The sequence below is a fragment of the Phalaenopsis equestris genome, unplaced genomic scaffold, assembly GCF_001263595.1.
Source record: "Phalaenopsis equestris unplaced genomic scaffold, ASM126359v1 Scaffold000595, whole genome shotgun sequence".
NCBI classification, from domain to species: domain Eukaryota; kingdom Viridiplantae; phylum Streptophyta; class Magnoliopsida; order Asparagales; family Orchidaceae; genus Phalaenopsis; species Phalaenopsis equestris.
The window spans coordinates 41,810-113,898 of NW_018165035.1; the positions used below are offsets into that span (position 1 = coordinate 41,810).

Consider the following 72,089-nt stretch of genomic DNA (forward strand, 5'->3'; position numbering starts at 1 on the left):
CTCATTTAAATTAATTAGAAAAAATAGATGTAGAGTACTGAATCGAACTTACATATTTAGAATTTAGATAAAATTCATGATGTCCTAACCAATTATAACCCTTGGATTTACTTGTGATGAGTCTAATATATCTAATATTTATTTAAAGTAAATTTAAGCATTTTAAAACCTACCCTAACTAAAACTTGGTCAGAGATCCTCACCAAATTCTTTTCATTATGAATTTCGTATTCATATATCTTTTCTTCTAGTATGTGAATTATGCAAATGAGATTTTTTTAGTGTTCATAGAAAATAATACTTATACTAGAATGCTCTTAAGCTTATTGGCATTGCTTTCCTTATGTGTCGGCTTAGTTCGCACTTATCATTTGATTTACATGGAGAAGTGCCAACATAACATCATTCCTCAAAGTGTCACAACACAAGCACATAACATTATATGCTCTCTGCAACACACGACATGATGAATAAACATAAAACTCTATTTTGCACTCACAAAGAAAAATTTCATATAAAAATAATATAAATAATCATTATTAGCATAAGAAAATAGGGATTAGCATTTTGTGCATCGATAAAGTTTATAACTTCGGTCTAATAAAGAAAGTAAAATAATATCTAATGAGAAAGAAGTTAAAAGGAAAAGATTACCATAACAGAATTATCCAATACCCCCTTCTCCCCTCTCCACAAAAAAAAGGGTGAGACAAACTAAAAGCCAAAGTGAGCCTAATGCTGGAAAAAGTGCTCCTAGAGAGATGACCCACCAAATACATTGGTCGAACCTATCATTAGAAATGTCACTACAAATAAGTTTTATGAATCAAATCTGATAACTAATTATTATATATTAAAGCATAAATGGCGAGTGTAGTATAGACAATAAAAGAGATAATTTATTATGTATATATTGTATAGATGATCTATTTCGTCAAAGATCAAAATTATTCGTTTACCGCTTTTCATACATACCAGATAGAGCTGTCATGAGAGCAGTAGTCGTCTTTTTCTTGATGACATTGTGGGCAACAGATATCAATAAAGTTAATCGAATATCCATCAGAACTTGTCGATCTAACAGATTCCATTTAGCTTTATTCATCTTTTCCGGTTTTTTTTCCCAATAACGGAAGATGAAGTTTCTTCTCATAGAAATATCTCTATCTGATGCTCCAGTAACTAAAATTTATGTCATCAAACTTCTCGATACACGATACATTCACTTCTTCTCTGGTCATCGCTTTCCTCATATCCGAACCACGGCTCTAATTCCAATTTTTGTGAAAAATGATTGCGAGAAAGCAAAAAATTAAATGAGAAAAAAAATATAGACATATAAATTTACGTAGTTCGACAAATTACCTATGCCTACGGAGTTATAGAGAATTTTAATAATTGTGGAATCATACACTAAATCACTCTAGTTACAAGAACTCAATTCCTTTCGCTCTCTCGTTCTTCCCTTTTCTCGTCGCCCGCAATGCCTTCAGCCTCATGCGACTCCTTCGCTGTTCTGCTACTCGTGAACCTTTGCGCCACCCGCAACACCTCGTCACCCGCGAGCCTTCTGCCGGAACTCCTTCACGTGAATGCTTCGCGACCTAGTATTGCTTCAGCCGCCTGTGTCTCCTTCTTCTTCCTTCGAACTAGAGAGATCGCGCCTTCTTGTTGCTGTCTCTCAGTTCCTTTTGTAGCCGCGAAGGAAGACGATATCGGACGGGCTCTTTTATTCGCAAAACAAGTGGCGGGATCCCGAAATGGAAAGAACAAGGGAGTGGGATCCATGAGGAGGGAGCTTTGCAAAGGAAAGAAATCAACCATTAATTAAATGCCATACGAAGAAACTAACAAATAGAAGTGAAAAGGACAGGGCTCCACAATACTCAAGGGAATTCTCTGTTTTTCTATGAGTCCCGGTCATCGGTGGAACGTCCCGTGGCTGCACGAGCATCATCCATTCTTCAGCAGTGGAGGGAATTGAAGGTCCAAGCTGCGGCAAGGGACAGGAGGATCACGAGGTGGGGTGCGGTCAGTCAGCAAAGATTGGTCGCGCAAAGAGAGATCTGCTTTGCAACAGAAACTCTTGGGGGTCGGCCGGTGGAATTGCTACTGGCCGGCCAGATCGGATTGGGGCAAACTCTTGAGGCGATACTTCCCATTAGCAACAAGAATGAATCACTTATAACAAGCTCGCTGAGAATGAGCTGGAATTTCTCAGTGCCACTTTCCATTTGCTGCAATCTTCCGAGAGAAATCAGATTGGGGCAAACTACAATTCTCAAATTTCTCAGTCTTCAACCTTACATCCGCTTACATCTGACAAAAGAAGAAATGTGAAATTTTGCTTGTAGTTCGAGGTTTCCATCCAATGTCTGAATCTTCATTTTCTCGAGCTTAGGAGGCAACTCCTGCTGATTTGGATAGTTAGCGAGGAAGAGTTCAGTCAAGCAAGGACAGAAAGTCATCTTTTGCTGCTCCTGCTTCATCAAACCAATCCTCCAATACTTGTGACTCATCCAAATGTAGCACCTCCAGCGACCGAAACAGACAAACCTTGTCATTCTTACTGAATCAATAATAAACCCGCTTTACTTTTTGGCATATTGCAAAGGTACAGAGAGTGGGAAGCTGCCCGAAAGGTGGAAGAGTCTCACATTCCAAACACTCGTTCATTCGCATGTGCTCAAGATTGTAGATTAAATTGGCATTATACATCCTCGAAAAATCTTTGAGCATTAAAAATTTGCACGTAGCCCATCTGTCTACATGATAAATGCACCAACGCATTTAGCCGATCGGTTGGTCCTAGCACAGGTGGTCGGCGAGGCGAAACGATGGACCTGCGGTACTGCCGGAATAACAAATTGTGAGGCGGTTGGAGCAGAAGAGGGAATTTGGCTGACCGATGGGGGGCCAGCACGACCGATAGAGCTCAGCCGATATGCTGCCGACATGACAAAAAAAGTGTGGCCGTTGGGGTAAGCAGCAAACGTGACTAATGGAGTCTGCTGGCTGTTAAGCGGCTAGATCTAAAAAACAGAGAGCATATACCTAAATTTTTATGAATCCACCATGTTTTTTGGTCAGCATTATAAATGGAGTGAATCCACTGCTCCCTTAAATCTCGCGGTGTGTAGTCTTCTCGGTGTTCAGTGTTGCCTGTCTTTTTGTTGACAGCACGTTTCGCTCTCACGACATCTTTTAGGATATTGAATTTAAATTTATACAAACATGCCCAATGGATTACCGGACTCATGGACATATTTTATTTCATTAAAAACATAGTTAACGGGTGGGGATCCAAAAAAGACCCTTGTACATGTCAGAGCCCTCTTATTTATTAAAGATAGAGGAAAAAATAATAAATTATATATCAACCTTGTTTTTAAAGAGAGACACAAAAGGTATTCTAGTCCGTTTATCTTGGATCATATATCCTCCAAGTCGAAGATTTCCAAAGAACTTGACTTCACTCAGGCATGTTCACTTTTCTCCGCAGCTCCTTAATCGCCAAATCCTATGAATATCGATCCAGACAGCGGCTCCATCCACCGGCGTCGCCCAAGCCCAGGTGGCGGTGGCCCCGTGAGAAGCGCTTTAGCTTTGTTCCGAGTTCCTTCGACATTGTCATCGCCTCTACTTTAATCTCATGAGAAAATTGACGAAGCTTTTGCGACGAGCCCCGCCTCACCCATGTCGACTTCAATATGAAAGCTAGTTCTCCTAACATTATTTTTACCATAGTTCTCAATGAAATGCATGAGAAGGATGTCAATCAACTTCTAGATTTCAACATGTGGTTTTAAAGATTTTGTTTATGGCTAATTGGCATCTGCCAACTTGTCATAAACTATGCTACATAGAGATGAATGTACCATCAATTTTTATTTTTCAAATGCTAGATAAGAAAGCTCTCTATTAATAAAAATTTTTTATGTGCGGACTCCTGACGTACCTCTACGTGCGACAGAAGTTACTTCTGAGTTATTTTCAAGTTATTTCTGAGTTATTTACAATAATATCAAAATAACCCAAAAATAAAGACCGCGGGTGAAAATAATCTGCTGAAATAACCCAGAAATAACCTGAAAATAACTCAAGAATAACCTACGCCGCATATAGAGGTAGGTCAGGAGTCCGAACAGAAAAAACGCTCCTCTATTAACCCAATACAATGCACGCACTTCTTAATAAAAATGGAGTGGCATGGATGTGTGCAACATTTAAATTTATCCGGCTATAATACGTACGTGCGCTCTATAATGTTAGTATCGACCACCTCAGTGCTGGTTGGCTCTTTTGCTATGGTTCAATTTGGCTTAAGCCTTCCCATAGAATAGCTAATGGATGAGAAGCACTATCGCTTATTTCTACAACTATGATGAAATTGAGTCACATATAATGTTGGTGATGGGAACTCCTCTCTTTCATAATACTTGTTTTGGAGGCTACAATCCTTTTTAAGATTGAAGTAATATTATTTATAATATATTTGGTTTCTCGAACTTGACTAAATTTAACTCAATCATCATTAAGAATCACTAAAAACCTCCAAAAAAACCTATTAAAATCAGCTTCTAACAAATATAATGGTGTTTCAAAATTCTCTCTATTTTGGGAGTATATTGATTGCATTTTTTTGAGAAGATTTGAAAGATTTCTTATCGTATGTTACGAAAATAATGAACCACCAAAACTTGTAAGGTTTTAGACTATTTATAAAATTTGAATGACTTACTTTGATTGACATGAAATGAAAGAGTCACATAAAATCAAAATTAACTAAAGTAAAATTGGTAGGTCTAATAGGAAAAAATTCTAGAAAAATAAGATTGAGAGAGAGATTTTGAGTTCTTTTGAAATAATTGAAATGTTGAAACAAAAATATCGCCCCTAGAACCGTAAAATGGTATTTAATTGTCAATTAATTTCTATTGGAAAAGCAAGTAGGTAGGTAAGTGGTTGATTATTTTTAATAAGAAAATATTGGGACATTTCGACTTCCACGCTATGTGCCCTCAGGAAACATGTATTTTAAAAGATTTAGAAAAATACTTTAGGTTTTCTCTCGAAAATTAGAGTCATTCATATAATGCTGGTCATTATAATTCCTTTAGAGGAATCATGAATTTGAGTTTTACTGTGTCGTAGAATATCTTCTCTTCCCTTCTTCTTCTCCTGAGTTGTTCGCACGGGATTTGGAACTCGATTTTCTTTTTTATGGAATTATTTCATGAGATTTTTCAAAGAGCAAGGTTTGCTAAGAGATTATTCTGTTGAGTTGTTGAATTATGCTATCATTTGTTGGCATTTGGAACTCAGTTATTCATACTTCTTTCGCCATTTGGAATTATGTTATGAGATTCTTCGGCTGTCTAGTTGAATTTAGCTATCTTCCTCTCTTTTTTGTGAGTGAGTCAAGGAATAATACAGGTGACCCAAATCCCGATTCGCGATTCTACATCAACCTTGTATGATAGATATTTGATTTGATACTGTGGAATACAAACCCGAATCCACTTTGAATCTCAATTATTTAAGGATATGGATGAAAATATGAAAAGGCATTAGAATAAATAATACTATCTTGTTATGAATCAGAAGCGTGGCATTATTTCTCTAACTCTCTATTTTAGCTTTAAAAATTTGAATGCATGATATGAGATGCATACATGCATACATATAAAATAGAAGAATAATGTTTTTTTTTTTTTCAGAATTGATTTGCATTTACTAATTACATAAGGAAACTAGGTGGAGTGAGACAGCTAGCTATCATTGCAAATGTGGGATGGATAAGAAATTATATTTGAACATAATTAGTTTGGTATTAATCAATTTCATTTTTCTTATATAAGATGAATTTTTTTAGCAGTGACATAGCTAGTTCTTATTACAAATTTGCACATGGTCTACATAGCTGGAGTGGAGCCCTTTATCCTTGTCTATATAGCTGAAGTGGAGATCTTTAGTTGCCTATGTGGTCCTACTGGAAATTCATTTATTTAAAACAAGCATGCCTTTTTGCTTAATGGTTTTTCATAAATGCCAAGCTTATTAGATTGAAAATGGTATCATGTTTTTTTTAGTTATATGCTCTTTGCTTAATTTTTTGAACTTATGTTAGCAAATGGGCAATACAAGAGATGGCGCAACATCTGCTATCTGAGACAAAGAAACAATATTATTTTCTTGAGATTTATGTATGTAAAAAATTGAATTAGGTAATAAGCCAACAACACATTTCAACACATAAGGTTGGCGTAATATTATAGATAATTTACAAAATAAAACCGAAAGGGTGTATGATCGAACTCATTTAAAAAACAAATGAGATCAATTAAAAAAGTACTAGAAGATTTGAAAAAAAACTCAAAAGAGGATCTACTGGTCTTGGTTGGAATCCAATTAAAAACAACATAGATGCATCAGCAGATTGGTGGAAGGAGAAATTAGAGGTCAAATTTATTTTAAGACATTTAAATTTTCCTGGCATGCAAACTTATTATACTTAACTTCTTCCTTCTGATTATATGAATGACAGGTTGTGCTAAATGCTAAGAAATTAAAGTGGGTGAAATTGAACTAGAGCTAGAGGAGAAGTTATATGTTATGTTTGTTGGGATTGTTGTGATTGGTGAACATTATTGGACAGCTCAAGGTTCAAAAGAGCTAGAGATAGCCTGATTTCTCCTGCCACCTCCAGGTTGGATAACTCCTCCGTAAAGTTCATCTTAAAGTTTCACATAGTAACTCATGGTTGATTGTCAGAACAGGGAATTATTATGTAGTGGATGTCGGATATCCACTGCAACAAAGATTTTTAAGATCATTTTCCAACACAAGATATCATATTTTTGACTTTGAAAGAGCTAGTCAAGTAGTACGGGGACGAAAAGAAATGTTTAATAAGCGTCATTTGAAACTGTGAGACGTGATTGAGAGGGCTTTTGGAGTTTGGAAAAAAAATGGGTTATTCTAAGAGACATACCTACATATTCATTTGATAAACATGTTAGAATTGTCGCCGCAACAATGACATTTCATAATTGCATACGGCGTCATTCTTCACATTTCAACATCGACTTCGCAAGTGTCGATGATAACAATTAGTGCCTTCGAAAGTATATGAATATCACTTGGGCGAATTGATGATAAAAACTGATGATGACATCATCAATAGCAATGTAGGTGATGGAGAAGGTGCAGATGAGATGACTGTGTCATGAGAGCACATCACTGATGCTTTAGTTAATTTTTGATTTAATAATATATGCATGATTGGTTACTTGTTATATTTTGTAATGTATTCGAAGAATGTTATTATTTTTAGAGCATAATTGTGTGAATCAGTGTTATGTATGCAAGAAGTTTTAGTGTAGATCAAGTTACAATTTTGCATTACAAAGTTGCTACCTTTACTTGTTCAATCTTCTATTTGTTTCATATATTTCTCTTCGTCTTTGATCACTTCTTATTTATTGATGGCGGTGGGGTTTCTTGTCAGAATCTTACCACTCAGGTGGATTTTGGTATCATAGCAATAGGTTGGCTTGCCATATCTGCCTATTTGCATTATTAGATTTGTTTTGTTACTGAAATCTTATGACAATTTTGCTCTCATTTGATTTTGTAATCGTAGCATTGTTTTTATTATTGTGTATGTTGTTTTTGTTTTAGCGATGATGTAATTTAGAGGACAAACTGTGCTACTTTATGTGTTTTTGGTATACAAACTCGTCTATCTACCTAGGATATAATTTATTTTGAACTTATATTATATGATTATTTTGAGGGCAAAAAACTAGGTTAATGTTCTTAATTTCTCTTATGGTATTGTGTTCAATAAATAATATTAAAAATTGTTATTGGATTGACTACATAGGAAGCATTTTTAAATGTGTTTTTCAAACATAATTGTATTCTTGAAACAGAACTGCTTTTGTATACTAAGGGCATTATAATCATTATGTTAATATACACAGCTTTTGGAACTGTTTTTTTCAAATATACGAATTGTTTCTAAAACACCAGCTTCTGAATAACAGATTTTCACGAGCAGCCTCTGAAACCAACTTTTCTACAGCAATAACTGAAACAAATGCACCCTTAATGACATTAAAAGCTCAAGCATTGTTACAATTTGTTGAAGTAGTACATTAATCGAGTAATGTTAATGTTCCAAATTTCGTTTGGGACCTTTACATACATACCACCCAATTCCTACGTATTTACGTATTGATTATATTTTTTTTCTATTTATACCACCTAAATCTTTCATGTCACATCAAAAGCACCACCATTTTATGTTTTTAAAAAGTGAAATACACAGTTTCATGCATGGATATGTATGTAAAAATTGAGGTGTGAAGCTGCAACAAGATGCATCAATTTAGTATATTTTAAAGACTAATTAAATCCTCATAATTATATAAAGAACCATAATAGTTATGTTTAATAATTAAGTTGCTCTTATTATATGTAATTATAGCATTTCATATATATCAAATATTAATGCAACATGAATAAATGCCAAGGCTAATAATAAAATCATTGTATTAAGCATATATATGATCTTATGACTTCATACAATTTGTTGAAAATAATAATCAAGTATTCTTCCTTTGTATTCTAAACATGAACATTTGCACAATATATTTATTTACAGGTAATAAGTTATCTGGCAAGATGTGTAGTTTATTAGGCTTTGTGCTCACCCTTGTTGCACCTATATTTATAATTTATTTCAAGTAAAATGAATTAGTTAAAGAAATTAATAAGATATGAATATGAAATTATGATCAGACTTATAATTTGTAATTTTTTTTTATAAAACAATAATAATTTAATAATGTCATATGTGCGATGGTGCAGTCCTTCTGAAGTTATACCTAGGGCTGTCAAAATAGCTCGTTGTTCGCGAGCAACAGCTCGTGTTCGACTCGTTAAGAAGCTCGTGTTCGGCTCATTAATTTCGTTTGATAAGTATGATAAGTTAACGAGTCGAACACGAACTAAGATGTGTTCGTTCGTTAGTTATCTGGCAAGATGTGTAGTTTATTAGGCTTTGTGCTCACCCTTGTTGCACCTATATTTATAATTTATTTCAAGTAAAATGAATTAGTTAAAGAAATTAATAAGATATGAATATGAAATTATGATCAGACTTATAATTTGTAATTTTTTTTATAAAACAATAATAATTTAATAATGTCATATGTGCGATGGTGCAGTTCTTCTGAAGTTGTACATTTATATTTTGTCATTTTAATATGACTGTATAATAATTTGACAATCATGATGATGAAATAAAGATCGTTTACACCCCTAGTTGTACCTTTATATTTTGTCATTTTAATATGATTGTATAATAATTTGACATTCATGATGATGAAATAAATATGCATATTATAACATAGATGAATGCATCTCAAAGTCTTTTGTATTTACATATTTAACACCTAAAGATTCATATTTACAGTCATACCACTCAAATCTTCGACATGACATCGAAAATAGCACCGCCGCTATCTTTTTCCTTTTTGTACATAAAATACACAATTTACATATTTAACACCTAAACATTCATATTTACAGTCATACCACTCAAATCTTCAACATGACATCAAAAATAGTACCGCCACTAGCTTTTTCCTTTTTGTACATAAAATACACCTTTTCATGCATAAGTTTATGATATAAAGGTATTATAAGTATAAATGGCCAGATCAACAACTCCATGACCAAAAAACACACACATGTAATATACACAACTTGATTATGCTAAAACAAAAGCAATTAAAGCAATCCAATAAAGAATGCCAATAATTCCGAGCTCTTTGCATGGGATGCAACTAAGAGCTGAAAGCAAAAAATGAACATACATAACACAGCTTATAAATATAGATTAAGAGTTTAAAGATACTAACAAAGTTTATGCTCCCGTCTAAAATTCTCAATGCCTGCTTGGCGGCTTGCACTTTGACAATTTGGAAGCATTGCCTTCGTTTCTATTCTTTTTAAGGTAACCACTCAGGGCTGCCTTGGCCTTCGACCACTGCTGCTCAGACTCGTTCCTCATGAAGACGCAAACTTCACCAAAATTGATCTCCGGTCTCTCGTTCCTTCGTTCCTGGACACCACTTGTCTGGCCTTCACTATGTTTGTCTTGCACGGATGACGAAGATTCTTTCTTGTTATTTTTTAAGTCTTCAGCACAGATAGGTGGCTTTGGAATTATTTCTGGAGAAATCTGTGCAATCTGTGGTGTTTTTTGCTTTGATTTCTCTGCACAAGTTTTGGAGATTTTTGTCGGAATGGTGCCCGATGCAGCATTGGCCTCCAACGTTTCTGTAGATGCTGATGTTGAGCCTGATAGAACATTGGAGATGTCGAATGAGCTGCTGCTTCTTCCTCCAACAAGGTCTTTCCATGAAGATTTTTGTAGCCATGATTGTCCATATGATGGTTGAGCATAACTCATGTTTGACGTATTTTGGCTTTCAACATGTTGAGTTTCAACCTGTATTGTAGGAGTAATATGTGCAATCTGAGGTACTTCTTTGTTTGATTTCTCCCCGAAAGATTCTAGTTTTTGCAATGTGATGGTATCTAATTCACTGTCCTTTGGCATTTCTGGGGATACGGACGGAAGGTTCGATAACACATTGGAGATGCTGAATGAACTGCTTCCTTTTCCTCTAACAAGGTCTTTCCATGAAGATTTCTGCAACCATGACAGGCCTTCTGCTGGCAGAGCATAACTCAAGTTTGGTTTGCTTTGTTTTTCAGAATTTGGAGCTTCAGTGGAAATCATGAGAGCGCTAGCATGGCCATCTGAGCTTATAAGGGGAGTGGATGGCACAGGCTCGGCTAAAATAGAAGTAAATTTCTGGTCTACGGCTATCATAGGATCGGGTTTAGGAAGTCCATCAGCTGATATTGGACGGGTTTTCTTATTTGGCTTGATAGAAGATGCATTGGTGACATCAAATTTCTTCCTTTTGGCAGAATCTGCTTTATTTTGGACTAATCTTCCTTCCAAAGATTGCGGGTTGCCAGATCCAAATTCCTAAAAAATGATGATGTGAAAGTCAAAAATGACTGCAAAATTTGTAATTTTTAATATTCATTGTCAAATTATATATCAAATAATTAGGTAAAAATTAATTGCAAAATCTGTAATTTTTAACAGTTAAGCATAAATGTAATATTTCTTACAGTAATGCATAAATGTAATAGTCATTATGAAATTTTATATTAAATAATTGGTGCATGGCAGTGTAACATTCCATTTTTTGAACCACTCAATAGTGATAGGAGTTGAAATTCTCACCTTAAGCTTCATAAATTTGGGGTAATGGCATCCCAACACTCGAAGGTATAACAGTTGAACATGAAACATAAAAAAAATCAACTAAATTTATTTTTGTTTGAAATGCGAACAATAAAAATAACCAAGACTATAAGACGAAGCAAAAACTTTGAATACATTATTTTATCAGCAAAATATCCTAAAATGTCAAATATATTCACTTGCAATATTGATTTTGACCTTTTATTTGGGTGGAAAATTTGGCTTGTATAATTTTCTCCTCCTTTCTCTTCCTGTTATTGTTTGTACTTTATACTGCTATTTAAAAGTGAATTGTGATTTCAAGTTTCAATAAAATAAAATATTCACCTTTGATTCAAAATATGAATAAAAAATTCTCAGCAATAAAAGAACCACAGGTAAAATGTGTGATAGTAAAATTTTGATTATCATATTAATTTTCGAATGTGAAGGGCCCCTCCTGAAGCATATTTACGTATATTTTGTTGTGACAAAATCATGGTTTTTTTTTTCTTTTTTTTTTTTGGGCTTAAACAACATTTCTTAGTTGTTTGTGCTATGTTCCTTTGGGGTTAGTTGTAAAAAATATTTAAAACATATTATCACGTTCCAGAAAATGCATTCTAAATTATTGTTATTATGTTACTTGTTATTTATTCAAGTGAAAAGACTGCATAAAGTCAGTTTGATCTCTGAATTGAACTTATTTACACAAAAATTGATCTTACCTTCAAAAAATTTTATAGTATTGTGTACCATCAAAAGGTACGTGTTTCTAAGATACCAAAAGGATGTTAAACTCAATTAAATCATGCACACACGTCCTAAATTTGGATCAACTAGAATGGCATGTGATTTTTTAATTACAGACAATCACAAAGCACATACTTTATCACCTGTTTTGGCTGAGTAAACTTTCAAACTTAATGATCACTTATGCTTTAATTTCCTCTCTCTCTCTGCCTCTCTCTCCCTCTCTCTCATTACTCTTTTTTCTGAGAAGAGCATTATAATTTTTGAAGTAGATTGAATTCTACTAGCACAAATGCTATATGCATGGATGTGTATTCATATAAATGAAGAAAGAATTATCTATGCACGTGAAAGTTGGATGTAATTTATAACATTGATAAATTGTTAAAAAGACATTGTGCTCTATGTCGTTGAAGTGTTTGTAATATCAAGAAAATACTCTAAATTATTTAAAATACAGTGCTCCTTTATATATTACCTTTTAATCATATTTCTGATGCATTTATTAAATACAATTAATTACCAAATAAAAAATTGTGTTTATGAAATAGCAAACCATGACTTCTTTAATGCAAGCTCATATTTATCCTTATTTTCTTGATGTTAATTTTTGTACTTATATAGTTTCTTTCTTCTATAGGTTGAATTCAATTGATCTTTATTTTATGACTTTCAAACTCAAAAGTTTAATCTCTTCATTCAAACTATGTATTCATAAAAGCCTCTTACAGTTAGAGTCTTGAATGTCTACACCAGATTAACTACCAACACTTCTTTTAGTAGCGAAACCCATAAGATGCAAATGTCTTCATTTTATTAGTTATATATCTAAACTTTATGCCGATGGCATTGATTGATATAAAGTTAAGAACATTAATAGATATTTGGGCTGAGACAGAAAAAAGAGTACCTTCTCTAAAAAGTAGCAATGATGATATCCTATCTGGTCACAATTTAAATGCCTAATACGAACATATATTGCACATAATGGCTAATGTTCTTATCCAAGTTAGCCTTTTGGTATTGATCTCTTCATCGACTGTTGATATTATCACAAATAATATTTCGCAACTCTTACCTAATTAGCCCCAGTTGTGAACAAAATGATGATTATTTATCACAGCATTTTAATTTTCATTAACACATTCAAAGCGTTGACTATATAATAGATAAGAGATTTCATACTTTTTATGCTAAAAAGGGGCAAGGATCAAAAGAAAATTCATTCGACTTTTTCACTGGGCTTCAACAGCAGCAACAAGCCTTTATACCATTCAGTGGGGTTGGCAACATGAATTTTTTTTCAACCTTTTTCACTAGGCTTCAAGCTAAATAATTGAAATTTATACGTGGTATCTTTTCTGTGCTATTTTTTTTTTCCCCTAACAGTTTTTTATAGATACCCTTGTCTACTCATATCATTATATAGCTATTATTTTTTAATTTTAAAAAATATTAAAAATAATAAAATTGTCATTCCCAATATCATTCAAGAGGTTGCAAAAAATAAAGATGGAGATACATCATTTATCTTGTACAAAATGTTGGCATAATCATACACATTAATCTGTAGGTGGCTCTAAAAATTAATGCCCTAGTCTCTCAATGTCGAAGAATGTTTTGGTGTATTCCAAGTCAATTTTTTAGAAAGCTGATTAAGTTGCATTCAAGACACTATCCAAAGATTTCGCCTTTATTTTCAAAAACTTTATAATTTGGTTCAATGTTTTTCACGGGCATAAGCCCTTATGATTAATTAACCCTTCCCACTACAACTCATTTTTTTTTATTAAGGTTGGTCGTTTGGCGCTAAATACTAAGTGAATAGTAGCAACAATTAAGCTTTAGAATAAAGAAACCATTACCTTGAGCTTAGCGTGAATTGTGGAGAAATTGATAAAGAAACCGATCAATATTTCATGATTCTATTATCTCAAGCTATCATGAAAAACGGTCTATTTTATCAAAGAATGGAGTCAACCCAACATAATCGAAGGATCTTTGTCACCGACCATTGCTTTTTTTGTCCAATGAGGCATTGTAGACATGAGGTGATATTTTTAAAAAATATAAACCTAATTTGACTTTAATTAACAGAGACTTTTGTGTCATATCAAATGGACTCTATAATTCAAGTCTCAAATAACAGAAATATATTGAGGAACATAAGGAATACAACTATGATCAAAATATAATTAAGCATTCGAGCCAGACCACCCTGTCAGAGGCTCTGGTAGTAACCACAAAAATTGTGAAACCATTTGGTCAAACCACACAAATAAATAACTCGGGTCACGCCCTTACTAGCATAATTATTTTAAGAGTAAATATAGTAATATATTTGGTATGTTATTACGAGATTATATCAATCTAAAAGCCTATCATGCTCCAAAAAAGGTGGAAGAGGTTGGATGGAGTTTGATCTTTTGCATTATGTGAAAGAATTTCATTTTAACATTTTTAGCTTTTTATAATCTTTTCTGATTTTTGATATTTTATTAAGACTTTGGTTTGAAGTGACTTACTTTAAAATTCTTACGCATTTTAATGACATTATCTCTTATAAATGATATTTGCATTCAACACAATCATCATCGAAATATTTAAATTACTGAACCAATATTTGCAATTTAAGAGCTTAAATTTTGAAAATAAACTCCTATGATTGAAATTCACTTTCAATATGATTATCATTGGGGATCCAATTATTTTTTAGTTAATTAGATTAAACAATGTCAACTCTACATCTTGCTTACATAGAATCGAGTTTGTAAATTAAAACTTATGATTATTGTTTAGCCTCAAGATTAAAGGTTGTCATTAAAGTGTGAGATTTCTTTATAGAAGACCTTCAGGCTTGCACGCATGAGTATGATAAAAATGACTTGACGAAATTTATAAGTGTTTGGTTCTCAACGTTGAATGATATCAATATATTCAATCAGATTAAGAGTATGAATTTAACTCATTCTCCATTCACAATTTAGCTGTGGCTTGTCGCTTAAATATTTTCAAAAATATCAATCACTTTCAACTCTAATCATCGCAATGAGAATGATCGGTCTAATTAAATTGGGATCAATCTCATCAACTCTGATCTTTGTCAAGAGAATAAAGCAAGCTAAATGGGATTTAGTCTCATCAATGATCTTTGTCAAGAGAATAAAGCAAGCTAAATGGGCTCATCAGCTTTGGTTATCTTCTGGAGGAGGATTGAACTGGCAAAATGAAAGCTCGGTTTCATAAACTTCGATTGTTTTTAGGAGTAAATAAGGGCTACGTTGTAAACTCCGATCATTTCCAGAAGGAAGATTGGAATGGAACTTACGACATTGCCTTATATACAATATGATATGCTTGAGAGCATGTATAGCTTATTAATGCTTTCAAGTTTAAAAATAGTTCAAGCTTTTTGAGCCTGAACAATATTCTCAAATATTAGTTATTTCGTGTATTGGTCACACTGTCATTGCTGAGTCTCAATCCTCGGATGTAAAAAGTGAATGGTTGAGGCGTAAAATTTGCCGACAAATCAAGATATGAATTCTTTTGATCATTGTGTAAATGCTAAAGCGTCCCTCGGAAGCGACGCGTTGTATGATTTGAAAACAAAGAAAAGTATGCAAGGGCCGCTACACTGACGTCTGGGTGAGATGTTAAATAAGCAAGGGTTCCCACACTATGGACGGATATGGATAAAGAAGCTAGTCTATGAAATTAAAATTATGATAGGTTCTTGGAATATAGGTACTTTCATAGATAAATTAATGAGATTAGTTGATATTATTAGTTGATATTATGCTTAATGAGATTAGTTGATATTATGCTTCATAGAAAGATAAATATCTTATGTATTCAAGAAACTAAATGGGTAGGAGAAATGGCTAAGAAGATTGATAGCTTAGGTTTTAAACTTTGGTATTCAGGTAAAAGTCACAAAAGAAATGGTGTAGTTGTAATTATTGATAGAAATTTGAAATATAATATTATAAAAATTAATAGAACTAGAGATAGAATTATAGCCCTTAAGATTGTTGTTGATACTAAGATTTTTAATATTATAAGTGTTTATGCTCTTGAAGTAGGTTTAGATATAAGTTCTAAAGAAAAATTCTGGAATGACCTAGAAAGAATTAATACAAACGATACCTCTTGAAGAAAGAATTTTTATTGAAATTGATTTAAATAAATATGTCGGTAGAGTGGTAGAAGATTTTAGAAATATTCATTATGACTACAGTTTTAGAGTGATTAATGAAGAACGTAGAATCATATTAGATTTTGTTTTAGCGTATTATCTTGTTATTGTTAATATATTATTTAAGAAAAGATATAAGCATATTATTACTTATAATAATGGATCTAATAAAATACAAATTGATTATTTTTTTATGAGAAGAGATTGTTGACAATGTAAAGATTGTAAGGTAATTCCAAGAGAATTTAAATACTCGACATCGATTATTAATTCTAAATTTTAAGACGATGAGTTGTAAAATAAAAATTACTAGAAATCATTATCGTAGAATTAGATGATGGCACCTAAAAGACGCAAATAAAATTATTTTTATGAGTAAACTTCAAGATTTCAAATTTTGGGATGTTCATAAAGAAATAAATTTTATATAGAATAAAGTAACAAACACTATTAAATAATTGGCAAAAGACGCACTTGGAGAGTCAAAACAAAAATTTCTATAAATAAAAGTTGTTGGTGGTGCAATAATAGTATGCAAGAAAAGATAAAACATAAGAAGATATATTCTAAAAATTGGTTAAAAGTAAAAGCTTGGAGAACTGGGAAAAATATAAAATGACTCGAAGGAAATCTAAAAGAACTATTTATTACGCTAAAAATTCTATTTTTAGTGATATTTATAAAAGATTGGATACTAATGAGGGTGGAAAAAATATATGTATAAACTAGCCAAACAAATAAAAAAAAAAAGTAGAGATTTAACTCAAAAGAAGTATTAAAGATAAAAATTAAAAAGTGTTTTTCTTATAAAAAATATTCAAAATAAGTGGGTGAGTTAAATTTGATAAATTTTTCAATGAAGTTTCTGAAAATCCAATCGACCTTAGTATCTTAATATTGTTAATAATAATAAAATGTTTCATTTTTATCGTCGCATGAATAATAAAGAATTTGAGGAGGCTTTAAAGAAAACCAATGATGGAAAGTCTGTAAGACCTGATGATATCCCAATTGAAGTGTTGAAATATTTAGGGAGAGCTGGGAGTTTCTTCACTTACAAAACTTTTTTATATTATTTTAAAAACTAAAAAGAAGCCTGAGAAGTGGATGAAGAGTATTTTGGTCCCCATTTTTAAGAATAAGAATAAAGGTGATGCATAAAAGTGCAAATTATAGATGAATCAAGTTGATTTTGTCATACTTTAAAATTATAGGAAAGGGCAATTGACCATAGGTGAAGATGTATTACAAAAATTTCTCATAATCAGTTTGGATTTATGTCGAGCAAGTCTATAGAAGCTATGCATTTATTGAAAAGTTTGATGGAGAACTACAGAGGGAATGATTTTTATTAATTTAGATAAGACTTGCGATAAAATTCCAAGAGATTCTTTGAAGAGTTTTAGAGCAGAAAGGTGTTGAATGACTTGCATTCAAGTCATTAAAGATATATATACTAGACTTGTTACTTGTGTTCGATCAGGAGGAGGATTGACAAAATATTTTCCTATTTCAGTTGGATTACATCAGGGGTCGACTTTAAGCCAATATCTTTTTCATTTAGTTATGGATGCTCTTACTGGACATTTATAGGAGGATGTACCTTAGTGTATGTTTTTCACTAATGATGTACTTCTTGTTGATAAGACTAAAGAAATAGCTAAGGAAAAACTTGAATTATGGAGGTCTACATTGGAGTCTAAAGGCCTTCATTATAGTAGAACTAAAAGTGAATGCATGGAATGTAAATTTAGTAGTAGCAGTTCTAGTGACAAAGTTGTAACTATGGGTGATCAAATTATTAAAAAGTGTGAACGCTTTATATATCTGGAGCCTTGTTCAAAGTGATGGCAATATAGATGAGGATGTAATTAACAGAATTCAAGTTGGTTGGTTGAAGTGGAGGAATGTTTTGGGCCTATTGTGTGATAGAAAAGTATCGCTCACACTAAAAGAAAAATTTTATAAGATGGTGGTGAGACTTGTAATGCTCTATGGCACAAAATGTTGGCCTTTAAAAGAGAAGCATAAAATTAAGTTAAGTGTTGCCGAGATGAGAAAGCTTAGGTGGATGAGTGGCTTTACACTTAGAGACAAAATGCGAAATGAATATATTTGTGATACGGTTGGTGTAGCTCGTATGGGAGACAAAATTAGATAGAGTCATCTTTGATGGTTTGGTCACGTTAAACGCCGACCATCAGATGATCCGGTTAGGAGAGTAGATATTCAGATATTTTAGATTCGATTTATGTTAAGAAATGCAGACATAGACCTAGGAAGACTTAGGCATATTGTATAAAAAATGATCTTAATTTATTAGAATTAAGAGAAAATATGATACTCAATAGGACGAAATAAAGAAAAAGAATTCATGTAGCTAACCCCACTTAGTGGGATGAAGGATTGTTGTTGTTGGTGGTGGTGGTGGTGGTGGTCATAAAATATAAAGATTTTCTTTGAGCTTGTGCGCTCAACATTCTCAGACCTCAAGATCAAGTATAACATATTGGTCAAAGCAAATGTGAGTGTATATTGATGCATATATTTTTCAAAGTGAGGTAACTGAAATTTATTTTATGTTTTAGCCTGCGGACCATTCTAAGGCATTTAAGTTTAGAAACTTAAAGTGATTGACGGAGCACATGCAAACATATAGGTTCAATGATGTGAATGCATCTTGATGCATCTGCACAGAGAACTTGCATAATTTTAAAAAGTACTTGCATAAAGCAATTGTGAAATACAGTTGCACATTTTTTAAAACATTTTGACAAATCATCTCGATGCATATGCACAAAGCAATTCCATGATTTTAGAAGTGCTTGCATGATACAATTGTGCGATACATTTACAAGTTTTTCAAAACATTTTGACAAATCATCTCATGATGCATGAACATTACTAAAAAATGTCCAAATTTTAGGTTTGTTTGGATTCACTTTATGTTTTGGTTTCTTGTTTTTGTTTTAAAAAAACAGTTAAAAACATTAATAGATGCATTTTTTCTTCTTTCTTTATTTGTACTTATGATTCTATTTTCAAACCAATCCTAAACAATCTTAAAACACAAAAAAACTGGATATAATTTTTTTTTGTTCTAAAAACATGCTTCGCAATCAACCCTCCTTTCAAGTCCGATCCCAATATATCCTCTTCCTTCCACTAACACATGAAAATCGACACATTTTTTTAGTATCAAATACCCTTGAAATGTGACCTCTTCTATTACGAAATTGGGAAGAAGGAAAAAAGCTAGAAAGGACAAAGTCGTAGCCCTTCAATTATTAGTACATTTTGATAAGGTAGCTTCTCCATTTCTTCAAGATTTGATTCCCCATTTATGATCACTTTCTAAAGCTTAAGTTGAATCTCATGGTTCTCCAATAACTCCATGATCCACTGTAGAGATATAGATGTTATATTGGTTCTAACATTCAAACACTCTAAGCAGAAAACTACCAATTTGTCTTCGTTAAGAAGCCTTCCTGGATCTTTGAGGGGTGTTTGGTAGCACCCAATTAATAGGATTTATGAGTCATATTTATTAAATCCATCCAAACATAAAAAGCACAAGTTCTATGGATTTGGATTTAAGGTCCGAATTTTGACTTCAATTCATATTAAATCTGGATTTACTAAATCCTACTAACACTAAGTCCTTCTTGCAGCCAAACAACCCCTTAGGCAGTTGGGCCTCAAGCCGAGGCCTTCCTACATCTTAGGGCAATTGGATCTCAAGTAGAGAGAAGACGTATGAACAAACTAGTTTCTCAAAAACTTGCTTATGTTCATGTACTCTATGCAAGCTTTAATCAAAAGGAAGAAACCTCTTTTAGCTTCCAACAAAACTCCATAGCAATTCTCAATTTTACAAAAGAAATAGTCAATGATTACTCGGAGAGAAGATACAAAAAATGAGCTTACTAGCTGGGTGATCTCAATTTCTAGGATAACCTTCTTACAGACCTTCTTGTAGAAGCACATCAGTACTTAGAAGATAGAACATGGTGAACTAGAAGGTATAGAAAATTCATAAGAATATTAAATATATTTTTATATTTTAAATTATAGAAATTATTAAACTACCAAAAATATTTTTATTTTATATTAAAATATAAACAAAAAAAACCAAATAAAAATAAAATATAGAAAGTGATCCCAAAAGGCTCAATATTATTTAGACAAATATTATATTGATTCGTATAAATGCTTTACTTCAATCTTTTTGAATACAACTTTCTATCTGTTTGTAGGTATGTAATAGATCTAATGACATTAAGCCATTTTAAGAGCTTGTTCAGTCATTTAATGTGATTTTTTATTTACTTTCATTTAGGGCATATTTTATTCAATTCTAAATATTCAAGTAGATTTCATTTATGCTCATTGATGATTTATTGAGTTTATTGTAAGTTACATGCAAGTCATGTTTATATTTGCTAGCAAGCTACTGAGCTCATTACGGGTTTTATTTATGCTCATAGATGAGTCATCGAGTTCCACGTAAATTTATGCAGGTTTTATTGGTATTCAATATGTCCTGCTAAGCCAACAAAAATATTTTGAATGTTCATATGAGGGTTTTGGAGAGTTGTAATATTCCCTGCCAGTCATGCTCAAGTTCTATTTGAATTATGTTTTTGTTTGAAGATGACCTTTAACAAACTTTAAGCTACTTCTGAGGCAGCGAATTATGTTTTTGTTTGAAGATGACCTTTAACAAATCTCATTTTAACAAACTTTAAACTACTTCTGAGGCAGAGGTGTGGTGTTGCACCATACTTTGTGGCTTTTGGTAAAACTGTGTTTTGATGATAAGAATTTAATAAGTCTAAGATCACTAAATATTGAAGTCATTAAGGCACTCATATTTTAAAAATAATTCATATTCAAAAGAATAATAAATGCATGTCATCATGCGGATATTTTAAGATATTGATTAAGAATATCAAAATATCACTCCCAAAAATTATAAATAAATTTCATTCTCATCAAAATGGGGACATAGATCTCTACTTAAATTTTAATGGAGAGAGTTTGTAGGCCACAAATTCTAAAATTTTGTTGAGGATTATAAGTAATGTTGTCACCCAATAACCTTCGCTAAACATTCATTGTGTGATCGTTATCAGTCACATGTCATTGAACGATCGTTTTCACTGGACCGTCATTACATAGGTATCAATGTTTAATTGCCTTTGGTCAAATGTGATCACATCCATTAACCATTTTTCGATACTATTGTCAAATCACTGTTGAAAAGCTGTGTTTTGAAACCTGACATGTTTAAGTGTGGTGTCTTCTAGAAAGTTGCGATCTGACTTAATAAAGATTTTAAAAAATATATTGCACTGGTCACGATAGATTTTTGAAAAGCAATTTAATCTATAAGAATTTAACAGCTGCTTGTTAAAACAGTTTCAATTGCCCCAAAAAAGCTGAGAATCTGCAGTTGCGCCAAACAGGCCCTCATTCACCAAAAAATTGAGCAAAATATCCAACATCTCCCTCAATAACAGGTGTCTTCGGGATAGTAGTGGAACAGACACTTAGTCCAAATATTAATTTTAGCTTTATCCTTTTGCACATTCATTCACAGACACTTAGTCCAAATATTAATTTTAGCTTTATTCTTTTGCACATTCGGAAAAACTTGAATTATGGAGGTCTACATTGGAGTCTAAAGGCCTTCATTATAGTAGAACTAAAAGTGAATGCATGGAATGTAAATTTAGTAGTAGCAGTTCTAGTGACAAAGTTGTAACTATGGGTGATCAAATTATTAAAAAGTGTGAACGCTTTATATATCTGGAGCCTTGTTCAAAGTGATGGCAATATAGATGAGGATGTAATTAACAGAATTCAAGTTGGTTGGTTGAAGTGGAGGAATGTTTTGGGCCTATTGTGTGATAGAAAAGTATCGCTCACACTAAAAGAAAAATTTTATAAGATGGTGGTGAGACTTGTAATGCTCTATGGCACAAAATGTTGGCCTTTAAAAGAGAAGCATAAAATTAAGTTAAGTGTTGCCGAGATGAGAAAGCTTAGGTGGATGAGTGGCTTTACACTTAGAGACAAAATGCGAAATGAATATATTTGTGATACGGTTGGTGTAGCTCGTATGGGGGACAAAATTAGATAGAGTCATCTTTGATGGTTTGGTCACGTTAAACGCCGACCATCAGATGATCCGGTTAGGAGAGTAGATATTCAGATATTTTAGATTCGATTTATGTTAAGAAATGCAGACATAGACCTAGGAAGACTTAGGCATATTGTATAAAAAATGATCTTAATTTATTAGAATTAAGAGAAAATATGATACTCAATAGGACGAAATAAAGAAAAAGAATTCATGTAGCTAACCCCACTTAGTGGGATGAAGGATTGTTGTTGTTGGTGGTGGTGGTGGTGGTGGTCATAAAATATAAAGATTTTCTTTGAGCTTGTGCGCTCAACATTCTCAGACCTCAAGATCAAGTATAACATATTGGTCAAAGCAAATGTGAGTGTATATTGATGCATATATTTTTCAAAGTGAGGTAACTGAAATTTATTTTATGTTTTAGCCTGCGGACCATTCTAAGGCATTTAAGTTTAGAAACTTAAAGTGATTGACGGAGCACATGCAAACATATAGGTTCAATGATGTGAATGCATCTTGATGCATCTGCACAGAGAACTTGCATAATTTTAAAAAGTACTTGCATAAAGCAATTGTGAAATACAGTTGCACATTTTTTAAAACATTTTGACAAATCATCTCGATGCATATGCACAAAGCAATTCCATGATTTTAGAAGTGCTTGCATGATACAATTGTGCGATACATTTACAAGTTTTTCAAAACATTTTGACAAATCATCTCATGATGCATGAACATTACTAAAAAATGTCCAAATTTTAGGTTTGTTTGGATTCACTTTATGTTTTGGTTTTTTGTTTTTGTTTTAAAAAAACAGTTAAAAACATTAATAGATGCATTTTTTCTTCTTTCTTTATTTGTACTTATGATTCTATTTTCAAACCAATCCTAAACAATCTTAAAACACAAAAAAACTGGATATAATTTTTTTTTGTTCTAAAAACATGCTTCGCAATCAACCCTCCTTTCAAGTCCGATCCCAATATATCCTCTTCCTTCCACTAACACATGAAAATCGACACATTTTTTTAGTATCAAATACCCTTGAAATGTGACCTCTTCTATTACGAAATTGGGAAGAAGGAAAAAAGCTAGAAAGGACAAAGTCGTAGCCCTTCAATTATTAGTACATTTTGATAAGGTAGCTTCTCCATTTCTTCAAGATTTGATTCCCCATTTATGATCACTTTCTAAAGCTTAAGTTGAATCTCATGGTTCTCCAATAACTCCATGATCCACTGTAGAGATATAGATGTTATATTGGTTCTAACATTCAAACACTCTAAGCAGAAAACTACCAATTTGTCTTCGTTAAGAAGCCTTCCTGGATCTTTGAGGGGTGTTTGGTAGCACACAATTAATAGGATTTATGAGTCATATTTATTAAATCCATCCAAACATAAAAAGCACAAGTTCTATGGATTTGGATTTAAGGTCCGAATTTTGACTTCAATTCATATTAAATCTGGATTTACTAAATCCTACTAACACTAAGTCCTTCTTGCAGCCAAACAACCCCTTAGGCAGTTGGGCCTCAAGCCGAGGCCTTCCTACATCTTAGGGCAATTGGATCTCAAGTAGAGAGAAGACGTATGAACAAACTAGTTTCTCAAAAACTTGCTTATGTTCATGTACTCTATGCAAGCTTTAATCAAAAGGAAGAAACCTCTTTTAGCTTCCAACAAAACTCCATAGCAATTCTCAATTTTACAAAAGAAATAGTCAATGATTACTCGGAGAGAAGATACAAAAAATGAGCTTACTAGCTGGGTGATCTCAATTTCTAGGATAACCTTCTTACAGACCTTCTTGTAGAAGCACATCAGTACTTAGAAGATAGAACATGGTGAACTAGAAGGTATAGAAAATTCATAAGAATATTAAATATATTTTTATATTTTAAATTATAGAAATTATTAAACTACCAAAAATATTTTTATTTTATATTAAAATATAAACAAAAAAAACCAAATAAAAATAAAATATAGAAAGTGATCCCAAAAGGCTCAATATTATTTAGACAAATATTATATTGATTCGTATAAATGCTTTACTTCAATCTTTTTGAATACAACTTTCTATCTGTTTGTAGGTATGTAATAGATCTAGTGACATTAAGCCATTTTAAGAGCTTGTTCAGTCATTTAATGTGATTTTTTATTTACTTTCATTTAGGGCATATTTTATTCAATTCTAAATATTCAAGTAGATTTCATTTATGCTCATTGATGATTTATTGAGTTTATTGTAAGTTACATGCAAGTCATGTTTATATTTGCTAGCAAGCTACTGAGCTCATTACGGGTTTTATTTATGCTCATAGATGAGTCATCGAGTTCCACGTAAATTTATGCAGGTTTTATTGGTATTCAATATGTCCTGCTAAGCCAACAAAAATATTTTGAATGTTCATATGAGGGTTTTGGAGAGTTGTAATATTCCCTGCCAGTCATGCTCAAGTTCTATTTGAATTATGTTTTTGTTTGAAGATGACCTTTAACAAATCTCATTTTAACAAACTTTAAACTACTTCTGAGGCAGAGGTGTGGTGTTGCACCATACTTTGTGGCTTTTGGTAAAACTGTGTTTTGATGATAAGAATTTAATAAGTCTAAAATCACTAAATATTGAAGTCATTAAGGCACTCATATTTTAAAAATAATTCATATTCAAAAGAATAATAAATGCATGTCATCATGCGGATATTTTAAGATATTGATTAAGAATATCAAAATATCACTCCCAAAAATTATAAATAAATTTCATTCTCATCAAAATGGGGACATAGATCTCTACTTAAATTTTAATGGAGAGAGTTTGTAGGCCACAAATTCTAAAATTTTGTTGAGCATTATAAGTAATGTTGTCACCCAATAACCTTCACTAAACATTCATTGTGTGATCGTTATCAGTCACATGTCATTGAACGATCGTTTTCACTGGACCGTCATTACATAGGTATCAATGTTTAATTGCCTTTGGTCAAATGTGATCACATCCATTAACCATTTTTCGATACTATTGTCAAATCACTGTTGAAAAGCTGTGTTTTGAAACCTGACATGTTTAAGTGTGGTGTCTTCTAGAAAGTTGCGATCTGACTTAATAAAGATTTTAAAAAATATATTGCACTGGTCACGATAGATTTTTGAAAAGCAATTTAATCTATAAGAATTTAACAGCTGCTTGTTAAAACAGTTTCAATTGCCCCAAACAGACACTTAGTCCAAATATTAATTTTAGCTTTATCCTTTTGCACATTCATTCACCAGGGGGGATAGGGGTTAATAGCCCCTAGATTTTTTCTAAATTCCATATTAAAATATAATACACTTAAAGCATTTCCCCTTGAACTTAAATACTTAATAATAATTAATTGGATTTATTATTCTTCATGTAAATACCAAAAGAAATTGAAAATTGTTCAAGAACCTAAAATTGTAAAAAATTTTCCATTTAATGAACTAGACATTGGTAGGGGGTTAAATCGAGTTGATATCTAAGAACATGCAAAATATATATGTTGCAAGTCACATTTGAGTTTTCTGCAAAATTTAGTTAAAATGAATGATTCTGTCTATGTTATTTTAGAATAAATTACTAAGGAAAGAAATTCATCAAGCAAATAAAATGAAAAAATTATTAAGGAAATAAATTCATCAAGTCAATGAAATGAAATTGATGGTTTATAATGTAATAACACTATTTGATTTTATTTTCATTTTACATCTGTTAAAAATTTTAAAAATTACAGATGAACATTGTTAAGTATTATAAAGGAAGTCACAAGGCATTTTAAATGTGATTCAATAATCAACAACAAAATAGTTTCATCAAAATTTAAATATAATATTTTTTTTGTTATTGATAATAAAATTATTTTATGAAAAATGGGATATACATATTCATATATGAATAATCCTTACTCTGAAGATTGATGACGCTTTCATTATAAAAAAGACACTAATACAATAAAGCATCATTACAAAATTGATATTTTCATAATCATTTTAGATACACAACTCACAATAAACTTTATCCTAAAATTTCATACATACAAAAAAGCTACATTTAAAAATTCAATTAGAGCATTTTAAAATTAAAGTTCATTAATTTTTAGAATCTCTCTACACTTTTTGATCTCTGTCAAATTTTGGCTAAGATTAAAAAAGTAGTCATGCATTCTCTCATTAATTATTGGATTAGATTGAGAATAAATTTGTCTGCTTCAATAACAACTGAACGAGCATTTTTAGTTATAAAGATTGTCAACACAGCGTTACAAAATAAAAAGAAATATGATATTCTTACGACTTCACTGATAAGAGAAATTAAAAATGATAATATAATGGGATTTGATGTAGAATCAATGATTGATGATTTTAATGTAAAAAAAAATGGTCGTACACAATTTAACATGCGTATTGATAATGATTAGATTAAAAGAAATATTTTTTTTTACTTTATAGGTTATTCTTAGCTATTTTTTAATTTCATCTTATTTATTTATTTGCTTTAAAATTTTTAATTTCAATATTTTGAACTTCACCCTGACTATTTCGAGGGGTTTTATGTCTCAACACCATGCAAAGAAAAACAAGCATGATTAGCATTGTACGACACCACAACCATGATTTATAAAACCAATTATACCAAAAAAGGCATGTCTTGGGTAACTACATGAAAAATTACGTGAACAAAGAATTTTCTCGTAGAGTTAAAAATACATGCACAAGTACTTATTATGCTTACAATTTTATCATTTTTAGGTTAATTCAATTGATATATTCAAGTCCAATCAAATTGAATTTTAACAGCCTCCCAACATCTCTCTCATGAAGGCATATATGGGGAGTATTGGGTATAGCCCTGACACTAAAAAAATATGCAAATAAGCTTGATTAAAGATCAAATTAATGATTATGAATAAAATCACGAAAAGCTAAATTTAAAGTTCTTGAATAAATTCAATCAAACTCGACTTAAAACTCATTTATATAAAATTTAATTACTTTTTTAATTCATGGAAAACAAAACAAGATAAAAGTTTTTTTGATTAGTTCATTTATTTTACACAAATATATGTTTATTTTAATTATTCATTTAGTAGTTCGTTTATTTTTTAAATAAAATAAGTAACTTATTTAAAAGCTCAATAAAGCTCGTTTGATTAGAAATAAATAGCTCAATCATACTACTTAGTTTGTTCAATAGGTCTCAATTGGTTAGAAAATCAATAGCATGATAGCGCCAATTTTAATTTGCTCAATAAAAGTTATTTGAATAAAAATTAAGCAGCTCAATAATATTACTAATTAAACTGCTTGATAATATCTCAATTACATCATATTAAACAAATATGAACTAAACTCAAACAGTCAAAATGACAAATAAAGCTTAGACAAAAACATAAAAGCTTAATTTGATCTTGAGCTCAAATTTTATAAACAAGCTCCAACCCCAAAAGCTCGATTTGAGCTTGAGCTCAGCTCGAGCTTGAACTCATTAAACATATTAAGCTTGAACACAACCCTGCTTACTTGGCTCGGTTCATTTGCAACCCTAATCATTCTCTACAACATCCACCTAAGAAAAAGGTGATAAATTTTTAATCAAAAATTAACCGACTCCTACTAAACACTAAGCGCTTATCACCCAACAATTAGCCTTAATCAAAAGTTCTCCGCTGTCATCAAGAAGGTTAATTAACTAGAGGCTTAAGCCTAGTAGAAACCTAGAATTATATCATAAAGTCTTCATTTATGAGAGTAAAATCTCTAAATAGTGTTATTTGAATTTTTGACCCATAACAATAAACCCTCTTAGAAGAACCAAGCATAAATTCTCCAAGACTAAAAAAAAATGCAGTTCAGTGGTCTTAGATAAAAAGTTTTAGAGAATGATCTATAGAAATGGTTAGAATTAGTTTTCTATCGAATAGCATTACAAAAAAAGAAAAAGCAAAAATATTTAAAGGAAGATAGTTGTGGTCAAATGTTGATTGGATGGATATTTATTTAACTAAAATATAAATGAAAATCATTATAACAAGAGGTATTACTTCGATTATATCTTCTCCAATGCCAAGTTAAATTGTGTACATACCTCACCTGCTAATTGTGTCATTCCCCCTTTTAACTGCATCAATATATCATCTTCAGCTCCAACGCCAATATTCATCACAAGGTTATCATCATCTGCATCTGAAACTTCTGCATCACTAAGATAAAAGTCCACATTACATGGACTTGATATCTTCAGATCTGTAGCAACTTGAGTATTTTTATTTGAAGATATTTCAACCTTATCACCTCTCATGAGCTTGTCGATCACATTAGTCATTATGTTTCGCTCTTTTTCATGCACCACAGTGCTAAGTCGAGAAAGATACCCATGGCTAGTTGTTTCTAGAGCCTTAGAATGTTCCTCGCAGTCGCAGAAATGAATTGGAAGAGGAGGAACTTCGATACGTTGAAAACTGTACTTGTGCTTTCCAGTCCCTTTAAATGGTAATGGCTTCACCTGCGAAGAATATCTGCTTTTGTCATTTATTCTTCGATTTTTGAAAGTAAGTAATTTATTTAAAGCTATTTAAGGATAGCAACTAACAGAATCATAAGCATAGTGACCAAGAAAATTAACCTGGTAAAAAGTTGTACCATGAAAATGGTAACAGAAAAAACTTAGGAGATGAGATGAAGCATTTAACAAAAATAAAGATTAAATAATGCATGGCCCTCGCATTAATATAAGGTTTGAGGGCTTCTTGTAAACACCCTTACTCCTATTTTGAAAATAGGCTCATTGCAAGACATCGGATATTTAACCTAGGGTTAAAAACATAACCTGCATGAACTTTTACAAAGATAGTAATGGCTCCTCTACACATATATCTTGAAAATCAAAATTATTCACTCATTCATGTTTTTCTTCCACATAATTATAGCATAAAAATAACTCTTTACATGTGATGTCACGGACAAGTGTAATATTAACTACATAAAGTCCTACCCAGTGCATATAGTACAAAATATATATTATAAAAAAAAATCTATTATAATCCTAGAGAGAGTTGTCTTAGATGGTTTGCTTACATTAAACTTCGACCATCTGATGATCCGATTTGGAGAGTAGATGTTTTAGATTCAACTTATATTAAGAAAACCGGAAGTAAACCTAGGAAGACTTGGGCATATTGTATAAAAATGATCATAATTTATTAGAATTAAATGAAAATATGACACTAAATAGAACGCAACGGAGAAAAAGGATTCATGTAGCCAACCCCACTTAGTGAGATAAAGGTTTTATCGTTGTTGTTGGAGATCCCACCAGGTGCATGGCAGTAATTTGATAAAAATTATATTCTAAATCATATAAATTAAATTGCTGACCACTGTTCTAAATGGAAGGCATAATTATTTTAATTTCCAACAACTCACATTTTGCAGTAAAATATCAGATCTTCTTAATTTTTTAAACTATTACCAAATGATTCAACTCTAGATTCACCTTTTTGAACAAAAAATTCTAGTGCCCCTATATGTTGAACATATTTATTACAAAATTACTTTTTTGGACTGCATTTATCAAATAACAACATTACAAAGTTAAAGACGCATATTACATAAGTAGAAGTTACCTTTCTCAGATTTGGAAAGAAAATTCGGATCTGTGAATTCTCCTGGCTTGAACTATGAGAATTTACAAATTCCAAACTTTCTTTAGTAGGAGGTGGGGCAGAAGCAAGTTTGGCATCTTGTGCCCACTCCCTCTTCAAACGAGCAAAATAGTGCTCTTTAGCTATTTCTAGCTTAAGCTTTCCTCCCTTCCAAGTGCATCCATTGTACTGCAAAAAAGATAAAATTCATTAGACTGCTGAAATATTTCGAGTTGAAGTACTATTTATCATCTTTTGTTGCTATGTTTTAATTTTAAAAAAACTGAAAGATAGAAAGCTAAAGTAAAGTGTTACAGTCATTCCAACCTAACTTCATTATGAAATCTAAATCATAATGAAAGTTGTCAAGATATGCGTCATAAGACTCGATTAAAAAAAAATAAAGAGAGAAATAAGATGCAGGCTTCTGAGACATAAACTAGTACATTGACCCCTTCTTTTAAAGCTGAATGTCATTACAATACGTCCATATGATGACTATTTTGCTAAAAAAAAAAATTAATATCTAAAATATTCTTACATTTTAAGGTCATTCGGAGGATTATATTGAGGTGAAATGAGACTTTCTAAGGATTACGTCCCCTTCATTTCCCTCCACCTTTTTTTCTTTCCACAAGACAATTTCCATTACTTCCTATTAATCTAAGAGTCCAAATAGAGAAGATATTGCAAAGAGGTATCATGAATACTAATTTTGCAAGTAATCTCGTCATTGTTTTTTCCAGAATAGGTTTCTAGGCAAAGCTCTGGCTTGTTTTCTTAAAGTTGTTCTTTTATCGCTCTCATCCTCTAAATATAATTCATTTTCTAATACGATATATTGAAAAGTATTCACTGCTTAATTCATTGTGAGTTGCCTCTTTCTTTTTATTTTAGAGTTTATGTGCTAAAATTAGGCTCTGGCTCACAATATCAAATATTTGTATAGTCAGAAATTTAGCACATTTTGAATTAAAATTGTTAGTTACGCTTTTATTTATTTGAATGATAAATTGTTAGTTATATGAGATAAAATTATATTTGAATTTCGCCGTACAACCGTCAATATCCACCTTGAAATCTCTGAATCCCCGGCCGAAACGTGACACATTGACAGCGAATTTGTGTCATTTTAAAATGGCTTCTCCTATGGGCCCCGGCCATTTGAGTCAAACTTGTTCATTGATATCCACTTTTTACATGCTGATTTTGCTTTTCATCAAAAACTTTTTTATGGGATAGGAAGAGGCAAACTATAAACTTAGGTCCTAAGAAATTTTCTTAGTTTTTGATTCAAAATAGATTGAATAGGTTGATCAACTTCTCCAAAATGGGTTTTAACCTCCTTCCCACATAAAAAAATGGTACATACGGGATCCATTTAGAAACTATTCTCTTCACTTTATTCTAAAAATGTCATTTGATTCTCAGTAGAAAAAGATAAGCACAATTCAAGATAATATAGCAATGATAAGTCGTTGAAGGAGTAACACAAAAGTAAGTTGGGGTGATGGTATTCCGCTCAATATTGGTTCATACTAGACTTATTTATGTTCATTTAGTTGGATAATTGAACAAACTTATATAAAATTTTTAAAGCTTGGCATATGAATGAACTAGCATGAATATGGACTCATTCAGTTATGTTTATGAACATTCATTTCTTAATAAGTAGTTCCCTAAGAGCTCCATAAAATGCTCATTTAATCATGAACTTGTTATCAATTTCGTGACTTATTTTATATTATTCTATTCATTTTCTTATATTCAATCTAATGCAAAAAAATTTGTCTATTGCTGGTGAATATGCATGAAAAAAGTATCGAGCTCAATAAGGTGATTGGTTGATTAAGCAGCTTAAACCCCCCTTACATCACAACAAAACAGCCCCAATTTAAAATAGATTAACCACGCCAACTCATTCCCACTTGGGTCGACATTTCCTAACGCGCTGATTAGAATGAATCGAAGAAAATTTCTAAATATCAAGCTTAGTAAGCAAACAATATCTCAACGATTAAGAAATACTGGATTTATTAAGAATGAAAAGAAGGGAAGCAGAGTGGGGAAACTGACAGTGGAGAAGAGCTTAGAGAGGGATTTGTCAGAGCTGGGCTCGAAATCCATGAAAGCGAAGTTGCGGCCATTGTCGCGGACAAACACGACGTCGTGAACCATACCAAGCGGCGAGAAGGTATGCTCCAAGTCGCTGGCCGTAACACCGGCACCTACGCCGCCGATGAAAATCCTCTTCGCCTCCCCATCAGGAAGCGCAGGTATGTCTAAGTTCTTTTCGGCGATCACTGCTCCCTCCTCCATGACAAATCCTCCGCGCAACCGCTGCTAATCCGCTCCTCTTATTTTCTTACCCGCGGTTGCTAATGTTGGCCGTTCGGAAGGAAGCATGACTTGATATGCCCTAGGCTCTTAACAATATTCCTATAAGAATAAATGGAGCAAACTAAAATAAAATAATAATAGTGATCATTATAATAATCACTATGAAGACATTTATCTTAGAAGTAACTCAATTATGATCTCTAACTTAACATTAGCTTCATCTATGTTAGATTGTTATCATATCATATAGAATTATATGTAGACTATCTAAACTCTTTCTCTCTTCCTCCTTTCTTGACAGAGTAAACAGGATGAGCTCATCCTCTTTGATTGTTTGTTCTTTTCTCTCCTTTTATTCTAATATAATTAGAGATAATTTCACGCTCTGAATTTTGTGGGACTTGAGTTATCCATGTGTTTTTCATGACTTTATTTATTCTTTTTAGCCTAAATATACATAAATAAATAGTTATTGTTAGGGTTTAATATTTAGCTTATGATTTGTTTGTTTCCTAAGTTTGTCTGTTATGGTCACAAATCAAGTTTTTTTCTAAAGGCTTGAAGTTTCAGTATTTTTTAAGTTGTCGGGTGATGTCAGAAATCAAGGTTTTTTCTAAGGATTTTAAGTTCAGTTTTCTATCCTAAGTGTTCTTGTTCCTTATAAAGACAATATTAGTTTGCTAATTTTAGGTTCATCATAATTAATATTTGATTCACATATGAAAAACACTTTGTCAACATATAATCTTATTGTTCTTCAAATAAAGTTTGAACATGAATTAAATAATGTACTAACAATTTACGATCAAATTATATTCAAAAGCATGATCATAACTTATTCATATCATATAGCCTAAACACATGCACAAATCACGAACGGATCATGTTCAAATTGTGATTAAATAATTGCATATATAAATGTTCAAACAACTAACATTTGATACCCTCAAACAATGTCCTCTATAGCTCGGACAAGGCCCCATCATAATTGTGTGCACATTTTAAGACATATTGAAACATACTATTCAACACTTTTTCTAGATCAAAATTATATTTTTATCAAAATTTCACTTGATGCCACACCTATCGTTTTTACTAGCCATCATCGTTGTTGATGACCACCTGCATCGTTGATTTAACATCATCGGCAGATACTATCAGTACTCACGATTGTTATCACTTTTCATGATCATTGACAGTTATCACTGACCATTAGATGTTGTTCTCGTATTTTTGATTGAACACATTTCAATCGAGGGGTTTTCGCATACGTGCCACCTGATTTCTATGCATTCACATATCAAAAACCTAAACTTTGTTATTTAGGTAGACGCCACCCCATCCCTAAGTTTAGGCAATAGGTGGGGTGGCCTGCCTGTAAAAATCGAAGTTTAGGTGTCTGATATGTGAATACCTTTGAATTGAGTGGCATGTATGTAAATAGCACATTATTTAAACATCCACATTTTGAATATTTTAAAATTTCAATGTCTTTCAACCAGAGCAAACGATCCCTCAGATATATTCTTTATTTATATATTATATTATAAATCACACAATTCTTATGTATTTACACATTTAGCATCTCAAATATAACATTTACATGCATAACACTAAAATATCTAACATTGCATAAAAAATATCATAATTACTAGCTTTTTAAATGTTAATTAGGCCATTTCATTTATATGTTTATGATACGGAATTATTATAAATGTAAATATCAAATTTTAGGTGCTAGATATGTAAACACATAAGAATTGTGGGGTATTTTTCTAAATCCCTAAAATTAAAATCTATTTGGATTCAATTTTGATTAAGATATGCATAACAAAAAATAAAGTCTTCAATGGCCAAAACATTTACTAACGAGCTTTATGGATCATAAGACATGTATACTTAAAGAAGTGATCACCAGTTGTCAATGTCTATCAACAGTCGAAAAAATGTGTCCATCTCATATGTTGAAATGTCAGTTGTCATGTGCTAACTATGGAGAGACGCTGATCTCACTTATCAAAGTGTCGGCATGACATGTATCAACCGTCAATATGACCTATCAAACTCCCAACAATTGTTCCTTGGGGTCAACTAACTGCGGAAATGAAGTTCATTGCTAAAGGATTAACATATATCATTGTCCATTTATGAGTCGTTGTCTCCAACGTCATCGTCTTTTCATTGGAATGTCAGAAACATGATTCGTACTGTACAGTCTATGATTTTATATTATTTTCTATCTCTATAGTCCCACAAGGGTAGAAGGTCATCTATGAGTCAAATAAATAGATGTACCCACGCACTTCTCAACTGGATTTGCGCCATCCTCTTTCTTATCATCCCTTTCATCCTCTCTTTCTAGGGAGACTAGGAGTTCAAGCTTGTGGGGCACGTCCACATTCCATCTTTTGCGTCCTCACAAGTCTCTCCTGAGATGTATGAGGTCGAGAATGATACAAAACTCTATATCCTAAAATGATTCATTTTGATACTTGACCCAAAATTTCTTTTATAATACAAACTCAAACATTAGTCAATCATAACATCTCCAATCTAATTTTATTTTGATTTCAAAGTTGAAAATGAGTCTCTTACAAAGAGAGAGAGAGAGAGAGAGAGAGAGAGAGAGAGAGAGAGAGAGAGAGAGAGAGAGAGAGAGAGAGAGAGAGAGAGAGAGAGAGAGAGAGAGAGAGAGAGAGAGAGAGAGAGAGAGAGAGAGAGAGAGAGAGAGAGAGAGAGTATGTGATTTTATATGATATATATAAACAACTAGAATGCAAGTTATTAAGCTTCATCTTACCGTTTAAGGGAAATCTAAAATTAGCCCTCTACAAAGCTTTCAAATTCTTCTAAATTGATGTGATATCCAATTTGAGTTTTTTTTTAATTAAAATTGTGCACCTCATCCTTCTAAATCATCCTGAGATTAGTTGTTGAATCAAACTTTGTGTTTTATTAGGCAGCAATGATGTGAGGCAGAGGACAAACATCTATTACTTGTCGTTCATCAGATTGTTATTTGTTAGAAGATGATTTCGATATGTTAATTTCATTTATTTTATGCAGGGCTTTGATTTTCTCTCAGAGATTATTAATTGCTCGAAAATTAATTTGAATTTTTGCTCAGATCAAGTTCAAATCGAAATAAATGAGCCGACCTATGAGCCAAAACCTTAAAGCTACTTTTTCAAGCGAATTTCGAGTCATACTTCGAGTCATACGTGGATCGGCTCGAATTATTTTTTATTTATAAAAATTATCTATAATGCTAAATTAAATCAAATATAACAATCTACTAGTCGAATTCAAGGTGAAATGAATTTAAATAACTCACTATCTTGTTTTGATTTTGGGTCAGAACAAACCGATTTCAAGCTACAATGGATTCAAAAAAATCAAATTTGAGCCAGTTAGTTTGATTTTTTAGTTGGATTGAGCTTGATTTTAGTTAGTTGAGCTAACTCAAAATCGAACATAACAGCCAAATGTTGTGGTATATTCGAAATTTAAAACGATCGACAATGAAGTGAAAAATAGAACTAGAAAATCACACCAGAAAAGAACACAGATTTACATGGTTCGGCAAATTGCCTACATCCACGGCGTTGTAGAGGATTTTATTAATTGAGAAATTTACACCGTTTGATCACAACGACAATTACAGGAGAAAGTCTTTCACTTTCTCACTCTCTCTTCTCCTCTCTATACTGAGATACACCGAAGAAGAAGAAGAACATATAAGTGAAAAAACCTATTTCTCTTCTGTCACAAACCACCAAGAAGAAATCAAGCAGAACAACCTTCTTCTTCCACTATCTTCTTCTTCCTTCTACCAAACACGCAGAAACAACTAAGAGAGAGCACCTTGAGAAAAACACCTTTTTCTTTCTGTCTGAGATTCCTTTGACCAGTAAGCCACACCAGCAAAGCACCAACTGCAGCCTTGCAATCCCGTGAAAACACAATGCCTTGCTTTCTTGTCACGAGAGAAGAAGAAGCAAAAGAGAGAGAAGCCTAATTCGTGAAAACAATTCGGTTCGCAGCAGAGAGAAAGCGGTATCGGGAAGGCAGTCATGGGAGTAAGCGGACGGGAGCGGGAACATGTGCGATCTTTTTTTTTCGTGTAACTGTCTTCAGACTAACAAATCTCTCACTTGGAGACCGGTACACAGACAACAATGTTTATTCTTCAAACTGATGTCCTCCACTAGCGGCGTAGCCCTTTTCTTCAAACATGTTATCATCCACCTCTGCAACTCAAGGCCCCTGTCTTCAAGCTAGAAAACCAACTGAATGTGTGCACAACTTTAGTTTCTCCAGAGTAACACCCTTTGTCAACATATTAGCAGGGTTCTGGCTTCGACAAATTTTCTCAAGCAACAACTGTCTGTCATCCAATAATGATCGTATGAAGTGATACCTGATCTGCATGTGCTTAGTCCTTGGCTGAAATGTTGGATTCCTAGCAAGGAATATGCGCTCTGACTATCACTATAGAGTATGCCCATCTGATCCTTCTTGCCTAATTCTTTCAAGAAGCTCTGTAGTCATATCATCTCATTTGCAGGCTCTAACACTGCTATATACTCAGCTTCTGCAGTAGACAACGAAACTGTCTTCTGCAGATTAGAGCCCCATGATACTGCAGTGTCACCAATAATATAAATATAGCCTTTAGTACATCTTCTTGTATCAATGTCTCCAGCTAGATCAACATCAACATAGCCCCATACCACTGAATTCTTTCCTGCGAAACACAAGCAAGTTTCTATAGAGGCTCTTAGGTACCTCAAGATCCACTTCACTGCTTCTCAATGTTCCTTTCCAGGATTACTCTTGTATCTGCTAAAAACTCTCACTGCATGGGCAATATCCGATCTGGTGCAAATTATAGCATACATAAGTGAACCAATAGTTGAAGCATAAGGAACCTTACCATGTGATCTCGTTCCTCCTCTAACTTGGGTGACTGATTCTTGTTGAGTCTGAAGCGACTTCCCAAGGGTGTGCCAACTAGTTTGCTCTTATCCATGTTGAACCTGTTAAGTACCTTTTTCACATACTCAGCCTAAGAGAGTCTCAACATGCCTCTGACTTTATCTCTGATAATTCTCATACCAAGGATTTGTTTTGTCGTTCGCAAATCCTTCATTGCAAAATGCTTTGACATCTACTCCTTCAGATTTTTTATCTCCACAATACTAGCACTTGTAATAAGCACATCATCCACATACAACAGTAAGATGATATAAAAATTGTCAAAATACCTGACATAGCAACAGTAATCTGCCTGACATTTGTTATACCCTGCACTGTGCATGAAATTATCAAATTTCTTGTACCACTATATAGGAGCTTGCTTCAGGCCATACAAGCTCTTCTTCAATCTGCAAACTGACTCTTCCTTCCCTGTAACATGAACCCTTCAGGTTGGTGCATGTAGATGTCTTCTTCAAAAAGAAGAAATGTTGTCTTCACATCTAACTACTCAAGGAAGAGATCTTCAGTAGTCACCATAGACAGTATCATTCTGATGGTTGTAAGCTTCACCACAGGAGAGAAAATCTCTGAATAATCAATATCATGCTTCTGCTAAAAACCCTTTATAACAAGTCTAGCCTTGTACTTCTTACTGTTAGCATGCTCAGTCTTTACCTGGTACACCCACTTGTTGTGTAATGCCTTCTTCCTTGTTGGAAGATCTGCTAACTCCCAAATCTGATTTTCTAGTAGAGAACTCATCTCATCCTTCATGGCTAGCTCCCACTTGCTCGAATTTTCATCTTGCAAGGTTTTTTCATAACTCTGTGGTTCTCCACCATCTGTCAACAAAATGTAGTTCAAAGTTGAAGAATAACGCTGTGGAGAACGTCTAGCCCTTTCTGACCTACGAACTGCAACTGTAGGGGTAGACTGCTCTGAAACTGACTGTGGAACAATAGGATTGGATGCCCCGGATCCACTCTCCTCATCACCAACATCTCTATCCTGCACTGTGACCTCTGGTAAATCATCAAATCTTACCAACTCAGATTCCTTCGATGTTGTTTCAAAAACAGTATTGGACTTGTCCTTGTACATAACATTCTCGATGAAAATCACGTTCCTGCTCCTAATAATGTTCCGACCCTGATCATCCCATAAACAATATCCAAATGCCTCATCTCCATAACCAATGAAATAATATTTCTTTGACTTAGCCTTAAGCTTGCTGCAAGCATCATAATTAATGAGAATATAAGAAAGACAACCAAAAGTCTTAAGGCGAGAAAATTTGACCTCTTGATCAATCTAGACTTGCTCAGGTAATTCACAGTTTAATGGAACAGATGGCCCCCTATTAATCAATTAAACTGCAGTACTGACCGCTTCTGCCCAAAAAGTAGGTGGTAGTCCGACGTACAATCTCATGCTTCTAGCCCGCTCATTAATGGTTCTGTGCATGCGCTCTGCAACACCATTTTGTTGTGGTGTTCCTGGAATGGTCTTCTCCATCTTAATTCTCTGAGCTGCACAATACTCCTTGAACTCACCATCAATGTACACACCACTATTATCAGACCTCAGACATTTTAGCTTTAAGCATGTCTCTGTCTCAATCATGGCCTTCCAAGTCTTGAACACACTGAATACATCAGATTTATACTTCAAGAAATAACCACATTCTTTTCTGCTATGATCATCAATGAATGTGATGTAGTAACGAGAGTCTCCAAGAGATGTTACTGGAGAAGGTCCCCACACATCTGTGTGTACAAGATCCAATTTTCCTACCTTTGGCTTCCTGCCATCTTTCAAGAAACTGACATTCCTCTGCTTTCCCATAATAAAACTCTCACACATACTGAAATCAATTGACTTCAGTTCAGGTAGCTTGCCTCTGGATTGAAGTTCCTTCATACCTCTCTGACTCGTGTGGTCAAGTCTGCAATGCCACAACTCTGTTGTGCTTTCTGTAATAGTAGTATCAACACTGTTAATTAAATCAGTAGTCATATAAATTGTACTTGTTTTCTTCCCCCGAGCCAGTACCAGTGCTCCTTTAGTAACCTTCTAGGTGCTATCAGAGAACACATGCTATCAGAGAACACTACTGAATGTACACACTCATCAAGCTGCCCAATAGAATTGAGGTTCTTCTTCAGTTCAAGAATGTGTCTAAACTTTCGCAGAGTCCACTTGTTCTTTTTTGGAAGTGCAATGTCAATATCTCTCATCCCTACCATGTTCAGAGCTTCTCAATCTGCCAGATATAGTTTCCCAAAGTCACCTGCAACATAATTTCGCATCAATTCCCGATAGAAAGTTGTATGGAAAGAAGCCCCTGAATCCATTATCTAGTCATCAACAGGACTATGACTTGCCAGCAGTAGTGCATCATGTGATTCTTCAGTTACCGCATTTGCACTGTCATTCTCCTTCTTAGGATTCCTGCAGTTCCTCTTTATGTGGCCAGTTTTGCCATAATTTAAGCAAGTTACTTGTTTACCAGGCCTTGACTTGCGCCTTCTTCTGTTCTTTGATTTTGATCTTCTCCTGCCTGTTCTGTGATCTCCCTCTGGAATCAACATTTAATGTCAAACTTGAATATGAGATCTCGCCAGAATCGTTCATGCACACATTGTCAAACTTGAATATGAGATCTCGCCAGAATCGTTCCTGCACACATTCTCAACCAAAATCAAATCATGCATATCTTCAAATTTCAAATTTGTCTTCAAATTTCAATTTTATTTTACCTGTAGAATTACTGATAGTCATCCTCACAGTTTCTCAACTATTTGACAATGAAGCCAACAAGATCAATGCACGTATCTCATCATCAAATTCAATTTCCATAGAAGATAATTGATTTGTGATAATATTAAAACCATTCAAGTGTTGTACAACAGACGTACATTCCGCCATCTTCAAATTGAATAACTTCTTCATCAGATATAACTTATTATTCGCCGGTGGCTTTTCATACATACCTGATAGGGCTGTCATAAGATCTGCAGTCGTCCTCTCCTTGACGACGTTGTGTGAAACAGACCTCGATAGGGTCAATTGAATAACCCCAAGAACATGCCTATCCAACAGATTTCATTCAGCCTCATCCATTCTTTCAGGTCTTTTCCCCAATAACAAAAGATGAAGCTTCTTCCCATAGAGGTAATCCTCTATCTGCATCCTCCGGTAACCAAAATCTGTGCCATCAAATTTTTTGATCCTTGAAACCTTCACTTCTTCCGCAGTCATTAGCTCTAATACCAGTTGTTGTAGTATATATGAAATTTAAAACGTTCGACGATGAAGTGAAAAATATAACGAGAAAAAACACACCAGAAAAGAACACAGATTTACGTGGTTCGACAAATTGCCTGCATCCACGGAGTTGCAGAGGATTTTACTAATTGAGGAATTTACACCATTTGATCACAACGACAATTACAAGAGAAAGTCTCTCACTTTCTCACTCTCTCTTCTCCTCTCTATACTGAGATACACCGAAGAAGAAGAAGAACATACAAGAGAAAAAACTGAAAAAACTATTTCTCTTCTGTCACAAGCCACCAAGAAGAAATCAAGCAGAGCAACATTCTTCTTCTACTATCTCTTTCTTCCTTCTGCCAAACACGCAGAAACAACTAAGAGAGACCACCTTGCGAAAAACACCTTTTTCTTTCTGTCGGAGATTTCTTTGACCAGTAAGCCACACTAGCAAAGCACCAACTGCAACCTTGCAATCCCGCGAAAACACGATGTCTTGCTTTCTTGTCGCGAGAGAAGAAGAAACAAAAGAGGGAGAAGCCTAATTCGCGATAACAATTCAGTTCGCAACAGAGAGAAGGCGGTATCGGGAAGGCAGTCGTGGGAGTAAGCGGACGGGAGCGGGAACATGAGCCATCCTTTTTTTTTCGTGTAACTGTCTCCACACTAACACTAAAAATTAGGAGTGTAAGTGTGTCGCAGAGCGGCTCGCGGAGTGGGCGGGCCGGCTCGACTACTGGCTTGTGGACTTAGGTCAATGAGCAAACAAGCCAAGCTCAGCTAGCCCCGACTTGTCTCATTAACTCCCGTGTGTCGGCTCTTTTAAAAAAATATTAATATAAAATATACTGAAAATATAGTAAATTTGATGATTTTATCTTAAAATTATTTAAAAAATAATTATAAAATAATATTTTATATTTCATATTAAGTAAATTGTTATTATTTTTCATATTATTATAACATTATTTTAAATTAATATTATTTTTATCTCTTTTATAATAAATAAACTTCTAAATTTAAGATGCAGCTTGAGCTCAAACACAATAAAATTAATCAAATTGAATCTCAAATTTTACTTTGTACAAGCAAACTCTTCAATTCTGATTTTCAAAGTCAACAGTAAACAGTAAACAATATATTCTCTCCTGCGTGCGTCGTTATCAGCCGGGGTGGCACCGCTCACCAACCCATGCGCGATCAACGCCCGACTGCAAGCCGCTCAAATTCAAAACGCAAATTTTTTTCATACTGCAGTTCTGATCTCACCGTCTACGCCATTTCGCCACGTTTCATCCTAGATACGTGGCATGAGGTGACGTGCGGACAGCAAAATTCAAGGTAGTGTGGTGCAGCGCCAGAGATCCAGCATTAGATGACAACTTCCTACTATCGGAAATCGAACCTCTGCAAAACCTCAAATTTGTTAGGGAAAATTAAATAAAACACCAAGAGAAACTTAAAAAGCTCAAGTTTTGCAATCCGTTCTAGCGAGGGAAAATCTGTTCGTGTTTGGCAGCAAGTTGTCTCCGAGCTGACGACATTGTCATCAAAACAATTTTTTTTTTTTTTCCTTTTGGAAGTATTAGGTCGAGATTTCTTCATCAGATTCTGTTATGATGATTTTTCACCATACCCGCCCCTTTTTTGAAATTTGAATCCATGGGCTAATTTGTGCGCGGAGTAAGAAGTGTGGACTATCTTCACTCTGCTTGAAACTCAACCGCTGGTCATGGTTTCAGCTTCCTGGCATTGTGAGGGTTTACTGGTTAGTTTCATGCTTTTTTCCTTCTTTTTGCGCTTGTTTTCAGGGCTATCCTGGTTAATTTTGCGCCGCTTCGTGTCACGCCAAAGGGGGAAATCAGAGACGTAAAAAGTTGAAACTCTTTCTCGGATGAATCGGGACCTCCAAATAAGGAATAGATTTCTCCTTTGTTTTTCTTCTCTTATGTGATGACAGCTCGCATCAATAAAGCTTATATTCCACTTTTCTGTGTTGTCTTCTATTAAAATCAGTAGGATTTGATGTAATGAGGTTGCTTTTGTTAATGATTATTCGGCTTTTGTTGCATTATTTGATCGAATACATCCTTTGAGCTATTCGTTGGGGCTTGTTTCTGTCCACCTATTTCAGGAAGCCATTCTACCACCTTGAAAAATATATATTCATTGCTTTGTCTGCAGGGATTCTTTTAAATTAGTATTTTATTCTTACAAGTCACGTGAAGATGAATTCTTTCAAGTCTATTAGTTCTTACAAGCAGGGAGTATGATGCGAAGGATAGATGCAGACCGACCTTTATAACTTGAGAAGGTGTGTGCTGCCCTTTCCCTGTTCCGTGGAACTGAAAATAACATCACACTGAAACTTCTGAAGTTCATGGCTGGGAGGGAAAATTCCAGAGATCATTCCATATTCCAGCTGGAAAAGGATGTAAGTTTTATTTCTTTAGTTCTTTTTCGTCGTAGCATGATAAGTAAAAAAAATAGTTTTTTTTAAATGCCTCATTTGTTTCTTGGGTTTTTGGCATAAATTTCAGGTTCTGAATCTACAACTATTGCTGCAAGAGGAGATCAAGTTGCACGATGTTCTTGAAAAGGCTGTAGAGGATGCTGCATTTGAACTGTCTGATCTATCATGCCTCCCAAATGATGTATGTTTTAAATGCTTTTGTTATTGCTCGTTACTTTTAAGACATTAAAATTTGGCCATTTTAAGAATCATATCGTGTTCTTGTTTCATGATGTTGTTTGAAGTTAAATCATAAGCTGTTGAAATCCTTTTTGAACGATTTATACACATACCACTTCACTCCTATGTATCTACATATGTAACACCTAAACTTCAATTTTTACATATACGCCTCTTTTTTATCGATAACGTTATAATAGTGGTATTTCTGATGCAATATGAAAGATTTGGTGGTAAAAAAATAAAAAAAAGTGAAGTATAGGTGTTACTTCAAAGACTAATATTACTAAAAGTTATGCTACTTCAAACACGAATATTACTAAGAACTTTGCGTGGTTTATTAAACTAGGCTTGAGTACTTTGTTTCAATTCATATATGGCTTTTGGAAGCTTACAAATGCTGTCTTTTTTAGCAACGTACTTATGAAGTTGCTACATATCAAGCATATTTAAATAGTTTTCAATAGATATGGGTTGTAGATATTCATTAGGGGTGAGGTTAATCCTTAATTAATCTTGCCGGTTATGTATGTTGACACAATTAAACCAAGCAACAGGGAAAATATCTCGAAATAATCAATTTCATCAGCGTATCTGTATTTCTCAGGGACTAATTACTAGTAAGATTTAGGGGGCATTTATGCTAATTCTTGTTAAAGGTTACTAATAACTATTTTAAATTTTATTAGTAAATCTTGTCATTCGGGTATTTAACAAATCAACAAGCCTCATTAACTCTTCTTCATCACACATTACTTTGAAGTGTGAGTCAAGCTAGCTTAAACTATACTCGGTAATGATCTCACTGTTGATGTGGAGCCCGTTAAACGAAAATGAATAAATAAATAAATAAATAAAATGTCGTAACCACCCCCACTCCTGCACCTGAAGAAACGGCTCCCGCCTTCGCTGCATTCCGCCTCACCTGGTCCTATTGCTGCAGTTGGAATCGGGATTTGTCTCTTGTGACCGAACCAAGGTGAGGTATTCCTTCAGTTTAGCTTACGGAATATGGGAAGGAAGGAGTTCTTGCTTGTGTTGAAGACAAGAAGGAAGGAGTTCTTGCTTGCATTGAAGACATGAAGGAGTTCTTGCTTGCGGTGAAGGCAGGAAGGAGTTCTTGCTTGAGGTGAAGACAGAAAGAATGAATTGTTGCTTGCGGTGTTTCCTTCCTTTGAACTTGTCTTCTATTGTGGCTCTCGGATATAGAGAGAGAGGACGTAAGAAATTTCTTTCTTGTAATTATCGACGTGATCGGACGGTGTAATTTCCTTAATTAGTAAAATTCTCTGCAACTCCGTGGATGTAGCCAATTTGCCGAACCACGTAAATCTGTGTTCCACTGTGTTGTTTTCTAGTGTGAGTTTTATCGTGCTATTTTATTCGCTTCGTCGTCGATCGTTATATTTTTATATACCACAACAACTGGTATCAGAGCAAATGATTGCAAATGAAGTGAAAGTTTCAGGGATCGAGAAATTTGATGGCACGGATTTTGGTTATTGGAGGATGCAGATAGAAGACTACCTCTATGGGAAGAAACTACATCTTCTGTTATTGGGGAAAAGACCTGAAAGTATGGATGAGGCTGAATGTAATTGTTGGATCGACAAATTTTGGGGGTTATTCGATTGACCCTACTGAGTTCCGTTGCACACAATGTCGTCAAGGAAGGGAGGACTGCAGATTTTATGGCAGTACTGTCAAGTATGTATGAAAAGCCATCGGCGAATAACAAAATATATCTTATGAAGAAGTTATTCAATTTGAAGATGCGTCTATTTTACAACATCTGAATGATTTTAATACCATCATAAATCAATTATCATATGTGAAAATTGAATTTGATGATGAGATACGTGCACTGATTTGTTGACTTCATTGTCAAATAGCTGGGAAGCTATGAAGATAGCTGTCAGTAATTCTGCAGGTAAATTTAAATTGAAATTTGAAGATATTCGTGATTTGATTTTGGCTGAGGAGGTGCGCAGTAAAGATTCTGACGAGATCTCAGGTTCGAGTTCGACACTAAATGTTAATTTCATAGGGAGATTACATGACAAGAACTCAAACAAAGGAAGATCAAAATCAAAGAACAGAAGCATGAGCAAGTCAAGGCATGATAAACAAACAAAATCAAAGAACAGAAGCAGGAGCAAGTCAAGACATGATAAACAAATAACTTGTTGGAATTGTGACAAAACTGACCACATAAAGAGGAACTGCAAGAATCCTAAGAAGGAGAATGACGGTGTGAATGTGGTAACTGAACAATCACAGGATGCACTACTGCTGGCAGTTCATAGTCCTGTTGATGACTGGTTACTGGATTCAGGAGCTTCTTTCCATACAACTTTCCATTGGGAATTGATGCGGAATTATGTTGCAGGTGACTTTGGGAAAGTATATCTTGCAGATGGAGAAACACTGAACGTGATAGGAATGGGAGATATTGACATTGCACTTCCAAACAAGAACAAATGGACTTTGCAAAATGTTAGATACATTCCTGAACTGAAGAAGAACCTCATTTCTGTGGAGCAGTTTGATGAGTGTGGACATTCAATAGTGTTCTCTGATAGCACTTGGAAGGTTACTAAAGGAGCACCGGTACTAGTTCGGGGTAGGAAAATAAGTACGCTATATATGACTACTGATTTAATTAACAATGTTGATACTACTGTTGCAGAGAGGACAACAGAGTTGTGGCATTGTAGACTTAGCCACATGAGTCAGAGAGGTATGAAAGAGCTTCAGTCCAGGGGTAAGCTATCAGGACTGAAGTCAGTTGATCTCGGCATCTGTGAGAGTTGCATTATGGGGAAGCAGAGGAATGTTAGTTTCTTGAAAGGTGATAGGAAGCCAAAGACAGGAAAGCTGGATCTTGTACACACCGATATGTGGGGACCTTTTCCAGTGGCATCTCTTGGAGGCTCTCGTTACTACGTCACATTCATTGATGATCATATCAGAAATGTATGGGTTTATTTCTTGAAGTTTAAATCTGATGTATTCAGTGTGTTCAAGACTTGGAAGGCCATGGTTGAGACAGAGACATGTTTAAAGCTGAAATGTCTGAGGTCTGATAATGGTGATGAGTATATTGATGGTGGGTTCAAGGAGTACTGTGCAGCTCGGGGTTCCAGGAACACCACAACAAAATGGTGTTGCAGAGCGCATGAACAAAACCATTAATGATCGGGCTAGAAACATGAGATTGCACGTCGGACTAACACCTATTTTCTGGGTAGAAGCGATCAGTACTGCAGTTTATTTGATCAACAGGGTGCATATGTCCTATTAAAATGTGAATTATTATGTGAATTATTTGAAGAAGTCTGGAGTGGGAAAAAGGTAAAATTTTCTCACCTTAAGACTTTTGATTGTCTTTCTTATATTCTCATTAATTTTGATACTCGAAGTAAGCTTGAGGGTAAGTCAAGGAAGTGTTATTTCATTGGTTGTGGATATGAGCATTTGGGCATTTGGATATCGTTGATCAGGGTCGGAAGATCATAAGGAACAAAAATGTGGTTTTCAATGAGAAGATTATGTACAAGGACAAGTCTAGTACAGTTTCTGAAACAACACTGAAGGAATCTGAGTTGGTAAGATTTGATGATTTACCAGAGGTCACAATGCAGGACAGAGATGCAGGTGACGAGGAGAGTGGATCTGGGGCATCCACTCCTATTGTTCCATAGTCAGTTTCAGAGCAGTCTACCCCTAAAGTTGCAGTTCGTAGGTCAGAAAGGGCTAGACGTTCTCCACAGCATTATTCTTTAATTTTGAACTACATTCTGCTGTCAGATGGTGAAGAATCTCAGAGTTATGAAGAAACCTTGCAAGATGAAAATTCGAGCAAGTGAGAGCTAGTCATGAAGGAGGAGATAGATGCTCTGCTAGAAAATCAGTAGATCTTCCATCTGGGAAGAAAACATTACATAACAAGTGGGTGTACTGGGTACAAGACTATACTTGTTGTAAAGGGTTTTCAGCAGAAGCACGGTATTGATTATTCCGAGATTTTCTCTTCTGTGGTCTCTAGATTTTCTCTTCTGTGGTGAAGCTTACAACCATCAGAATGATACTGTCTATGGTGGCTACTGAAGATCTCTTCCTTAAGCAGTTAAATGTGAAGAGCCTTTCTTCATGGGGATCTTGAAGGAGACATCTACATGCACCAACCTGAAGAGTCGTGGTACAGGGAAAGGAAGAGTCAGTTTGCAGATTGAAGAAGAGCTCGTATGACCTGAAGCAAGCTCCTAGACAGTGGTACAAGAAATTTGATAATTTCATGCACAGTGCAGGGTACAACAGGTGTCAGACAGATTACTGTTGCTATGTCAGGTATTTTGACAATTCTTATATCATTCTACTGTTGTATGTGGATGATATGCTTATTGCAGGTGCTAATATTGAGGAGATCAATAATCTGAAGGTGCAGATGTCAAAACACTTTGCAATGAAGGATTTGAGAGCGGAAAAACAAATAATTGGTATGAGAATTGTCAGAGAGATAGAGTCAGAGGCATGTTGAGACTCTCTCAAGCTGAGTATGTGAAAAAGGTACTTAGCAGGTTCAACATGGATAAGGCCAAATCAGTTGACACACCCTTGGGAAGTCACTTCAGAATCAACAAGAATCAGTCACCCAAGCCAAAGGAGGAACAAGATCACATGAGTAAGGTTCCTTATGCTTCAGCTATTGGTTCACTTATGTATGCTATGGTTTGCATCAGATCAGATATTTCCCATGCAGTGGGAGTCGTTAGCAGATACATGAGTAATCCTGAAAATGAACATTGGGAAGCAGTGAAGTGGATCTTGAGGTTCCTAAGAGGCTCTGCAGGAACTTTCTTGTGTTTCTCAGGAAAGAGTTCAGAGGTACAGGGCTATGTTGATGCTGATCTAGTTGGAGACATTGATACCAGAAGTACTACAGGCTATATTTATATTATTGGTGGCACTGCAGTTTCATGGTGCTCTAATCTGCAAAAGACAATTTCATTGTCTACCAAAAAAACTGAATATATAGCAGTGTCAAAGGTTGCAAAAGAGATGATATGGCTACAAAGTTTCTTGAAAGAATTAGGCAAGAAGGATCAGAAGGGCATACTCTACAATGATAGTCAGCCAGAAATCAGCATTTCAGTCCAGGACTTAGCACATTCAAATCAAGTATCACTTCATACGGTCATTGTTGGATGACAGACAGTTATTTCTTGAGAAAATTTGTGGAAGCCAGAACCCTGCTGATATGTTGACAAATGGTGTTACTCTGGAGAAACTGAAGTTGTGTGTTGCTTCAGTTGATTTTCTAGCTTGAAAATTGAGACTTTGAGTTGCAGAGGTGGAGGATATCAGTTTGAGGAAGAAGACGTTGTAGTCTGTGCACCGATTTTCAAGTGAGAGATTTGTTGGTGTGGAGCCCGTTAAAAGAAAACGAAAAAAATAAAAATAAAAATAAAATGCCGCAACCACCCCCACTCCCTCTCCTTAAGAAACAACTTCCGCTTTCGCTGCATTCCGCCTCGCCTGGTCCTATTGCTGCAGTTGGAATCGGGATTTGTCTCTTGTGACCGAACCAAGGTGAGGTATTCCTTCAGTTTAGCTTACGGAAGACGGGAAGGAGGTGAGGTATTCCTTCAGTTTAGCTTACGGAAGACAGGAAGGAAGGAGTTCTTGCTTGCGTTGAAGACAGGAAGGAGTTCTTTCTTGCGGTGAAGGCAGGAATGAGTTCTTGCTTGAGGTGAAGACAAAAAGAAGGAATTGTCGGTGTTCCTTTCTTTGAATGTGTCTTCTGTTGTGGCTCTCGGATATAGAGAGAGAGGAATTAAGAAATTTTTTCTTGTAATTATCGACTTGATCAGACAGTGTAATTTCCTCAATTAATAAAATTAATTAATAAAATTCTCTGCAACTACTCCGTGGATGTAGTCATTTTGCCGAACCACGTAAATCTGTGTGTTCCACTGTGTTGTTTTCTGGTGTGAATTTTATCGTGCTATTTTATTCGCTTCGCCGTCAATCGTTTTATTTCTATATACCACAACACTCACTAGCGAGTTTATTGAGCCACGAGCCTTAGCTCAAGCTCAAACTTGAGTTTGTATATTAAAAGAGCTTGAGTTCTGGTTTGATGTGGCTTAGCTCTTTCGTTCATGAGTTGGCTTGATGTCTAGCAACTGATCATTTTGATGCATTCTCAGATGAGCTATATATACATATATATACCACAATGTAAAGCATTAAATACGAATAGCTTCCTTTAGACCATTTACATTTGCATTTAACGTCGTCTAATCTTTAGTTTTCTTTGGTTCTCTTACCTCTCTTTGTTTTTTTATTTTTTTAAAATGAATAAGTAAAGGTCTTAGAACCATTTTTTTAAGTATCGAGTGCTTCAGCCATTGGTCACTTCAATGCCTTTATCGATGAGATGATCCTGTGGCAATTTGAGTCCATTGTTATTGTTATAAGGTGAGCTTGAGCTCACTTTTTTTATCTAGATTTAGGCTCCAACTTGAGCTCGATCTTGCATTTTAGTAGGTGATCCGAGCTTGAGTTAGTTATTTAACTTGGCTCGACTGGTTTATACCGTTAACCCTGTTGTTCTTGTTGATATCTTCTTTAGTGGATTTCTGTTGCAACTTCATAGGTACAATTTAGAAGGTGAAAGTTGTGGGCAAAGATGAGGGTTAATATTTGATAAGTTATGTTAACTAAAATTAATTAAATAAGATATATTAAATTAAAATTAAAACTTATTTTAATAATTTGCATTAATGAACTAAAAAGACATTTTTAAACAAATTAATATTATTTATGCTTTAACTTGATTAAATAGAATTTATTATATTTAATTTGCATTATAAACCATTAGTTACTGATTATTTAGGATATTAATATTAATTAATTACTTTTTAATTGAAAAGGCAAAATTAAATAAAAACTTTATTAATTAAAATCATGAATATCCAATTTGATAAATTAGATGCATGTCCCTGTTAATTGAGAAATTAAAATAATATTAATAAGTTATGATTATCGCCAATCTCTAATAATGACTAGATTACAAGCTAGGTGCCATAATACCATGGATATCATTACTTATTAGATATTTTGAGTTATGTTCTTGTTTATTTAATTTTTTTCACATTTTCATCTGGCAGGTCCTTGAAACTGTCATCGCTTAACAATACATGAATGCTTATATGCTTATACTCACTTGCTTATGCGCACATGTAATATATAAATTTTGTCTCTCAAAAACCTTTTTCTCTTATATTGTTTTGCTTTTCTTTGATATTTTCTAATATTTGAACCTTTTGGAAGTAAGTTGTTAATAGAAATTACAGAGAAGAATTTTGTATAGTTTTTTTTTTTTTTAATTGTAACATCTGTTTGACCAAACTATTAAACATTTTAATGGGTTTTCCTTTCAAAAACGTTTTTCACATATATCTCTTCTTTTGATTCCTACTAACAATATTCTTATCCCGAAGCATTTTGGCACTATTTTTGTTGAAACTGGATTAGTCAATTTTTTTTATATTATTTACTCTATTCAGTGAAGCTATCACCTCCTAATTCGTGATTAATGCTACCTGTAGGCGCAAGAACTTTTGTGTAACATTACAACGTTAAAGAATACTGTAGGAAAACTTGAGGAAGAGATGATCTATTTAAATTTTCAGCTCATTCAAGAACGAAATGAGAGAAGGCTTGTTGAATATCAGTTGAAGCAATTGCCAGGATCACTACAGATTATGTACCCCATTGCACAGGTAAAGGTCCCTACAATATTCAACTCAACATCTATGGTTTATTATATTGCTTATAGCTGTTTTACACACTTAAAAGTCATATGTTGAAAAAGAACAAAAAAAAAAAAAAGTTGCGTAATCTTGTCTGTCATATAGACTTGATTTGCATTATATGGCGAAATTTAATTTTTCAATTGATAATTATTTTTTCTGTACTTAATATTTTTGTGATCATTATTTTTATTCGCTTTATTCTTATTTGTTTGTCCAGCTTTACCACATTTGCTTTGATCCTTTTACTTTCTTTTTAAAATTGATAGCAGTTTACTATAGCATATGTTTGTTGTGTTTGAAATTAACCTTTATTTTTTAATGTTCGATAAAGTTCGCGTAAGTTCTTGAGGAAGAAGAGGCACTCTTTGAGATCTATGTTTTTAAAGCTGATGGTGGTGGTCTTCCATATAAAGATTTTCGTTATATCCAATTGGCAAAATCATTTACTTCGACAAGCCTCTTTTCATTTTTTTCTCATTTCTATTCATATTTCTCTCATAGATAAAATATATTTATTGAAATTTTTATTTAGATATAAGAAACTTTCATCAATTTTAATTAGTGTGCTATTCATCATTGAGGTCTCATGTTTTACTACAAAATTCAATTGTAACAATTAAGCTTCTACAAACACTAAGCTATTGTCATCGGAAGTCTTCATTTGCGCACTTCCTTTTTCTAAAAAATTGTATTGTATTCTATTGCAAGTTGCACAGGATCAAATCAAGCTTAATGTATGGTGGCATCAATTCCATGCTTTAGGTAGTACTCAAATAGTCTATGGATTACTTAGCAAATTGTCAAATGATATTATATAAGATTTATTATCATTAAATCATTAATGAGGTACACATGGTCACATTGATTTATGGGGTCTAACATAGCTTATTTTATCGCCCAAATTTTATGTTAAATAGGGCATTAAAACTTGTCGGACAGTGTTTTCAAAAGCTTTTTATGGGTGAAATACTTTTTTTAACTAATGGATTTACATACCCTACTAGTGTTTTTAATAACTATCCAAATAAAATAATTCATCAGGTTTTTTTTTTTGTAAATGTGTTTATTCATCTTGCATCATCTAGCTTATATTAGGATTTACATCCCTTTTAATTTATTCTATTAATGTGTGAATGTTGATGAAATTGTTAAGTGAAAATAACAATTTGTTAAAACTGAAATTGTTAATGTATGAAAATATATTCTGTTTGCAGAATAATTTGTTTAAAACATTCATAGAAATCTTATCAAATATAAGTTAATCTATGATTATCTAACAATTTAAAATCCAACTTTAAACCATTATTAACCTTATGAATTATTCAATTGTGCATAATAATTAATAAAGTTAATTTTAATGCATATTTTAGTTTTATTTTAAGAATATGACTAGTTATTTAATAAAGGATAATTAATATATTTAATATACCTATATTATTTAATTTAAATTAATCTAAAATTAAGATTATCAAAGGTTTGTGTTGTGAGATTGAATCAACTACCAATTTGCATGATAAAAATTAAACTTTTGTTTTATAATCTTGTAGAAACAATGCTTATGCTTCTATTTGACCAAATTGAGCACTGCCTTTTCATTTATAAGTAAAACAAACACAGTAAAAAATGAAACAAGGCCAAAGGACTTACCATTAACTTTACTCTAGCTCAAATCCATTCCATCATGCTCATGACTTACAATCCAATAATTTCAAGTGATATAGAAACATCTTGCTCATAAAATAAGAAGAAAAAAGTTTTTCATGAGTTGGTAATTATGCCAATTCTAAAAAATTGTTCTTTGCACTTGTTTGCATGCTATATACATTCTTTCTGCTTTTAAAATTTTGCTATTGCTTTTTATTGTTACACTAGTTAATTCCTTTGTGTTTGAATTTCACCTATTGTTTTGTATAGTTGTACCATTTAACCTGTTGATATAATGTTTAATGTTACGAACACTCATTGACAAAAATAATCTAGTATACTTGCAATTTAATTTGATACCAACTACATTCTTCATCAGGCAACTTTGGATGATTTGGCTCTAGAAGAAGAGGAGGGACCTACTGAATTGATTCAACAGTTCGCAGCAATTGAACGAGTACCTCTTAAAGGTGTTTTGAATCACCTCCATCCTAATAAGCTTTCTGAGGAGATAGTTCGTTGCATGAAAGATATATTCATCTCCTTGGCAAATTGCCATAGTTTTCCCTCAACATTTTCTTCACCAGAGAGTTTTTGTTCTTCTTCGTCACCACAAGGGCACATTCCAACCTTTTGGCCACTATCTGAGCTGACGTCAATTTCCTCATGGAGACATAGTTCTCAGGTGGATATTCAATACAACAATGATGTTTTAACTACCGGAGGCGTTTTTGATCCATATAAAGTCCGCGAAAAATTGAGTTGGATCGATATTGGTAATTATAGTTTAGTAAAAGAGGTTTCGTGGATGTCTGTGGAGAAGAAACAACTTGAAGCTGCTTCTGATTTATTAAAGGTGTTCAGGTTGTCTCTAATCATTGTATCATTTTTGATCAAATGCTTTTGTCTAGTTCTGCCTGCAAAATTACAACAAATGTGTCACCGAACCAACCCGTTTTAATTCTACCTACAACCTCTACCTATGATATTAAATCCTTTTTTTGGGATTTTTTAGCTTTATCTCATTAGATTCTACATATCATGTAGGCCTACTTTTACTATGTTATTATTATAAATTGAATTACACGAATATTTTTTTGTGTGAATTATTTTTGCTGTGACCGGCATATTTCGTTTGATTATTGGAACTTGGGAGGAAAGGACTGGTATGTATTTGTAAAATAGTAGTAGAGTGTGTTCCTTCTACATACATCGAAGGCTTTGATAGCGTTAGTAAGCAGAAGTTTATTTGGATTCTTGTTGCCCTCCTTTTTATCTGTCTTTGTTCTTAATATTTCATGTCGAGTGCACCTCAATAAATAGGTCATTGTAGAGCAGTCAAATTAGCTGTTTCATGAGATCCTATGCGTGGTCCTATACTTGTTTAGTTGTTCAACTGAGCTTTTTTGGTCATCATTTTGCATTAATTTTTATTTTTTTTTCCTCCAAGTTCTATTACCATATGTTAGCATTTTAACACATAAAAGATAAGCAAATTCTCTCAAAAAGGATTTCTAGGTTACCACTTTATTACTAGGAGACCCTTTTTTTTTAATGGAATGACTATTAATTTGTTTCGATTTTTTACTCGAATATTCCTTATATTGACAGATCACTTGTTGAGCAGTTGACTGAAGTAAACCCTATTCATCTTAGCTACCCTGAGAAGTTAGCCTTCTGGGTCAATTTGTACAACGCACTCATTATGCATGTATGGCACTAAATTATTTTTTCCAGTTTCTATGGCTGCTTAACAATACTACCTTTATTTTTCCAGGAAATTAGAAATTTATCATTGGCAATCTAAATCAAAATGCTGTTTTTTTACTTAAGTATTTTTCTCTAGGCTTATCTTGCATATGGTGTTCCTAAGAGTGATATGAAGCTCTTCGCATTGATGCAAAAGGTATGTTCTCACGCTACATACCCATAGATGAAATATACTCACATGCCAATGGTTTTCTTCGAACAATTGGTGCAAATATCAAAATATGTGTTAAGAATAATTAAGGCTGATTTTTTTAAGTCGTGTAGCAATTATTTTAGAAGTTTTACTTATCATTGGTTCTTTGTTCTAAGGATTGCTGTCATTCGTAATTGAGCTTCGATCAAATAATAGTTGGCAATTCTTTTTTTAGACTGCGTTTTGTTGCTCATACATCACTTGTTTATTGTGATGGGATTGGTTTGATTCACTTGAGGTTATTTTGTTCCAATAGACTTGTCTATGGAAGCTTGTGGATGGATTGGGTTGTAACTGGGAGTTTGGCAGTGGATTTCTAGCAATTTGTTGGTTCCTATATATATATATATGATTTTTGTATTATTTTATATATTTCTTTTGGAGGATTTCTAGATTTGTATTTTATTTTTAGCGATTTAGTTTGGAAGTTGTTGCCATTGTTTCATGGTAGAAGTGATTTGGTGTGTTGTCCCTACGGATAAGCTAGTCTTTCATCCTTTTTGTTAGTTATGTTAAACTTGAGGATTTTCTTATGAATATTCTTATTTTTTGGATTTTTTGGTAATCTATTCTGATAGATTTTGTGAGCATCACAATTCATATCCAGGTTCCCTATTTTGTGTGGAATTTGAGAGTTTTAGTGTAACAATCTGAATGTTCACCCATCAAGGTATTATTCCTTTGGCTTAATGGCCTCACAATTTCGCCCCATTGGTGTAATTTCACCGAAGGTCACCCATCCTAGGGAGTCTTCCCATGCGAGCACGCTTAAGTTTGGAGTTTCTAATAAGATTTCACCATTACATTGAACAGCGCCTCAATATTTAAGAGTTTAGTTTCTTTCTACTTAAGAGGTTTTACAATCTCCCTCACTTAAATACTCTGTCTTCTTTAGTGTCTATACCCAAAATTATCTACTGGGAAGATAGAACTCTAGAGGTGACCACTTCAAATTAAAGATGTGGCTCCCACTATGTAGCACTTTATCTCATCTAGGTTTCGAGACGTGGCTCCCATAACGCACACTTTTTTTTTTAATGATATTTAGTTCTTAATCTTCTAAATGGTGCAATGCTCTGATACCATTTGTGATAGCTCGAACTCTCACCCATCAAGCTATTCTCCGCTTTGGCTGAATGGCCTCACGGTTTTGCCTCGTTCGTGTAACTTTCCAAGAGGTCACCCATCCTAAGATTGCTTCCATGTGAGCATGCTTAACTTTAGAGTTTCTAATGAAATTATTGTTATACCAGAAAGCACTTCAATGTTTAAGAGTTTAGCTTCATTTTACTTAAGGGGTTTCAGAATTAGATAAAGAGATCAATATACTTTGTGTTTATAAAAGGGGTTTTGAGGCATGCAAAGGAAGAGTAAAGCTATTTTCTAACAATCTTTTGGTCAGCATGTTATTTATTCCTTCTTGATAAGAGGGAGACTTGGATTTGTGGGAGTGGTTTTCTCATGCACAAATGAAGGCATGATTTGGTGACTTCATCTTTATTTTCTATTTCCTTGAACTTTTGTTATTGGTTTGAGCTTGCCCATTTAATTTTGATAAAATTACTGTTTTACAAGTTCTCTTTATATTACAATGCCATTAAATTATTATTAGAGTTCGATTGCTATGTATTCAACAACTTTCTTTTGAAGTAATGAATAGTTACCAAATTAAAAGTTTGTGATATGCAAATCAATGCATGTTTACATGATATTTTGCATCTTGTTGTAGATTTTGATTAACAAAATCTTATATTCTACATCATATTTGGTATTGGTGCTCGAGTTTTTATCATAATATCTTATAAGAAATTTGACGTTTATTATGATAACTTGCAAATCAGAACAATGGCTATGTGAAACTTAAATCTGATGGTACCTAAATGGCTTGCTTAACTCTGAAAAATTCATTTGAGAACTCATAGAAATTAAGAGTTTGAAGAATGGACTCATTTAATCAAACAATGTATTGATCGAATGCTTGGTAAAAAAAGTAGAAAGCATCTGATTTTACTTCATATCATGAAGACATGAACCCCAAACCAATGTGTTGGACTTTGTTCTTTTATCTCTTTTCATCCAATACTTGTCCATACAATAACTTTTTTTTTTTTGCTAGAAACAAAAATAAATGTTATTATTGTGTACACTATTAAAAGTGTGTTAAAAGGTATCTTGCGCATTGGTGGACAAAATTGCATGTGATTACTAATGAATTTCCTTGCTGGAAGCTTCAGTCATGCTTATGTTTACTAGTTGAATACTAAATAAGCAATTTGTTGAAGCAAAAAGTTTCAGATTGAGGAAAATTGATGCAAATCTCAACGCTCTACTGTTGTACAAAACAAAAAATTGTGCTCTTTATGAAAAGTTTTTGAAATTTGAAGTTTTATTTGAATTTTTATAGTTTAGTTATTATTTAATTTATTTAAAATTTTCTAGTAATGAAAAATTGTGCCCACTCTGCACGAATCAGAAAACCAAACAGAAAAGGCAAAAGCCTGAAGTTCTCTGTCTAATTGTTTGAACTTTGAAGCCTGTTTTATGCTATTATTAATGAAAACATCTATCATAAAATACAGTCTCACCTAATGCTAAAGAAGACATTAATAGGACTGCACCCTCATGATTAGTTTATTAATCAGTTCATTTTGCAAACTTTACTAACTATGGCTTTTTTGATGTTTAACCATTATAACCAAGTCTGTAAACTAACACTTTTTTGTCTTGTGATCCATAAACCTTGAGAATAGAAAAAAAAAAATCGGCGTACTTGGCAGTAAAATACTGGAAAATTTATTTTTCATGAAATAGTGTGGCGATTCAGATGTAGATAATTCTACCTTTTTAATGATTTTTATTAATAAGACTTGTATACATACCACATATTTCTATGTATTTACATAGTTAACGCCTAAACTTCAATTTTTAAATATATATCATCTTACTCATGCATAAAAAGGTATATTCCACTTTATAAAAGTTAAAGAAGTGATATTTTTGATGTGATATGAAAGAATTGGAGTATATAAATGTAATAAGTAAACTTATACGTAAAAACATATAAATTGAGTGGCATGCATATAAATGCCCCTTCTTATTATCATTATTACACTTCATCCCACTCATTGACAGATTTTTCACTGTTACTCAAATTTGTGTTTTAGTTTTTGTTTTGGATACTTTCAGCTGTTGTATGAAGTATTTTTAATCATATTTGTTCCTCACAGGCTGCATACATAGTGGGAGGTCACTCATACAGTGCTGCTTGCATTGAGTATGTTGTATTGAAGATGAAGCCACCCATCCATAGGCCACAAACAGTAAAGCACATGCTCTATAGATTGTGCAGACCCCTTTTTTATGTGATAATTTTATAAGGATATTTTAATTGAAATTGTTGGCTACTTTTATTGCTTTGCGTAGGCGTTACTTCTTGCACTTCAGAAGTTGAAACTATCTGAGGAGCAGAAGAGGTGTTCGATCGATACGTATGAGCCGTTAGTTACATTTGCACTAAGCTGTGGAACATTCTCTTCTCCTGCAGTAATATTGCTTCACCTCTATCCATTTCTATATATATATATTTTAATTATTTTTAAAATTTGAAAAGAAATACCTGTATCCACTTTGCATATTAGAAGCTGTAGATAAATGTTGTTAGGAATACTTTAGTCAGTCAATGTTTTGAAAAATAAAAGTGTATTAGCATTGGACTCGCAGGTAAAAGTTTACAGTGCAGGAAATGTGAAGGAAGAGCTCCAACAAGCTCAGCGCGACTTCATTCGTGCTTCCGTAGGGATGAGCAACAAAAGGAAGCTTCTCATCCCAAAGATGCTCCACGCTTTCACTCGAGGATTTGTTGATGAATCAAACTTACCAATCTGGATATCTGGATTCTTGACTCAGCAACAAGCAGGCTTTGTAGAACAATGCATCTCCCAGAGAAAATACAGCTTGTTGGGCTCTCGCAGTTGCGGAGTAATCCCTTACGACTCTCGATTTCGTTATCTTTTCCTACCCGAAATATTGCGCTGATGATCGAACGCCAGCTTGCAGCATTTGTGGGATCCGTTAAAAATTAAGTAGTGAGAGTTTTTGTTGGCCAGTGATTAAATCTTATTCTCCAGAATCCAGCGCTAAAGTTCTGGTTTTGTTGGGGAGCAGGGAATGGAGCCAACTATATGTGATCAGAGTGAGCTTTTGGTAAGGAGGATATCTAAGACATGTTGGTAGGCTAATTTGTGAAGGGCATTCCATGTTTTGGTTTAGTGGAGTTGCTAGTGCAGTTCCTTTGGTCTTCTACTGGAAGACTAGCTCCAATTGTATTTTGAATCCAGTGAAAATTTTTGAGTTGTCTGTTAAGGATTCTACTTGTTTAGTTGATAAAGAACTTGAAAGTTGTGGCCAAATTTTATGATTGAATTTTGCATATATTTAATTGCAATGTATTAATAATTTTTAGATTGCATATTAGAAAAAATGCATCTTTTTGGATTAAACATTATGATTTTTTTTTTCTAGTGATGTGAATGTGAGTTTGTCATGCATGGTGGGTGGGTGGTTTTGACAATATTATTCTTTCTTTGTATATTGGCAATATGCAATTTGCAATTCAAATTGATGAGACTGCTCATGTCCTTGAGAGAAAAGAATTTAGATTTTATGGAATGATTCTTTTTTGAAGTAAACTACCATTTATGTTTAATGATCAACAAATTCTTTTTCGAATTACACTATCAACTATATTTAATGATCAACAAATTTAATTGAATTAGATTAACAACTCATTGCATGCATGGTTTCAAGTAGTGGTGCTTCGAGAATATCTAATATTTCAATATCTCTAGTAACTTAAAAAAGATAAACTTCAACCAATGAATAGTGATGTTGTGGACTCTGACAAATTTAACCGTGCTTCAAAAAACTCTGTATTTTTAATTTTTATTTTGTTGAGAGAGTTTTAGATGGTCAAATTTTAGAATGCAGATTGGAAAGTAGATACGATATTACTTGAGATTTCATCCTCATTTTGTGATTAATTTTTTATTTTGGGTTCAGAGTTTTTTATAGGCGCAAGCTCCTATAATTAATTACCCCTCTCGATAATGAGAGAGTACTTTTGATTAATGCTAATCATTATTAAATAAATATTTAATATATATAATAGCAGCAACATATGATTTTAAGTAGTAAAATATATCACTTGAAGCTTAAAATTGATGGCGGCGAAATAAAAATGAAACTCGATCAATATCTTACGGTTCCGTCATTCCGGGTCATTGTGATCCCTGATCAACTTAGTCAGAGGAGAGTCAACCGAACCTGACAGGATGATTCTTGTCAGCATCTATGGGTTACGTTGTCCAAGAGATAATTATAAACCTGGGGTGAATATTTGTAGGTCTTCTAATAGAAGTAATCTCCATCCAAAATTAATATTAAAGGTCAAATAGATGTAATCCCCAACTTAACACTCAGAGCACAACATAACCATTGTTAATAAAGAGCGCTCTTGCATGTGAGCTTGAGAAGTGATTAACTGGTAAGGAGGGCTTGAGCGCATAGGAAGTTTAGACCTCAAATCTAATTAAATCTTGATCTAAATGTCAGAATACTCAGTTTCAGACTTTTGAAGAGGAGGGCAGTTGTTTGCAATAATGACCACCTTACGCTTGGAGCTCCATAGGGCCTAAGAACGCTCTTGTATCTTAGCTTGTTGTTGATGCTCTTTGTGCTCTTCATCGTATTCTTGAGTGCCCTAGTTAGCTTGGTATTTAGCGAGCTTAGGTTTATTAGATTCCTCTTGTCCATACACTGAATTTAACCATAAAAATATCAAATTTTGTGTCCATTTGACCATTAAATTGACAATCCAAAACCTCCAAAAGTGTTTTAATGGCCCAATGTGGGCTTGATTATATTCACACTGAACCAATTCTTATAACTATCGGGTTCCTCTAGTCAAGATTATCAATTTGACTATAAACTTATTAAAATCATGACGCTAGATGGGCTTGAAGTTGACTCTAAAATATTTATTATTAAAAATTTGATCATGGTTTAGAATTTGATTATGGAAGTCGGTGATTATTTTGCAAGTCTTCAAATACAGGTGTTACAGGCAACAACCGTATTTGGAATACAACACTTGCAAATAGTGGTTGGCAGTCGGTGGATGATAGTTGTAGGTGATAACAGTCGAGAATGGTCAATGGTTGCCGATGAGCAATTGTCGACGACTATGGAGGCAGGTGATTATCGTCAGGTCTTCTCTCCTGCATAGTCTCTAGAATTTGGCTCCTTCTCCCCCTTAGATGAAGTGAGAGAGTATTTATAGTCTCTTACGGAGAGGTATTTTGTTCTTTTGTCATGTTGCTTCTCTAACGACCTGATCGGATTGTCAATGTTGACCCTCTTAATTAAAAATAATTTTTTTAAAATGATTTTAGTACCTTAATGACCACAAAATTGAGCTTTTTAAGCACGTTAGAATTCAATTGACGATCATTTAATTTTAAGTTCGCATTTAGAATACATGCAATCATTTAATTGACGATATAAAGCCTCGAAATAAACTTCAACGGCTTGATATGTGCTTCATTAAACATGAATTGAACTAATTTGGGTATCATTAGTTTCATCTTTTTGAGACGATTCGTTCAACTATAAACTTTCTGAAATCAAAGCTTGATAAAAAGACCTCAAGATTTGTACTTAACAAATTTATTGATCACACATCAATCATATTTTAATAAGAGATTCATGTTAATTTAATGCTATGCCAAATTTCATAGCCTCCTAAACTAGGTGGTCATCTGAAACCACTTTTGATTTTATTATTTATTATTTATTATTATTTATATTTTAAAAACATATATTATATTACATCATCAACCAAACATAATTTTAAAAAATAAAAGAAAATAAACATATAATAAAAAAGATGTCAAACATGCCCTGAATATTTTAGAAATAGCTTGGATTAAAGGAAAATAAAAAATTTGAGTTTATATAAAATATTATATACAGCTGCCAGCAAGAGATTTAATCTATAAAAATATTTCTACGTCGATAAATCAAATTAATTTTTTGGAAAATTTACATACAGAGCACCCAATTCTTATGTATTTACTTACCTCACCTAAGCTTTAATTTTTACATGATAAGCACCCTAACCCATATATGAAAATGTGATTTACACTATTTTCACCCTTTCATGCATACGAAAAGATGCTAACCATGTAAAAAATCAAAGTTTGGGTGTCAGATAAGTAAATTTAGAATTGGTGCTATGTATGTAAATTCCCCTATATTTTATATCAAAAGGATAAATGATTAAATTTCATACAACGGCACACAGAAGAAATGATTCTTATGAGTGAAATTGGTGCATCCGATTGGCGAAGATAACCATAGGCAGAGGCCAAAAAGACTAGGATGTTTTATGCTCCAGCATAAAATATACAACAACAACAACAACAAAGCCTTAATCCCAGCACGTGTCGGCTACATATATCTTTTTTCTCCATTGCATCCTATTTTGTGTCATATTTTCATTTAGTTCTAATAAATGAAGATTATTCTAATAAATGAAGATTATTTTTTATACAATAAGCCCGTCTTCCTAGGTCTACCTCTGCCTTTCTTAAAATAAGACAACTCTAAAACATCTACTCTCCTAATAAGCTCATCAGATGATCGACGTTTAATGTGATCAAACCATCTACGATAATTTTCTCTAATTGTCCGTCACAGGAGTTACACCAACGCTACCATGGATATATTCATTTTGCATTCTGTCTCTAAGTGTAAACCCACTCATCCACATAATCATTCTCATCTCGACAACACTTAGCTTGTTATTATGCTTCTCTTTTAATGATGCTCCAACATAAATATATTCCTCTAAAATTGAATTATAAAAATAATTAAAAAAATGGGAAAAAAAAAAAAGCAATCTTCTTTAAATCAAAATAGCTTGGACAATGATTAAATTTTAGTATGATAGTAGCTATAATCAAAACAAAAGAGAAACATATAGCCAAATTCCTCAAATCTGCAAATCTTTTCCTTAAATCCAACTCATTTATATAATCAAATCAGATTAGATTGTCTCTAGTGTCATCCAAGCCCAATATACTCGTGTGGGTCTACAATAATTGTAACGTGTTTAAAATGTTCATACAGACATCAAATTAAAAGCAAGCAAGTGTAAAAAATGTCTAAATCATTCAGTGTTCATTCCCCACCCCAGAAAAGAGCAAAACCCAGCTTAAAACTATGGTTCCAAAACAATTCTTATAGTTCTTAAAGGACATACAAGTAAACCTTTTGATTTAAAAAAAAATGGAGTCCTAAGTATGGTTAATATGCTACCTATCTTTTAGTTCTTGCTCAAACGCGGCTAATTTCTTCCGAATTGGTTCCAGGAAGGACTGCAGATCCTTGCTGATCCGGGCTTTATCCTCTTTAGAAATTTCACTACTAATCCGTGTTTCTATCTGCAAGAGGGAGCAAATGACAACTATCAGATATTTCATTATGTTGATGATATGGTTATAAGAATAAAGAATGAAAAATGGAAGATAATTACAAACCTGCAAATCATCTAATTCACCAAATGAAAACTCTGGAATATCGAAGTGGCCTTTAATCTTTTCTTTTTGGTCGTTAGTTGACCATTCACCTACATTTTGTAATAAAAAATCACCTCAGCAGCAGCAAAGAAAACAGCAGCCTGGACAAGTAAAACAGAACATGATTTGCTTACGGAACCTTTGAATTTCAATGATAATTCGTATGTGTAACCAACTCTTTTTTTGTTGCGCACTGTGATCAGAAATGCCTGGCCAGAAAATAAAACAGAAAACGAATGGAGAAGAATGCAAAGAAGCATGAAGTAAATGGAGAACGGGCAAAAAATTCAAAAATTCTACAAGAAATTTAGGGAATTCCTGTCGCAGGATTGAAATATGCATCCCAAGAATTTAGAAAAATGTACACTGATCTTTTAATTAATCTTTGAGCATGTTAGTATGAGAAACTGATGATTAGGGAATTCCTGTCGCAGGATTGAAATATGCATCCTAAGAATTTAGAAAAATGATACACTGATCTTTTAATTAATCTTTGAGCAGGTTAGTATGAGAAACTGATGAAATGCATAAGGTTGGACAAATTCCTGATCAAAGTCATGAATTTCTTGTGTCAAACTATGAGGCTTTAATAGAAAATGTCCATCGCAAGATTAGAAGTCTAAGAATGAAACCTCACGGTAGAAGACGATAATAAATCTTTCTCAATTGAGTGATCAGCAAAAATGTTAAATAATTTGATATTTTTTTGTTGTAAGCAACCATATTAGAAAGAGTACATATTATAGATGTTGAGATTTCCACCATGCACCCATTTAAAGGATCGACAAAAAGCAGAAAATCCTTTTGTGGTTTGTTTCTTATAAAATAAGAACATACCCATTCTGAATGCAAGCAATTTGGAGAATAAACAAGTGAACAAATTCATGAACAAAATAAGGGGAAAAAAATTCTTAAATGGGTATACATCAAGCCTTGAGCTACTTGATGAACTGTTTTCACAAGCTTATGTAATATTGTTAATGATAATAAGCGCAAAGAGTTATTCAAATTTGTTCGTTTACCAATCGAATATGTATAGATATTACGGTTTAACAACTAGAATGTGATGTAGGATGGCTTTTGTGTCCAAGTTCACTTTAATGATTTGCATAATGAAAACACACCAAAAAAATCCATCTGCAAGCATCTGTCTTGCGAGATACTATGATCCGGATCCCACGGTTCCGCAAATCGTGGCATCCAGCATTTCCACAGGATTGTGAGAAGCCTGCAATCACGGGATTTGGAATACAATACCATCTTCTAATTCAGCCTTTTTTTTCCTTCTTAATTTCTTTCCATTTTCTCTATTTATAATTAGCTTATTTTCCATGAAGGGACTATTTGTGATGGTAGTTATTATTTTTTAGACTTTTGCTTTGATTGTGTATTTTGGATATTGTGACATCTGATTTTTACCCAAAGAAGTGTTGAATCCTTTTTTCCTTTTACAAGCTATGTATTTGTATCATGCCTAAAAACATGGGGTGAAACCTCCTTGTTGCCCAAAGGTCACCAATTCGGAGCTCTCTTTGCAGTTGTCAGTCGGGACAATCGCCGAATGATACCGATCCCCTTCTAAATGCATACTCTCGTCCCCTCGCTATTCCACAACAACCTCTCCTTTAAATCCACTCCCAATATCTCTTATAAGTGCCCTAGAATAATATCTTCAAATATAAAAGCCCGTAAACCTTAAAATTTTAGGGATTTGTCGTTTCAACACCTACCCTTATCGCTAAGCCTACACAAAATTTCACATTATCTAAATCATCAATCAACACACTCCTTAGTTATTTCTACCATAATTTCGGGCCCTAAACCTAAAACTTCAAGGATTTGTCATTTCTACACCGCCATCGTCCCTAAACCTACACAAAATTTCGCATAACCTAAATCATTGATCAAATCAACTCAATCCCTAGCCATTCCTACCATAGTTTTCAGCACTAAACTAACCCTTTTAAAACCTAACATTTCTATCTCCATCGAAAAATCTCCCCGACACCTACTCTCAAAAACCAAGGTCTCCGATCAATCTTTGATTTACAGTCCTAAAACCACTGAAAACCTAATTGAAAATAAAAAACATCACATCACTAAGAAGAAACCTGCAACGAGGTGCTTAAGGTCTCACTATGGAGGACATAAAAGAAAATCCTACAACTAAAGCAGAAGCTTGCCGCATTTGAGACCAGATGATCCTGTGAAACCACACAGCCACAACAATGACTCACCAAATCGAGAAAAGGAAGTGCATCCCTTCCCCCAAGAAACTTCAAAAGACAAACAACAAATATCACGTCGAATTGACATTGAATATAAAATGAGAAGCAAGGATGCTCGACTGATGATCAACTCACCAGATTTTGAAGGTAGTATAGATTCAAACAAATTTTTTGATTGAATCTAAACAGTGAAATGAGTTATGAGTACAAGAATATCCCACTCGACATGAGGGTCAAATTAGTTGTTATTAAGAAAGAATGATTCCTTATAATGAGAGAACTTGAAGTGCTTTCACTAGCATGAAGGAAAAATAAAAATACTACCGAATTCAAGATGAAAAGGGATATGCAATGCTAATACATTCTTCCACATTACCAGTAGGATATATTCAATAAGCTCAACTAACCATGCTGAAGAATTCTTCTGTGGTAGAGTACATGGTTGAATTTAATGAACTCGATCCAAAATATAAGTTGGTGGAATGAGATGAGCACAAAATAGCAAGGTACCTTGTAGGACAGAAGTTGCCTCTTAGAAATATGGTGCAGTTGCAGCTGTGTATCACTACTCAAATTACAGATCCAAACTTTGAAGGTGAAAAAACCACGTCGCAAGGTCACACCCACACCTTACAAGCACGGTTCAACCATAGAATCAGGAAATAAGAGTACATCCAGGGAAAAATCCCAACCAACCCTCTGCCAGAGAAAAAGTCAATTCAAGGTGGCAAAAAAATAGGAGACGTCCAGTACTCCCAAATCTGTCCCAACAAAGTATTTTCTCAAGTGCCACGAATTTAGGCACATTACATCAGATTGCCCAAATAGGATGATGATCTTTTTCATTGAGCAGAGGGTAGTTAAAAAAAATGAAAAGTGACATTGTAAAGGTGAAAACTTCAAGGAGTCTCAGCTTTCAGCCAACAAAAAAAAGATGCTGGTGATTCAAGCTGGGCCTATATGAGAAACTCCAATTGGATTAACATTGATTGTTCTAAAGGGTAACGAGTCTAAAAAGCCTATACCAGAAAAAAGACAAACCCTGTTGATGGAGTAGCCAGATAAACTGAGCGACAGTTTACCTCATGAGTGATTGACATAAAGAGTGGTCCAGCAAGCCACATAATTCACTCCAGAATTAGTTGCTCAAGACAAACTTGGCTCGAGACATGGTGGCATGCAATTCCAACTCTAGTTGTGCCAAAAAAAAGATAGATATGTTTTGGAGTTGCCTGAGATGGCGTGAACATAAATTTTATAGTGGAGTTGCCTCAACTACAGCTCAAGGCAATGATTTTGTTATGATTGTAGTTCAGTTCTTGAAGCTTCCAAAGAAGATGAAGTCTCTCCTATTAAAGGAGAATGATGTAGAAGCCTCTGTCATGCGGAATACCGATCTCGGTGTTTTGCAAATCGTGGAATCCCACATCTCCACTGAATTGTGAGAAGCCGACAATAGCAAGATTTGGAATACAACACCAACTTCCAATTCAACACGTTTTTTATTCTTTTTAATTTTCTCCCTATTTCTCTATTTCCCATTAGTTAATTTTCTATGAGTGTACTATTTATACATGTATTTCACTTATTTTATAATTTTGTTTTGTTTGTGTGCTTTGGAGAGTGTAATATTTGATTTCTACCATAAGGAATGTTTTATCCTTCTCCATTTGCAAATTATGTGTTAGTATTTTTCTTAGGAATAGTGGTGAAACCTCCTCGCAACTTGAAAATTAACGATTTGGAGTTCCCTTTGTTCTTTTCAGCCAATATTGCTGATAAACGATGTGTATCCCCCCCTTCCAATTGCCATCGAGCTCCCATATTTTCGTTCCTTAGCTATTTGACAACTACCTCTCCTCTAAATCCACTTCCAAAATATGTTCTAGGAGAACTATGATAAAAAATCACACAACGAATAATTCTCAACTTTACTCGGGTTTATGATCAATTAGAAACTAAACCACAACGCGGAATAATGAGATCACACCAATTCGATAAAAAATCAGAACAAAAATTGAAACAGAAATACAATCAAAGCAACCAGAAAAACACACAATAATTTATGTGAAAAAAACCCGAGAACGGAAAAAAACCAAGGAGCCGGAGCACCAGAAATTTTCACAATGAAATTCAAAAGATTTACAAAGAGCTCACACAAGTTCTCTCCACACACAAAGAAAACTTATAGAACTTGCTCCACAATCCTCCCTCTCCAATCCGATGCAAAAATCACACCGAATCATCGAAATCCACCTCTTTGATACTCACCTTCATCGAAATGCTCGTCCAAGAATACCGAAGGAAGATACACCAAGCCCTACCTTACACTACTCGAAATCGAGATTAAAAATCAATTCTTGACACAAACCACTCCTGGCATTTAGGTGCCCGAACTTGGCGCCTATGCGCCAAGCTCTCGGGAAATAGGCGCCTCCTCTTTCGAGCAGCACCCAAGCTAGAGCTTAAGCACCCACAACCTGGCACATAAGCAACGGGTGCTCTGTCCCGCTGCTCACCAAATCAGCCTCCACTCATAACAATCTCTCACTTGGAGACTGATTCTACTAAGCACCATTATTGTACCTGCACCGGTATCTGAATCACCTTCATATTCACGTGGTGTGGTCACGTACCGTAGCGTGGCTCACCTCCGATCTAAATCTTCATAAAGTCCAAATGAAGTCAAGCATAGCTTTAGTTTCTCAACAGTCACTACCTTTGTCAACATATTTGCATTATTCTCAGCTATTTTGGTTCTTTTTCTCTTTTTTTCTCTTTTAGAAGTCGCCAGTTTGTTTTCAAATAAATCTATCTTCTGAATCATATGGATGATCCATAAAAGGGAGGAATTGGAGGGCAATAACATACGACAAAACAGACAAACAAAAGAAAGAACGCAGAAAATCTATCGCGACAAACCTCATGTGATAGACTAAGGGTGTACGTCCAAACGGAATCGAACAGAAACACCTTGAGCCAAATATCCACAAAAGAGAATGCTTCCAAAAAGGCGTATCATATTTTGTTAATTAAATCTTGGGAGTTGCCCAAGAATACTCCTGATCACAAGAGTTCTACTTGCAATTGAGTGCAACTCACAAAGAATGTCACAAAGAATGATTAATTTCATGGGAAACATCTCGATGATTTTATGAGCTCTCGCTAAGCCATATGACAGAGAGTAAGTTTCTCACGATCCCAAATGGGCAACAGCTCATAAGCTATCGATGACCGTGAAACAACCGGATCATTGGTAGAAAACATCCCACCGTTTCGAGGCCGGACTGGGTCGTAAAGGCAGAGGGCAAATCGTCTTATCCCAAACGGGCAATGACCTGTCAACTAAGTGAGGCTCGCCATATAACATTGACTAAAAGTCAAACGAGGAATAAGGCCAAACAAAAATAGTCAAAAGAAGGGAGGAGTGATTCCTAAACAAATAAAGGTAGAGGAGTAAGTGTAACACAGACCTGTCATCCCAGGCTACTAAGTCCCTAACACTACTCGGGCATGAAGGTAGTCAACCCAACATGTCCAGAGATCCCAGATCAGCAGGGACCTCGGTAGTCCTAAGTTCAAAGGAATAGAGGAAGACCAGACCTCACTAAAAATGAGGTCAACACCTCGGTAGTCCTAAGTTCAAAGGAAGGAAACTATATCCTATGACTATCAGGTGAAGCTCCAAGAGGTGGAGCTTATACACGCCAAAGTGGTGAGGATGTCGCTGGAAAGAGGAGAAAAATAGGTGCAGCTACAAAGTTGAAAACATTCCGCACAAAGGGCTCCCACACCGTCTGGGTCGGGGATGCCTCTAATATCCTAGGCGCACTAAACAGTTACCAAATTAAAAAAAATATGTTGGGCCAGTCGAATTAAAGAAGCACGGGAGTTTCTCCTCAGTATATACAAATGATGCAATTATCTAGAGTAGTTATTAGATTTTGTAGAGGCTCTATTAGGCATAATTGGGTGTATAGTCATGCATTCAGTCCGTTTAAAAAATGGCTTTTAAAACGACTAGAAGGCCATCAAAAAAAAATAAAGACAAACTTTTCAAAGATCCTAACATTTTTAATCTAAAAATTTTGATTATATTAATCTTTTATTATTAGGATTTTTGAAAAATTTAACATTTTTAGGTCTTAGAGAGTCTAAGTTATATTTAACAATACATCCTAGATAAACCAGAAAGAAATGAGAAAAACAATTCAAGCATGCAAATATGCAATAGAACGTAAAAACACACCTGAATATATAAAAAGGCCGATGTAGCTGGATCCACAACATATACCACGAAAAAAAAAAAAAAACGGTCAGGTGCCGCATAAACATACATGTTCCTTTTTCTATACAAGAATGTAAATTCGGGCTTAAGGTAAGGAACACAAGTCTGCTGCTCCTGATCCCTTGTCATGTGACTCGATGATACTGACTTAATCCTAAAACTCTTATCAAATACAAGATAAAATAAAAGACACAAGCTGCACAAAATGGTTAGCACGAGTTAACATGCAAACGCAGATAAGTCATGCTTGGCAAGAGGAGCTAAGCAGCGCCTGCAAAAAAGAAATATTATTGAAATCATTATGTGCTCCTCCCTTATTAAATATGTGTGTGTGCGTATTTAGGCATGACTCCCTGCAGAAGACCGACCTGTTATACTATTGTGCATGCATAAAGCACATGAGCGCACTGAAAGCACAAGTAAATAAAAGGCACCTGGCTATGACAACCAAGCTGACACAGAACAATAGTCAGGTGCCAAAAATGCTACCTAATAACCTAGTCCTAACCTAGCACACAAATCTAACAAAAAGTGCCCAGCATCTAGATGCACAAGATAGTCTCCGGGTACGTATAATTTTGACAGGGCTGTCACGCGGACCCTATCCTAAAGATCCAAGGGATCTAAATGGTGTCGTCCAGGATGGATTTTGAAAAGGAGTTGGCCTTACATGTAACCCGGCTTGCTACATACATAATTTTGAAACCATGACAAATGTAATAAATAAATAAATAATATTTTTTATTTTATTTTTAAATTATGGACTATTAAATATGAACCCGTAACATGCAAGATGACACTAATTAGATCCCTTGGATCCTTAGCATGTCGTAGAGGCAGCGATCCGAAGAATGGGTGTGCTATAGAGGCAGGTGTGTCGTAGAGGCAGCAGCCCAAAAGATGTCGACTCCCATGGGATTGAATTATACAAGTGAAGTGAATGTGTGAATAAGCTCTCAGATGCAATTCAAACATGCGACACGTGATCACGCAAAGATATGCAAGTGTAGAGGCATGCACAGAAGGATATGAAATGCTCATGTCATGAGCAAAAACGCTAAGCATAATGCTTGAGGAGCATGACTACTAGCCATAAGCGTGTGGGGACACATGCTCACAAGGTGCACAATGAATGTGTCAGACGTAAATGTGTTAGTGCAAGAAAACAACGTCTGCAAGACACAACAAAAGGCTACGCAAATATCACACAGGCAATGCTAATGCAAGACATACAACATGCAAAATGCAAGGCAAACCAAGTCAGGGCGGCTAGTCGAACCACGAAGAAAGGTTGACCGTGCCGAAGCGGCCGGTCAAATTGAAATACAATGGTAAACGAGCAGGGGCTGCAGATCAAACCACAATGAAAGGTTAACCGTGTCGGCGCGGCCGATCGAACCACGGTGCAAATCTGACCAGGCACATGGCAGCTAGTCGAGGTAAAGTGATTTGTCAATCGGGCTAGGGCAATCGAGGCAAAATTAAATATGTGAAATGCACTAAATAGATTGCACACAATTAGGCAATCAGTAGGCATGTTGTCAGGTCAACTAGGGTTGGCCAGCCGATTTGCTTAGCGTGGGAAACCAAACTCATGAGCATACAAACATGCAATACAACGTGCAATATGTAATGTATGCAAGTGATCACAATCGATAGCAAGTCAAACTCAACTAACGCTCTCACATAGGGTGCTAGGGTTTTAGCCTTTGGATATGAGACATAGCCACCTCCAGCTTTGGAGATGAATGTGGAGAACTTCATCTTCCAATTTCTCGTAGATTTCATTCACAGTTTGCAGAATGGACTAGCTACAAAGTTATTTCATTCCTACAACCCCTCCATGATTTTGTAGAATTGGTTAGCTACAAAGTTTTTTTCACTCTTCAAGATCCGTCGATTTCAACCCCTCCAACGAAGACTGGAAGCGCCAAAATCGTGAAAAATTGGGATTCCGACCCTTTAGGATTTAAATCTAGGACTCACAAATGGGAAATTGCTCGGATTCACAAGGAATTCGACCATGAGCGTAATCCCTAACGTAGGGCTTTCTTTAAGAAATAAACAGCAAATCAATAGGCGTATGGTCGTGCCGAATAATGTCGGTCGGCCAACTTACCTAGTG

General features: G+C 34.1%; 3 protein-coding genes across 5 annotated transcripts in view; 1 reads left to right on the forward strand and 2 right to left on the reverse strand.

Annotated features, from left to right (window-relative positions):
• Window positions 1-9,767: 9,767 nt before the first annotated feature.
• Window positions 9,768-32,514, reverse strand: LOC110029575. The gene is made up of 4 exons (XM_020731924.1): window positions 32,174-32,514; window positions 30,080-30,286; window positions 28,543-28,959; window positions 9,768-11,074 (listed from the first exon to the last, which is right to left on the reverse strand). Exons 1-4 carry the CDS (start codon window positions 32,414-32,416, stop codon window positions 9,959-9,961), a joined length of 1,983 nt encoding a protein of 660 aa, XP_020587583.1. The 5' UTR covers window positions 32,417-32,514; the 3' UTR covers window positions 9,768-9,958.
• Window positions 32,515-41,872: 9,358 nt separating this feature from the next.
• On the forward strand, window positions 41,873-59,214 carry LOC110029578. Of its 3 annotated transcripts, none has more exons than XM_020731930.1 (10): window positions 41,873-42,458; window positions 42,875-43,124; window positions 43,231-43,344; window positions 50,999-51,172; window positions 53,229-53,713; window positions 54,461-54,560; window positions 54,696-54,755; window positions 58,040-58,132; window positions 58,236-58,355; window positions 58,533-59,214. In XM_020731930.1, the coding sequence occupies exons 2-10, from the start codon at window positions 43,071-43,073 to the stop codon at window positions 58,845-58,847; spliced, it is 1,515 nt and encodes a 504-aa protein (XP_020587589.1). In that variant the 5' UTR covers window positions 41,873-42,458; window positions 42,875-43,070; the 3' UTR covers window positions 58,848-59,214. The 3 variants fall into 3 exon arrangements, with proteins under 3 accessions (XP_020587589.1, XP_020587591.1, XP_020587590.1); XM_020731932.1 differs by having other exon boundaries at window positions 42,942-43,124; XM_020731931.1 differs by having other exon boundaries at window positions 42,955-43,124.
• Window positions 59,215-63,008: 3,794 nt separating this feature from the next.
• Window positions 63,009-72,089, reverse strand: part of LOC110029562 — a 32,482-nt gene continuing 23,401 nt past the window's right edge. The window contains exons 4-6 of the mRNA XM_020731910.1: window positions 63,588-63,657; window positions 63,410-63,498; window positions 63,009-63,313 (exon numbers count right to left, since the gene is read on the reverse strand). Coding sequence (XP_020587569.1) covers window positions 63,185-63,313; window positions 63,410-63,498; window positions 63,588-63,657 — 288 coding nt within the window. The 3' untranslated portion in view covers window positions 63,009-63,184. The remainder of the gene's footprint in view (window positions 63,314-63,409; window positions 63,499-63,587; window positions 63,658-72,089) is intronic.

What these genes read in the sequence shown, in the direction of transcription:
- LOC110029575 (XM_020731924.1), bottom strand. Translation starts at nt 32,416, where the DNA reads ATGGAGGAGGGAGCAGTGATCGCCGAAAAGAACTTAGACATACCTGCG. An exon ending in TCTCTAAGCTCTTCTCCACT is followed by an intron (nt 30,287 to 32,173) that starts GTCAGTTTCCCC and finishes TCTTTTTTGCAG; the next exon opens with TACAATGGATGCACTTGGAA. An exon ending in TGACACAATTAGCAGGTGAG is followed by an intron (nt 11,075 to 28,542) that starts GTATGTACACAA and finishes ATCATTTTTTAG; the next exon opens with GAATTTGGATCTGGCAACCC.
- LOC110029578 (XM_020731930.1), top strand. Translation starts at nt 43,071, where the DNA reads ATGGCTGGGAGGGAAAATTCCAGAGATCATTCCATATTCCAGCTGGAA. An exon ending in TATCATGCCTCCCAAATGAT is followed by an intron (nt 43,345 to 50,998) that starts GTATGTTTTAAA and finishes TGCTACCTGTAG; the next exon opens with GCGCAAGAACTTTTGTGTAA. An exon ending in TCTTCGCATTGATGCAAAAG is followed by an intron (nt 54,756 to 58,039) that starts GTATGTTCTCAC and finishes TGTTCCTCACAG; the next exon opens with GCTGCATACATAGTGGGAGG.